Raw genomic sequence first — 72,089 nt, 5'->3', positions numbered from 1 at the left:
CCCCTGGCCTGATAATATACCTATGGAATTCTTTCAATCTTGTTGGGACATTGTTAAAGGTGATGTGATGCCCCTTTTTCATTGGTTCCACGAAAATAAGCTTGATGTGGAGAGACTCAATTATGGTATAATAACGTTGTTACCTAAAGTTGTTGGAGCTGATAAAATGCAGCAGTTTAGACCCATCTGCTTACTGAGATGTATCTACAAACTGATTACTAAGGTGTTAACTATCAGATTAGAACCCCATGTGGACATCTTGTTTAGTCGACACCAGAATGCCTTTATTAAAAATAGAGATATTATGGACGGGATCATGTCATTACATGAGATCCTGCATCATACTTATGCTCAGAAAAAAATAGGGATTGTTCTTAAACTTGATTTTGAGAAAGCATATGATAAAGTCAACTGGGACTTCTTATTGGAATGTCATACTAAAAGAAATTTTAACCCACGCTGGATTGAATGGATTAGAAGAATATTGGTGGGTGCTACTGTCAGTGTGAAACTAAATGATGAGGTGGGAGAATATTTCCAGAGTGCTAAGGGAGTGAGACAGGGGGATCCTTTATCACCTTTCCTTTTTAATCTTGCTGCTAACTGCCTTACCAAGATGGTCTTGAAAGCACAAGATAATGGCCTATTCACTAGGTTAGCAGCAGACTTGGTTGAAAATGGAGTGGCTATCCTCCAGTATGCAGATGATACTATCTTGTGTTTTGAAGACAATATTAAGAATGCCTTGCATATTAAAATGCTGCTTTATCTTTTTGAGATCATGTCTGGTCTGAAGATTTATTTTGTGAAAAGTGAGATTTTCTCGGTTGGTGCTGATGATGATATTATGAGAAAATATGTTGATATGTTCAACTGTGAGATTGGGACCTTTCCTATTAAATACTTAGGTATGCCGGTTAGTTATGCTGGGCTTAAATGCAGTGACTCGTTTTTTGTTGATGACAAGTTCATCAGTCATGGGGAATCCTGGATCAGTGAGTCTTTATCTAGTGGGGGTAGACTTATTAAGGTTAATGCGGTACTGTCTCACATCCCCTCGTACTATATGTCCATGGCGTTGCTTAAGAAATCAACGTTGGAAAAATGGGACAAGCCGAGAAGAAAATTCTTATGGCATCGCAAAGGGAGAAGAGGTTATAATATGGTGAAATGGTCACGCGTTTGTAGATCTAAAACAAAGGGGGCCTGGGGGTTAAAGATCTGAGGAAACAGAATATTAGCCTGTTAACCAAATGGTGGTGGAAATTGGAAAAGAAGGAAGGTTTATGGTAAGATATTGTGAAAGCTAAGTACCTCAAAAGGACATCTGTAGCTAAAGTTAAACAGAAAGTTTCTGATTCTCCTTGTTGGAAAAATATTATGAAAGTTAAAGAATACTATATGGCTGGTAGAGGGGTGGTGCTTAAGAAAGGTAGCATTGCTAGTCTCTGGCTAGATGATGTGGGTGAGAATTTTCTGTTGAAAGATAAATATCCTGATCTCTTTGAAATTTGTTTAGATAAAGATTGTACTGTGGATAAATTAGAAAGTATGAATCATCTTACCTCCTTTAGGAGGAGGTTATCTCCAGCTATGCTTCAGAATTGGGAAAATATGAAGCAATGGGTGTTGGACAAAATTTGTGCAGATCAAAATGATGAGGTTTACTGGAAGTTGGATAACTCCAGAGTTTATTTCACTAAGTCTATGTACAGATGGCTGGAGAGAAACCTTGCAGGGGCTCATTATAAGTGGATTTGGGGGGCTAAAATTCCTCTGAAAATACAAATTTTCCTGTGGCAACTGTTTCAAAATTCTATTCTTACTAGAGATAATATGAAAAAAAGACAGTGGCAGGGAGATATAAAATGTTCTTTTTGTAGTGAACTTGAATCGGCACAGCACCTTTTCTTCGGATGTTCTGTGGCCAAGATTGTATGGAGAACAATAGGTGCTGTTATTGGTACTAGTTATGTTCCGAGATCAATCTGGCAGGTCTTTTCGTGGTTATATGTTTTTTTGCCAGGCCTTTATGAAATATACACTGTTGGCTTAGCTGCAGTTTGTTGGTCCATTTGGTTGGCCCGGAATAGGGCTATCTTTGAGAAGAAATTTATCAATACTCCTTTTGAAATTGCTTTCACAACAAGTGCATTTTTGGATTACTCGGCAGGTATGCAGAAACCAGAGATGGCAGTTAATATCAAGAAGGGGGCCCAACTACTGAAGAGAAGTGCAGCTCAAATGCTACATCTGTGCGAACCGCCGAGGGCAGAAGCAACCGAGCGGGCTGAGGGTGAAGGAATCTGGGATGAATGGTGATGTTGTTTTACGTTGATGGCGTTCTGTTGTCCGTGGTGGTGCGCGAGGTTCTTTTGATCTGCTGGGAGTAAAACTTGTTTTCAGTTTGGTATTTTGTGCTCTTTTTTTGGTGAGCCTGGTCTAATGATAGGTGTGGTGGTAATGATACTTGTATCTCCTGTAGTGTGGTTTTGGGTGATATCAGGTTTTTGCCCCGCAATTCATGTTCCTGATGACAGGCGTGAAATAGCGGGTTTCCTGATATTGCTCTGAACTCGCTTTTTTCCCTTTCCCTCTCTTTTTCTGGTCCTAAGACATTGCATTTCTGTTATGAAAGTAATGGAAAGGGGAGAAAGCCCGGTTCTAAAATCTATCTCGCTATTCATCAATCTCTACCACGCACGCACCCATGTCTCTCCCTCCCCGGCCCCTTTTGCACTTTGTTCCTAGATCAACGGTGCTCTCGTCCTGCTCTTTAATTTCCCAATCGCATGGGAGGTGTGCTTGGGTACAACCCCCTCCCCCACAAAACGTATAAAGGAAAATGTATACCCACCTCGTATTGTACACTATAGGCCGTCATACGTATACTATATGAGGTGGATATACATACGGCGGCCTATAGTGCACAATACGAGATGGATATACATTCTCCTTTATACGTTTTGTGGGGGAGGGGGATTGTACCGAAGTAAAAGTGATCGCATGCATATGCCTCTTTTGCTTTCTCATATTTTCTAGCTCTAATTCCCTTTCCTCCTTCCCTTCGACCATATGTGCATATGGAGCGGGAGCCACACGAGTATGCATCTGATTAATCTCTAGATGTTTATATATTTTTACAAAAAAAGGAGGATGACCCTCGGCCTCTGTATCTGGGAGATGCATGCGGTCATTTTATTGATTATTCTCGAGGACCTTACAAAACAGTACAACAATATGCCTGAATGCGTCATCTTGACAACATCTGTCGCTACTCCTATCCATATGATGAAGGGGTGCAAGCTGGACCAAATACCCAGACCTTTCACCTAAGCCTAACATCTAAAGCCGGATACCCTGACCGAGCCACATACCGGGTCCGGGGCACAAACCGGTCCGACGCACTCACATGTGTCGTTGCCGCCATCTTCCACTGGTCCATCTTCAGATCAGATTGAGGTATCAGCCTTGACAGGTGCCTCCGCCATCGACGCCATGATGACGCCAAACGACGACCTCCACCTATGCGAGTCCATCTCCAATCAACGGACGGAGGTCCATGCTAGGATAGGGCCGCACCACCGCCGTCGCCCACCACCCACAAGCGCCACCCAGCCCCAAGGTTCCCAAAGTGGCACCTTCAAGAAGGGAACGGTGCCGTAAGTGCCACTGCCGCCCAACAAAGTTAAGGCTTTCGCCCGGGAGACCTAGGGGAAGGGGAAGTGAGGGGATCAGTCCATACCGACGCCTCCAAGGAGGGGAACGGCGCCCTCAGGCCGACCAGGTATTTTGCCCGAACTAGATCCCCACCACCAGCAACACCTCCTGTACAAAACCGGCAATCCAAGAAAGCGCGGCCCGACCAGGCTGGCCCGCACGCCGAACAGGGGAGGAGGGGAGGCGCCAGATCGCGCGCACCGGTCACTGCAAAATCCGTCGCCGGACGCCAACGACCACCGGATCCCGCTGCCCGCGCGGCCAAGATGTCGGATCCACCTCCCGCACGGCTGCTAGCCTGCCGTGCCTCGCCAATGGAGCCGCCGCTCCAGATCCGGGACTCCGCATGCAGAGGCAGGGCAGCCTAGGCCCCGCCGCCACCATCCTTGGCGCCGCGGGCTTGCCCGGCGGCTGCCTCAGGCGGCGGCGAGGAAGGGAGGGGGAGGGGGAGGCGGCTAGGGTTGGGAGGGAGGGAGGGAAACGTGCGTGAGAGTCAGGAAGGGAGCTCTAGATGTTTATATATCTTTCGTTGTTGATCGGTCCACAAATAACACGAGTACCTACAAATAATTCAGATTTTTTTGAAAATATTTAATATTAATTTTTGATTACTGTTCATCCAATGCAAATGCACCACCGTGCCAAAACATCCCCCCTTTACATTCGTCCTATCTAGGGTGAAGTCCAGGTTCGGTTACGTTTATAGAAGCCGTAGATCGAAAACAAGCATGCATGCGGGAAATGGAAGGAGGAATGATCGCTACTGCACTAACTATGACAAATCATATGATCATGGCCATGCATTGTCGATGAGGGGGGGGAGGGCCGTCCGTAGGAAGCCTCGAAGGATATGATTTTATGTCGCCTGGCCAGTTGGCATCTGATCTTGCTTTTCCGTACGTTGTACGACCAGGCCCCTCTGCTGCACGAGCAAAAGGAAGAAAGTATCACATTCTTTTGTGTATGAAACACAGGAGAGGTGCCGGGGAAAAGGAACAGGCGGGAACAAAGCGCGCAAGCGCAACTCAAGAATCAAATGCCGGCCTACCTATCTATCCATCTACGGAGGGAACAAAGCGCGCAACTCCTGTTGGCTTTAGAAGGCAACATCAAATCACCCAGAGCACACACGTCGGTGCAAAGCTGGCTTGGTACTGAAACTAGCAAGCTAGCTGCTTAATTGAATTCTCTATATCACTAGTACACGCCGTGTCACTAGCACACTTTGCGTACGTGCACCTGACCTGGGTAAGCTTCCTCTAGCAATTGGATCGATTGGATCACGACGGAACGTCTCGACGAGAACTCCTCGTAAACATGGCGATAGCAAACAGAAAATATTGATAGGGGGATTTTTGGTTAGCCACTGGGGCCTGTCGCTCATGGCTTCCTTTATTGCTTCCCAACAATTAATCTAGTGGTTACAAGGGGCTATAAACATGTACATATATATATATACTAACAAACATGTCCGTTCATTACGACGGAAGAAAAATATCATCTCTCATACATACACTCGACGACATCGGTAAATCCCTTGAAATCTTTCACGATGTCATACGAGGATCAACATGATATGTGATGTAGCGCAAAACATAAATATGGAATAATTTTTGAAGTGTACTGAAGGTGTGTATGGTTTATATAAAACTTGTATCAACAGTTTACTCTACAACATTGTATATGGATTGGTTATTGTACACTCGACGAAATGAAGAGGATGATTATGTGCCTGTTGTAACCTTTAGCATATGTTAGCTGGTAGGACTGAACATACCCTGTGATGCCAATAATAGCTTTTATGAGAGGTTCGGACTAAACAATATAGTAAAATATACGGGTAGAAAACCTGTACAATTGGCATTTTTAATATACCCATAAAAATTATCGGTTAAGAATGCCTCCTAAACATAATTCTAGAAATGATTAACATGCAAGAACTGAGGAGTTCGGCTCTGCTCCATACCCTAGTCGCGTTTGTGCGGGATGCCTAAAGTGGGGTCGAACTCGGGTCTGTATGATGGAAGATGGACGCCCTTGTGAATACTGAGGAGATTGATTTATATGAACCATGCTGACGACCGATGACTTAAGAAAAGAAAAATGAATCATTTTCTACCACTTATCGATGGCATTGGTAAATAATTCTTACCTACTTCGAGAATAATTTGGATGACGGATGACCAAAAATATTCCCTCCATCCAAAATTCTTTGTCTTAGATTTGTTTACATATGAATGTATCTAATCACATTTTAATATTTTAATACATTTATTTCTAAATAAACTTGAGATAAGAATTTTAGGACGGAAGGTTCGTGCTTTATTATTGGCTAAAGATATGTAATCTAACCCTCCAATCCTATTAGGTGATGGAAACTAACACAGACTCGTGTTTAATTGTAATAACTGGGAAAAGGACCCCCACGTCGCCCTCCAGCAGCCGGGTCGAGGAAGGTGGCGAGGTCGACACGGTCAGAGCCGGCAGCCGAGTCGACGCAGCCAACGAGCGAAGCAACGTAGCCGGGAAGGCCGACGACCGGCAGCCGGAGCCAGCAAGCCCGGGGCGGTCGATGAGGTAGCCGACCCGACGTAATCAACGAGTGTGGCGACGGAGCCGACGATAACCACGACCGGCAGTTGACGAGCCCGATGTAGCCGAAGCCCGGGGCGGCCGAAGCCGGCGAGCCCAACAGCCAACGACGGGGCTGGCGAGGATATGGCGGGTGGTGATGGAGCAATCCTGGCGGAGAAGGGCGACGGGCGAGCAGACGCGCGGTCGACGGTCGTGAGGGCCGCCGCATCAGTGTAGAGGCCGGATCACGTCGATGTCGGAGTAGATCATGGTGATCGACTGCGGCACGGGCGACGCAAACCAATCTTAGATTGAAAAACCAAAAAAAACGCCGATCAAAGTGACCGGCGAAGGAGAGAAAAAAATCTGGATCAAAAGATCGGAAGAAAGACTATCTAGGGCAGCCGATCAACATGATCGATGGACAGACCCTAGGTACGGGCGGCGAGGCCCCCGGCGGCGGTTATGGAGACCGACCGTCCCGAGGCGGCACGGAGCGGAGGCGGCAGGCGGCGGCTATGATTAGATTGATTAGGTTGATACCATGTTGGAAGGGAGAGAGATTGATGAAATAGTGGTTATATTATTTGAACCTCATGAGCATATATATATAGAATACAATGACCAACTTAATTAAAGTATAAAACAAGATAGAATAAATCCTAGTCCATTCATATTTTCCTAACTGATCAATATACTCAACGGAGGTAATGTGAAGAGTTGCAATGGCTAATTTCAGAAAACGCGCACTCATGAGAGTATTTGGACTCCAGCACCTTATTTGCCAATGCAGCCTCTTCTCCGAGTGTAGTGCATGCACGCGCACATGCCTCATAATCCGGTCTCCGGCCGTGGTGGTAGTGTGGTATCCGCTGTAAAACCCGAGTTGTTGCTGTAGGTAGGTGCTCATTCGCTCATGGGCGCTGAGGTTGAGCATCCGCCGTAGAGATGATGAGTTGTGTGCCGTTGCTGATCTGATCAACGGGGTGGTACAACCCGAGTTGTTGCTGTAGGTAGGTGCTCATTCGCATGTCCAACTAGCTGCCTGGCTCCACGCTTCCACGTCCATGCACATTGCCCACACCGCCACACGTACGAGTCCCAAATATCCAGCACGTACCGCACCTATTTAAAAATTTAAATGCTACCGGTAATGTCTGTACAACTAGTTACGAACACTAGTGGAAAACGGGCATTTGGCCGGGACCCTCTGGGCTGGGACTAAAGGCCCGGCCACGTCGCCCCAATTCTCAATGCTTCCCTCGAGAATTTAGTCCCGGCCCATAAGTAGCCTTTAGTCCCGGTTCGTGTCCCAAACCGGGATTAAAAGGCTACGCGGTGGGCAGCCCGCATGTGCGCCACCTTTAGTCCCGGTTTGTGTCTCAAACCGGGACTAAAGTCCTCTGCCTATATATAGCACAGCATTTTTCTTGGATGGAGGATTGTGGGTGTGTGCTAGCTCTCCACTTTTTTTTTATGCACTAGAGGTGTTTGTTGAAATGTGTGTTAGAGCGATGCCGCTTCAGTTCATCGAACACAACTACGATATGAGATGCCTGAGCCACGCTTAAATCTCTTCCTCTTTATTTCTACTTATTCTAAAAGGTTAGCAACTATATTTCCTCGTTTAGACCGTGCGGTTCTAATTTTTAGGATCGTGATTGTATTTGATATACTGTCGATAACGCAGATGAGCCATCCATGGATGTACGGTGATCGACGCACAGTCGCTTACAGAGAAGGCGTGCATTCTTTTGGAGATGCAGTCGATGCGAACAAGCATGGTGGTGGCTTTATGTTTTGTCCATGTGTTGAATGTCGAAATGAGAAGGATTACACTTCCTCAAGAGTCATTCAGGTTTGGACCAAGCACGGAGAAAGAGGGGTTATGATGAAAGACGACGATGAAGAAGAAGAGAACGATGATGACAACTACCGATCTATGTTCCCTGAGTATGCTGATACCGCAATGGAAGACAATGAAGAAGAAGATCAGGATGAAGAACGGGAACCAGATGAGCCCGCTGATGATCTTGGCCGGGTCATTTCTGATGCACGGCGAGGTTGCGACACAGAAAAGGAGAGGTTGCAGTTCGAGCAGATGTTACAGGACCACAACAAATTGTTGTACCCAACTTGTGAAGATGGCCAGAAGAAGCTGGGTAGCACACTGGAATTGCTGAAGTGGAAGGCAGAGACCGGTGTGACTGACTCGTCATTCGAAAAGTTGCTGGTACTGATGAAGAAGATGCTTCCAAGAAAGAACGAATTGCCGGCCAGCACGTACGAAGCAAAGAAGCTTGTCTGTCCTCTAGGATTAGACGTGCAGAAGATACATGCATGCCCTAATGACTGCATCCTCTACCGCGGTGAGAAGTACGAGAATATGGATAAATGCCCGGTATGCACTGCATTGCGGTATAAGATTAGAAAAGATGACCCTGGTGATATTGAGGGCGAGCCACCCAGGAAGAGGGTTCCTGCCAAGGTGATGTGGTATGCTCCTATAATACCACGGTTGAAACGTCTGTTCAGAAATAAAGATCATGCGAAGTTGTTGCGATGGCACATGGAAGATCGTATGAAAGACGATAAGTTGCGGCACACCGCTGATGGTCGGCAGTGGAGAAAAATCGAGAGAGAGTTCCCGAGATTTGCAGCTGACGCAAGGAACTTATGGTTAGGTCTGAGTACAGATGGCATGAATCCTTTTGGGGAGCAGAGTTGCAGTCACAGCACCTGGCCCGTTACTCTATGTATCTACAACCTTCCTCCTTGGTTGTGCATGAAGCGGAAGTTCATTATGATGCCAGTGCTTATCCAAGGTCCAAAGCAACCCGACAACGATATTGATGTGTACCTAAGGCCATTAGTTGATGAACTTTTACAGCTGTGAGCCGAACCAGGTGTACGTTTGTGGGACGAGCACAAACAAGAGGAATTTGACCTTCGAGCGTTGCTTTTCGTAACCATCAATGATTGGCCTGCTCTTAGTAACATTTCAGGACAGTCAAACAAGGGATACAATGCATGCACGCACTGTTTGGATCAGACAAAAAGTATATATCTCGACAAATGTAGGAAGAATGTGTACCCGTACAATCGTCGTTTTCTTCCGCCCAAGCATCCCTTAAAGAAAAAAGGCAAGCATTTCAATGGCAAGGCAGAACCCCGGGGGAAGCCTGTCATCCGTACTGGTGCTGAAGTATTTTATATGGTCAAAGATTTAAAAGTAATCTTTGGAAAGGGTCCTGGCAGCCAACCTGTTCCTAACGGTCCTGATAAGCGCGTACCCATGTGGAAGAAGAAATCTATATTTTGGGAGCTACCCTACTGGGAAGTTCATGAGGTCCGCTCGGCAATCGATGTGATGCGCCTGACGAAGAATCTCTGCGTGAATATTCTAGGCTTCCTGGGCTTGTATGGAAAGTCAAAAGATACACCGGAAGCACAGGAGGACCAGGAAGGTCATAAAGGAAGAGATGGCATGCATCCAGGGCAGTTTCAAGGGCGTGCCAGCTACGCTCTTACTAAGGAAGAGAAGGAAATCTTCTGTGAAGTCCTTTTCAGTATCAAGGTCCTGACTGGCTTCTCGTCGAATATAAAGGGAATCGTAAATATGAAAGACAAAAAATTCCAAAACCTAAAGTCTCATGACTGCCACGTGCTTATGACGCAATTGCTTCCGGTTGCACTGAGGAGAATTCTACCGGAAAATGTTCGCCTGACAATTGTGAAGGTATGTGCATTCCTCAATGCAATTTCTCAAAAGGTAATCGATCGAGAAAGTCTATCAGGGTTACAGATTGATGTGGTCCAATGTCTGGTCAGCTTTGAGTTGTTGTTCCCGCCATCCTTCTTCAATATAATAACACACCTCCTAGTTCACCTAGTCGAAGAGATTATAATTCTCGGTCCTGTGTTTCTACACAATATGTTCCCCTTCGAGAGGTTCATGGGAGTCTTAAAGAAATATGTTCGTAACCGTGCTAGGCCAAAAGGAAGCATCTCCAAGGGCTATGGAACAGAGGAGGTCATTGAGTTTTGTGTGGACTTTCTTCCTGACCTTAAGCCGATTGGTGTTCTTGAATCTCGGTATGAGGGTAGGCCGACAGGAAAAGGCACACTACGAAGGAAAGCAAAAGTATGTATGGACGGGCATTCTTTCTCTCAAGCACACTACACAGTTCTACACAATTCCACCGTGGTGGCTCCGTATATCGTGAGACACAAGAATATTCTACGCTCCAAAAACCCGGGGAAGGCTGACTCTTGGATTAAAGGGGAACACGAGAAGACTTTCGGTAGTTGGTTGCAGACACATCTCATGAATGATGACACCGTTGGAGATCAGCTGTACTGTTTGTCCAGGCCACCATCTTCGACTATATGTACTTTCCAAGGGTATGAGATAAATGGGAATACATTTTACACGGTTGCCCAAGATAAAAAGAGCACCAACCAAAATAGTGGTGTCCGCTTTGATGCAACAGATGAGAATGGGCACTGTTTGGAAACATATTACGGGTACATAGAGGAGATATGGGAACTTGACTATGGACCTACTTTTAAGATCCCTTTGTTTCGGTGCAAATGGATGAAGCTGACAGGAGGTGGGGTAGTTGTAGACCAAAAGTACGACATGACAACAGTGAATCTCAACAATATTGCGTACATGGACGAACCATTTGTCCTAGCCAATGATGTCGCTCAGGTTTTCTATGTGAAGGACATGTCTACAAAAACGAGAAAAAGAAATCAGCAAAAGAAGATATCGTCCGATGAGCCAAAACGCCACATAGTTCTCTCAGGGAAAAGAAACATCGTGGGAGTAGATGACAAGACAGACACGTCAGAAGATTATAATAAGTTTCATGAAATTCTGCCCTTCAAAGTGAAAACTGACCCAAGCATCCTGCTGAATGATGAAGATTCTCCATGGCTACGACCCAGAAGAAAACAGAAATAATAGATAGGAATATTGGTGCAATAATGTAATAATGTATTAAACCTTTTATGTAATGCATGTATGGAATGTACTAAATTTCAAACACTTTTCATTTTCATAGTTTTGTCAAATTCTCAAATACGCAAAAAGAATTTTAATAAACCTTTGTAAGAGATGAGTTCTCGTTCGAAACCCTGATACTTCGAGAGAGATTGTCCGTTTTGTACACGAAGTGCATCCAGTTTTTGTCGTAGCCCTCTCAACTTTTTAACACATGCTATGTGGGTGAAATGATGATAGCATGCCAACTTTCAACATTTTCAGAGTTCATTTGTAGTGCTTTTCAATTTCAGGGTCAACTAGCTCAAAAAAAAAATAAGTAAATGCACGAAGAATACCAAATGAAGTCAGAAATTGTTGAAATTTTTTGATGTGCCCTTGAATGGTGCATTTTGAACACACAAAAAGTATGGAGTTGAAATAAGTTCAAAAAAATGAAATCCCTTTGTAAGAGATGAGTTCTTGTTCGAAACCCTGATACTTCGAGAGAGATTGTCCGGTTTGTACACGATGTGCATCCAGTTTTTGTCGTAGCCCTCTCAACTTTTGAACACATGCTATGTGGGTGAAATGATGATAGCATGCCAACTTTCAACATTCTCAGAGTTCATTTGTAGTGCTTTTCAATTTCAGGATCAACTAGCTCAAAAAAAAATAAGTAAATGCACGAAATATACCAAATTAAGTCAAAAATTGTTGAAATTTTGTGATGTGCCTTTGAATGATGCATTTTGAACACACAAAAAGTATGGAGTTCAAATAAGTTCAAAAAAAGGAAATCCCTTTGTAAGAGATGAGTTCTCGTTCGAAACCCTGATACTTCGAGAGAGATTGTCCGTTTTGTACACGAAGTGCATCCAGTTTTTGTCGTAGCCCTCTCAACTTTTTAACACATGCTATGTGGGTGAAATGATGATAGCATGCCAACTTTCAACATTTTCAGAGTTCATTTGTAGTGCTTTTCAATTTCAGGGTCAACTAGCTCAAAAAACAAAGTAAATGCACGAAATATACCAAATTAAGTCAGAAATTGTTGAAATTTTGTGATGTGCCTTTAAATGGTGCATTTTGAACACACAAAAAGTATGGAGTTCAAATAAGTTCAAAAAAATGAAATCCCTTTGTAAGAGATGAGTTCTCGTTCGAAACCCTGATACTTCGAGAGAGATTTTCCATTTTGTACACGAAGTGCATCCAGTTTTTGTCGTAGCCCTTTCAACTTTTGAACACATGCTATGTGGGTGAAATGATGATAGCATGCCAACTTTCAACATTTTCAGAGTTCATTTGTAGTGCTTTTCAATTTCAGGGTCAACTAGCTCAAAAAAATAAGTAAATGCACGAAATATACCAAATTAAGTCAGAAATTGTTGAAATTTTGTGATGTGCCTTTCAATGGTGCATTTTGAACACACAAAAAGTATGGAGTTCAAATAAGTTCAAAAAAATGAAATCCCTTTGTAAGAGATGAGTTCTCGTTCGAAACCATGATACTTCGAGAGAGATTGTCCGTTTTGTACACGAAGTGCATCCAGTTTTTGTCGTAGCCCTCTCAACTTTTTAACACATGCTATGTGGGTGAAATGATGATAGCATGCCAACTTTCAACATTTTCAGAGTTCATTTGTAGTGCTTTTCAATTTCAGGGTCAACTAGCTCAAAAAACAATAAGTTAATAGTTTGGATAGTCAAAATAATTACTTTTGAAAATAGTAAATAGTTTTGCATTATTTATTCAATTTCAAACACTTTTCATTATCATAGTTTTGTCAAATTCTCAAATATGCAAAAAGAATTTTAATAAACATAGTTTTTAATTGAAAATAACAAAATAGTTAATAGTTTGGATAGTCAAAATAATTACTTTTGAAAATAGAAAATAGTTTTGAATTATTTATTCAATTTCAAACACTTTTTATTATCATAGTTTTTTCAAATTTTCAAATATGCAAAAAGAATTTTAATAAAACATAGTTTTTAATTGAAAATAGAAAAAAAATTGAAACTATATGAGAATTTGTAAAGAAACTTAAACCTAAATTCAAAGTGAGCTCACTTTGAATTCAGGTTTAAGTTTCTCCACAATTTCAAATATAGTTTCAATTTTTTAAGTCAGTTTAGGCCCGTAAGCCTGCTTTAGAGAGGAGCTCGATGGAGTAGCTGCGACGGGGCTTATAAACAAGTGTTAGTCCCCCTCGCTGGGCGAGGCGGGACTAAACTTATCGTGCAGCCGAGGAGGGGCTTTAGTCCCGGGTGGAGCCACGCCCCGGGACTAAAGACCCCCTTTAGTCCCGGTTGGAGCTCCGCACCGGGACTAAAGGCCCCTGCTTCCCGCCTTCTGGTCTGCCGAAAAAGGGCCTTTAGTCCCGGGTCATGGCTCCACCCAGGACTAAAGGGGGTCTTTAGTCCCGGATCGAGCCCCGAACCGGGACTAAAGATCCACCTATATAAGCGGGAGTTAGAAAATTTCCAACCCAAATCGCATTTCCTTCTCTCCTTCTTCTCCTGCCCGGCGCGGCACAACGACGAACTCGGCAACGCCGTCAGGCTGCGTGCCGTCCTGCTTGCCGCCGCCTGCCGTCCTCCTCGCCGCGCGCCGTCGACACCTCTGGCCGGTAAGCCCCCCGCCCCCTCCTCCCCCAACACTCCGGCCAGTAGAAGAAAAGAAGAAAAAGGAGAAGAAAAGAAGAAAAAGGAGAAGAAAGGAAGAAAAAGGAGAAGAAAGGAAGAAAAAGGAGAAGAAAAGAAGAAAAAGGAGAAGAAAAGAAGAAAAAGGAGAAGAAAATAAGAAAAAGGGAAGGAGAAGAAAAGAAGAAAAAGGAGAAGAAAGGAAGAAAAAGGAGAAGAAAGGAAGAAAAAGGAGAAGAAAGGAAGAAAAAGGGAAAAAAGGAAGAAAAATATTTTTTTGTCATTTAATTTCTATTGTTATTAGGTTTGTGCTAGATTATTAGGGTTAGTAATATTTAGAATTAGGAAAAAGGAAAATAAGAAGAGGAGGAGAAGAAAAGAAGAAAAAGGAGAATAAGAAGAGGAGGAGAGGAGAAGGAGAGGAAAAATAGAAGAAGAGGAGAAGTAGAAGAAGAGAAAAAAATAGAAGAGGAGGAGAGGAGAAGTAGAAGAAGAGAAGAGGAGAAGTAGTAGAAGAAGAGGAGAAGTAGAAGTAGAAGTAGAAGTAGAAGAAGAGGAGACATAGAAGAAGAGGAAAAAATAGTTTAGGGTTACAAGAAGAAGAAATATTTTTTTTGTCATTTAATTTTGCTATTGTATAGTGTATATGCTTAAGTGTTAATAGTGTTTCTTAGATTATTGCTTAATTTTGCTATTGTATATGCTTAAGTGTTAATAGTTTAATTTTGCTATTGTATATGCTTAAGTGTTAATAGTTTATTTTTAGCAAGATAATAAAACTAGTTTAATTTTGCTATTGTATATGCTTAAGTGTCCGGGACTGGGCTCCGCCCGGCTGGTATTTTAGAGTTTAGGTTCTAGCCAAGACCCGGGACTAAAGGTCCTCCTATATAAAACGATACTTCGAAGTTTCCAATCCCTCTTATATAGTTTGTTAGTTTATTAGTTAATCAAATGTCCGTTTTTTGCAGAACTATGGATCCACATATCAGGAACCTCGAAGAGGAAGAATTTCTCGAAGATATAATCAAAGACGGCCCCGACGTTGAACCAGCTGAATCTCCTTCGTCATATCTAAACCCCTCCGGATATGGAATGGAGGTCGACCGACACGAAGATGAAGCCGATGGGGCAGGAGATAGGTCCAATGACGGAGAAGGTGATAGCTCCACTGATGGAGAAGCCGATGGAGAATCCGGTGAAGAAATAATAAAGTCCGGCGAGGTATACATATGAAGTTAACCATCAGATTAGAACCCCATGTGGACATCTTGTTTAGTCGACACCAGAATGCCTTTATTAAAAATAGAGATATTATGGACGGGATCATGTCATTACATGAGATCCTGCATCATACTTATGCTCAGAAAAAAATAGGGATTGTTCTTAAACTTGATTTTGAGAAAGCATATGATAAAGTCAACTGGGACTTCTTATTCAAATGTCATACTAAAAGAAATTTTAACCCACGCTGGATTGAATGGATTAGAAGAATTTTGGTGGGTGGTACTGTCAGTGTGAAACTAAATGATGAGGTGGGAGAATATTTCTAGAGTGCTATGGGAGTGAGACAGGGGGATCCTTTATCACCTTTCCTTTTTAATCTTGCTGCTGACTGCCTTACCAAGATGGTCTTGAAAGCACAAGATAATGGCCTATTCACTGGATTAGCAGCAGACTTGGTTGAAAATGGAGTGGCTATCCTCCAGTATGCAGATGATACTATCTTGTGTTTTGAAGACAATATTAAGAATGCCTTGAATATTAAACTGCTGCTTTATCTTTTTGAGATCATGTCTGGTCTGAAGATTAATTTTGTGAAAAGTGAGATTTTCTCGGTTGGTGCTGATGATGATATTATGAGAAAATATGTTGATATGTTCAACTATGAGATTGGGACCTTTCGTATTAAATACTTAGGTATGCTGGTCAGTTATGCTGGGCTTAAATGCAGTGACTCGTTTTTTGTTGATGACAAGTTCATCAGTCATGGGGAATCCTGGATCAGTGAGTCTTTATCTAGTGGGGGTAGACTTATTAAGGTTAATGCGGTACTGTCTCACATCCCCTCGTACTATATGTCCATGGCGTTGCTTAAGAAATCAACGTTGGAAAAATGGGACAAGCCGAGAAGAAAACTCTTCTGGGATCGCAAAGGGAGAAGAGGTTATAATATGGTGAAATGGTCACGTGTTTGTAGATCTAAAACAAAGGGGGGCCTGGGGGTTAAAGATCTGAGGAAACAGAATATTAGCCTGTTAACCAAATGGTGGTGGAAATTGGAAAAGAAGGAAGGTTTATGGCAAGATATTGTGAAAGCTAAGTACCTCAAAAGGGCATCTGTAGCTAAAGTTAAACAGAAAGTTTCTGATTCTCCTTGTTGGAAAAATATTATGAAAGTTAAAGAATACTATATGGCTGGTAGAGGGGTGGTGCTTAAGAAAGGTAACATTGCTAGTCTGTGGCTAGATGATGTGGGTGAGAATTTTCTGTTGAAAGATAAATCTCCCGATCTCTTTGAAATTTGTTTAGATAAAGATTGTACTGTGGATAAATTAGAAAGTATGAATGATCTTACCTCCTTTAGGAGGAGGTTATCTCCAGCTATGCTTCAGAATTGGGAAAATATGAAGCAATGGGTGTTGGACAAAATTTGTGCAGATCAAAATGATGAGGTTTACTGGAAGTTGGATAACTCCAGAGTTTATTCCACTAAGTCTATGTACAGATGGCTGGAGAGAAACCTTGCAGGGGCTCATTATAAGTGGATTTGGGGGGCTAAAATTCCTCTAAAAATACAAATTTTCCTGTGGCAACTGTTTCAAAATTATATTCTTACTAGAGGTAATCTGAAAAAAAGACAGTGGCAGGGAGATATAAAATGTTCTTTCTGTAGTGAACTTGAATCGGCACAGCACCTTTTCTTCGGATGTTCTGTGGCCAAGATTGTATGGAGAACAATAGGTGCTATTATTGGTACTAGTTATGTTCCGAGAACAATCTGGCAGGTCTTTTCGTGGTTATATGTTTTTTTGCCAAGCCTTTATGAAATATACACTGTTGGCTTAGCTGCAGTTTGTTGGTCCATTTGGTTGGCCCGGAATAGGGCTATCTTTGAGAAGAAATTTATCAATACTCCTTTTGAAATTGCTTTCACAACAAGTGCATTTTTGGATTACTGGGCAGGTATGCAGAAACCAGAGATGGCAGTTAATATCAAGAAGGGGGGCCAACTGCTGAAGAGAAGTGCAGCTCAAATGCTACATCTGTGCGAACCGCCGAGGGCAGAAGCAACCGAGCGGGCTGAGGGTGAAGGAATCTGGGATGAATGGTGATGTTGTTTTACGTTGATGGCGTTCTGTTGTCCGTGGTGGTGCGCGAGGTTCTTTTGATCTGCTGGGAGTAAAACTTGTTTTCAGTTTGGTATTTTGTGTTCTTTTTTTGGTGAGCCTGGTCTAATGATAGGTGTGGTGGTAATGATACTTGTATCTCCTGTAGTGTGGTTTTGAGTGATATCAGGTTTTTACCCCGCAATTCATGTTCCTGATGACAGGCGTGAAATAGCGGGTTTCCTGATATTGCTCTGAACTCGCTTTTTTCCCTTTCCCTCTCTTTTTCTGGTCCTAAGACATTGTATTTCCGTTATGAAAGTAATGGAAAGGGGAGAAAGCCCGATTCTAAAATCGATCTCGCTATTCATCAATCTCTACCACGCACGCACCCATGTCTCTCCCTCCCCGGCCCCTTTTGCACTTTGTTCCTAGATCAACGGTGCTCTCGTCCTGCTCTTTAATTTCCCAATCGCATGGGAGGTGTGCTTGGGTACAACCCCCTCCCCCACAAAATGTATAAAGGAGAATGTATACCCACCTCGTATTGTACACTATAGGCCGTCATACGTATACTATATGAGGTGGATATACGTACGGCGGCCTATAGTGCACAATACGAGATGGATATACATTCTCCTTTATACGTTTTGTGGGGGAGGGGGATTGTACCGAAGCAAAAGTGATCGCATGCATATGCCTCTTTTGCTTTCTCATATTTTCTAGCTCTAATTCCCTTTCCTCCTTCCCTTCGACCATATGTGCATATGGAGCGGGTGCCACACGAGTATGCATCTGATTAATCTCTAGATGTTTATATATTTTTACAAAAAAAGGAGGATGACCCTCGGCCTCTGTATCTGGGAGATGCATGCGGTCATTTTATTGATTATTCTCGAGGACCTTACAAAGCAGTACAACAATATGCCTGAATGCGCCATCTTGACAACATCTGTCGCTACTCCTATCCATATGATGAAGGGGTGCAAGCTGGACCAAATACCCACACCTTTCACCTAAGCCTAACATCTAAAGCTGGAGACCCTGACCGAGCCACATACCGGGTCCGGGGCACAAACCGGTCCGACGCACTCACATGTGTCGTTGCCGCCATCTTCCACTGGTCCATCTTCAGATCAGATTGAGGTATCAGCCTTGACAGGTGCCTCCGCCATCGACGCCATGATGACGCCAAACGACGACCTCCACCTATGCGAGTCCATCTCCAATCAACGGACGGAGGTCCATGCTAGGATAGGGCCGCACCACCGCCGTCGCCCACCACCCACAAGCGCCACCCAGCCCCAAGTTTCCCAAAGTGGCACCTTCAAGAAGGGAACGGTGCTATAAGTGCCGCTGCCGCCCAACAAAGTTAAGGCTTTCGCCCGGGAGACCTAGGGGAAGGGGAAGTGAGGGGATCAGTCCATACCGACGCCTCCAAGGAGGGGAACGGCGCCCTCAGGCCGACCAGGTATTTTGCCCGAACTAGATCCCCACCACCAGCAACACCTCCTGTACAAAATCGGCAATCCAAGAAAGCGCGGCCCGATCAGGCTGGCCCGCACGCCGAACAGGGGAGGAGGGGAGGCGCCAGATCGCGCGCACCGGTCACTGCAAAAGCCGTCGCCGGACGCCAACGACCACCGGATCCCGCTGCCCGCGCGGCCAAGATGTCGGATCCACCTCCCGCACGGCTGCTAGCCTGCCGTGCCTCGCCAATGGAGCCGCCGCTCCAGATCCGGGACTCCGCATGCAGAGGCAGGGCAGCCTAGGCCCCGCCGCCACCATCCTTGGCGCCCCGGGCTTGCCCGGCGGCTGCCTCAGGCGGCGGCGAGGAAGGGAGGGGGAGGGGGAGGCGGCTAGGGTTGGGAGGGAGGGAGGGAGACGTGCGTGAGAGTCAGGAAAGGAGCTCTAGATGTTTATATATCTTTCGTTGTTGATCGGTCCACAAATAACACGAGTACCTACAAATAATTCAGATTTTTTTGAAAATATTTAATATTAATTTTTGATTACTGTTCATCCAATGCAAATGCACCACCGTGCCAAAACATCCCCCCTTTACATTCGTCCTATCTAGGGTGAAGTCCAGGTTCGGTTACGTTTATAGAAGCCGTAGATCGAAAACAAGCATGCATGCGGGAAATGGAAGGAGGAATGATCGCTACTGCACTAACTATGACAAATCATATGATCATGGCCATGCATTGTCGATGAGGGGGGGGAGGGCCGTCCGTAGGAAGCCTCGAAGGATATGATTTTATGTCGCCTGGCCAGTTGGCATCTGATCTTGCTTTTCCGTACGTTGTACGACCAGGCCCCTCTGCTGCACGAGCAAAAGGAAGAAAGTATCACATTCTTTTGTGTATGAAACACAGGAGAGGTGCCGGGGAAAAGGAACAGGCGGGAACAAAGCGCGCAAGCGCAACTCAAGAATCAAATGCCGGCCTACCTATCTATCCATCTACGGAGGGAACAAAGCGCGCAACTCCTGTTGGCTTTAGAAGGCAACATCAAATCACCCAGAGCACACACGTCGGTGCAAAGCTGGCTTGGTACTGAAACTAGCAAGCTAGCTGCTTAATTGAATTCTCTATATCACTAGTACACGCCGTGTCACTAGCACACTTTGCGTACGTGCACCTGACCTGGGTAAGCTTCCTCTAGCAATTGGATCGATTGGATCACGACGGAACGTCTCGACGAGAACTCCTCGTAAACATGGCGATAGCAAACAGAAAATATTGATAGGGGGATTTTTGGTTAGCCACTGGGGCCTGTCGCTCATGGCTTCCTTTATTGCTTCCCAACAATTAATCTAGTGGTTACAAGGGGCTATAAACATGTACATATATATATATACTAACAAACATGTCCGTTCATTACGACGGAAGAAAAATATCATCTCTCATACATACACTCGACGACATCGGTAAATCCCTTGAAATCTTTCACGATGTCATACGAGGATCAACATGATATGTGATGTAGCGCAAAACATAAATATGGAATAATTTTTGAAGTGTACTGAAGGTGTGTATGGTTTATATAAAACTTGTATCAACAGTTTACTCTACAACATTGTATATGGATTGGTTATTGTACACTCGACGAAATGAAGAGGATGATTATGTGCCTGTTGTAACCTTTAGCATATGTTAGCTGGTAGGACTGAACATACCCTGTGATGCCAATAATAGCTTTTATGAGAGGTTCGGACTAAACAATATAGTAAAATATACGGGTAGAAAACCTGTACAATTGGCATTTTTAATATACCCATAAAAATTATCGGTTAAGAATGCCTCCTAAACATAATTCTAGAAATGATTAACATGCAAGAACTGAGGAGTTCGGCTCTGCTCCATACCCTAGTCGCGTTTGTGCGGGATGCCTAAAGTGGGGTCGAACTCGGGTCTGTATGATGGAAGATGGACGCCCTTGTGAATACTGAGGAGATTGATTTATATGAACCATGCTGACGACCGATGACTTAAGAAAAGAAAAATGAATCATTTTCTACCACTTATCGATGGCATTGGTAAATAATTCTTACCTACTTCGAGAATAATTTGGATGACGGATGACCAAAAATATTCCCTCCATCCAAAATTCTTTGTCTTAGATTTGTTTACATATGAATGTATCTAATCACATTTTAATATTTTAATACATTTATTTCTAAATAAACTTGAGATAAGAATTTTAGGACGGAAGGTTCGTGCTTTATTATTGGCTAAAGATATGTAATCTAACCCTCCAATCCTATTAGGTGATGGAAACTAACACAGACTCGTGTTTAATTGTAATAACTGGGAAAAGGACCCCCACGTCGCCCTCCAGCAGCCGGGTCGAGGAAGGTGGCGAGGTCGACACGGTCAGAGCCGGCAGCCGAGTCGACGCAGCCAACGAGCGAAGCAACGTAGCCGGGAAGGCCGACGACCGGCAGCCGGAGCCAGCAAGCCCGGGGCGGTCGATGAGGTAGCCGACCCGACGTAATCAACGAGTGTGGCGACGGAGCCGACGATAACCACGACCGGCAGTTGACGAGCCCGATGTAGCCGAAGCCCGGGGCGGCCGAAGCCGGCGAGCCCAACAGCCAACGACGGGGCTGGCGAGGATATGGCGGGTGGTGATGGAGCAATCCTGGCGGAGAAGGGCGACGGGCGAGCAGACGCGCGGTCGACGGTCGTGAGGGCCGCCGCATCAGTGTAGAGGCCGGATCACGTCGATGTCGGAGTAGATCATGGTGATCGACTGCGGCACGGGCGACGCAAACCAATCTTAGATTGAAAAACCAAAAAAAACGCCGATCAAAGTGACCGGCGAAGGAGAGAAAAAAATCTGGATCAAAAGATCGGAAGAAAGACTATCTAGGGCAGCCGATCAACATGATCGATGGACAGACCCTAGGTACGGGCGGCGAGGCCCCCGGCGGCGGTTATGGAGACCGACCGTCCTGAGGCGGCACGGAGCGGAGGCGGCAGGCGGCGGCTATGATTAGATTGATTAGGCTGATACCATGTTGGAAGGGAGAGAGATTGATGAAATAGTGGTTATATTATTTGAACCTCATGAGCATATATATATAGAATACAATGACCAACTTAATTAAAGTATAAAACAAGATAGAATAAATCCTAGTCCATTCATATTTTCCTAACTGATCAATATACTCAACGGAGGTAATGTGAAGAGTTGCAATGGCTAATTTCAGAAAACGCGCACTCATGAGAGTATTTGGACTCCAGCACCTTATTTGCCAATGCAGCCTCTTCTCCGAGTGTAGTGCATGCACGCGCACATGCCTCATAATCCGGTCTCCGGCCGTGGTGGTAGTGTGGTATCCGCTGTAAAACCCGAGTTGTTGCTGTAGGTAGGTGCTCATTCGCTCATGGGCGCTGAGGTTGAGCATCCGCCGTAGAGATGATGAGTTGTGTGCCGTTGCTGATCTGATCAACGGGGTGGTACAACCCGAGTTGTTGCTGTAGGTAGGTGCTCATTCGCATGTCCAACTAGCTGCCTGGCTCCACGCTTCCACGTCCATGCACATTGCCCACACCGCCACACGTACGAGTCCCAAATATCCAGCACGTACCGCACCTATTTAAAAATTTAAATGCTACCGGTAATGTCTGTAGTACTAGTTACGAACACTAGTGAAAAACGGGCATTTGGCCGGGACCCTCTGGGCCGGGACTAAAGGCCCGGCCACGTCGCCCCAATTCTCAATGCCTCCCTCGAGGATTTAGTCCCGGCCTGTAAGGAGCCTTTAGTCCCGGTTCGTGTCCCAAACCGGGATTAAAGGGCTACGCGGTGGGCAGCCCGCATGTGCGTCACCTTTAGTCCCGGTTTGTGTCTCAAACCGGGACTAAAGTCCTCTGCCTATATATAGCACAGCCCCCCTCTCTCCTCTTCCTTGCATTTTTCTTGGATGGAGGATTGTGGGTGTGTGCTAGCTCTCCACTTTTTTTTTATGCACTAGAGGTGTTTGTTGAAATGTGTGTTAGAGCGATGCCGCTTCAGTTCATCGAACACAACTACGATATGAGATGCCTGAGCCACGCTTAAATCTCTTCCTCTTTATTTCTACTTATTCTAAAAGGTTAGCAACTATATTTCCTCGTTTAGACCGTGCGGTGCTAATTTTTAGGATCGTGATTGTATTTGATATACTGTCGTATAACGCAGATGAGCCATCCATGGATGTACGGTGATCGACACACAGTCGCTTACAGAGAAGGCGTGCATTCTTTTCGAGATGCAGCCGATGCGAACAAGCATGGTGGTGGCTTTATGTTTTGTCCATGTGTTGAATGTCGGAATGAGAAGGATTACACTTCCTTAAGAGTCATTCAGGTTTGGACCAAGCACGGAGAAAGAGGGGTCATGATGGAAGACGACGATGAAGAAGAAGAGAACGATGATGACAACTACCGATCTATGTTCCCTCAGTATGCTGATACCGCAATGGAAGACAATGAAGAAGAAGATCAGGATGAAGAACGGGAACCAGATGAGCCCGCTGATGATCTTGGCCGGGTCATTTCTGATGCACGGCGAGGTTGCGACACAGAAAAGGAGAGGTTGCAGTTCGAGCAGATGTTACAGGACCACAACAAATTGTTGTACCCAACTTGTGAAGATGGCCAGAAGAAGCTGGGTAGCACACTGGAATTGCTGAAGTGGAAGGCAGAGACCGGTGTGACTGACTCGTCATTCGAAAAGTTGCTGGTACTGATGAAGAAGATGCTTCCAAGAAAGAACGAATTGCCGGCCAGCACGTACGAAGCAAAGAAGCTTGTCTGTCCTCTAGGATTAGACGTGCAGAAGATACATGCATGCCCTAATGACTGCATCCTCTACCGCGGTGAGAAGTACGAGAATATGGATAAATGCCCGGTATGCACTGCATTGCGGTATAAGATTAGAAAAGATGACCCTGGTGATATTGAGGGCGAGCCACCCAGGAAGAGGGTTCCTGCCAAGGTGATGTGGTATGCTCCTATAATACCACGGTTGAAACGTCTGTTCAGAAATAAAGATCATGCGAAGTTGTTGCGATGGCACATGGAAGATCGTATGAAAGACGATAAGTTGCGGCACACCGCTGATGGTCGGCAGTGGAGAAAAATCGAGAGAGAGTTCCCGAGATTTGCAGCTGACGCAAGGAACTTATGGTTAGGTCTGAGTACAGATGGCATGAATCCTTTTGGGGAGCAGAGTTGCAGTCACAGCACCTGGCCCGTTACTCTATGTATCTACAACCTTCCTCCTTGGTTGTGCATGAAGCGGAAGTTCATTATGATGCCAGTGCTTATCCAAGGTCCAAAGCAACCCGACAACGATATTGATGTGTACCTAAGGCCATTAGTTGATGAACTTTTACAGCTGTGAGCCGAACCAGGTGTACGTTTGTGGGACGAGCACAAACAAGAGGAATTTGACCTTCGAGCGTTGCTTTTCGTAACCATCAATGATTGGCCTGCTCTTAGTAACATTTCAGGACAGTCAAACAAGGGATACAATGCATGCACGCACTGTTTGGATCAGACAAAAAGTATATATCTCGACAAATGTAGGAAGAATGTGTACCCGTACAATCGTCGTTTTCTTCCGCCCAAGCATCCCTTAAAGAAAAAAGGCAAGCATTTCAATGGCAAGGCAGAACCCCGGGGGAAGCCTGTCATCCGTACTGGTGCTGAAGTATTTTATATGGTCAAAGATTTAAAAGTAATCTTTGGAAAGGGTCCTGGCAGCCAACCTGTTCCTAACGGTCCTGATAAGCGCGTACCCATGTGGAAGAAGAAATCTATATTTTGGGAGCTACCCTACTGGGAAGTTCATGAGGTCCGCTCGGCAATCGATGTGATGCGCCTGACGAAGAATCTCTGCGTGAATATTCTAGGCTTCCTGGGCTTGTATGGAAAGTCAAAAGATACACCGGAAGCACAGGAGGACCAGGAAGGTCATAAAGGAAGAGATGGCATGCATCCAGGGCAGTTTCAAGGGCGTGCCAGCTACGCTCTTACTAAGGAAGAGAAGGAAATCTTCTGTGAAGTCCTTTTCAGTATCAAGGTCCTGACTGGCTTCTCGTCGAATATAAAGGGAATCGTAAATATGAAAGACAAAAAATTCCAAAACCTAAAGTCTCATGACTGCCACGTGCTTATGACGCAATTGCTTCCGGTTGCACTGAGGGGAATTCTACCGGAAAATGTTCGCCTGACAATTGTGAAGGTATGTGCATTCCTCAATGCAATTTCTCAAAAGGTAATCGATCGAGAAAGTCTATCAGGGTTACAGATTGATGTGGTCCAATGTCTGGTCAGCTTTGAGTTGTTGTTCCCGCCATCCTTCTTCAATATAATAACACACCTCCTAGTTCACCTAGTCGAAGAGATTATAATTCTCGGTCCTGTGTTTCTACACAATATGTTCCCCTTCGAGAGGTTCATGGGAGTCTTAAAGAAATATGTTCGTAACCGTGCTAGGCCAAAAGGAAGCATCTCCAAGGGCTATGGAACAGAGGAGGTCATTGAGTTTTGTGTGGACTTTCTTCCTCACCTTAAGCCGATTGGTGTTCCTAAATCTCGGTATGAGGGTAGGCCGACAGGAAAAGGCATACTACGAAGGAAAGCAAAAGTATGTATGGACGGGCATTCTTTCTCTCAAGCACACTACACAGTTCTACACAATTCCACCGTGGTGGCTCCGTATATCGTGAGACACAAGAATATTCTACGCTCCGAAAACCCGGGGAAGGCTGACTCTTGGATTAAAGGGGAACACGACAAGACTTTCGGTAGTTGGTTGCAGACACATCTCATGAATGACGACACCGTTGGAGATCAGCTGTACTGTTTGGCCAGGCCACCATCTTCGACTATATGTACTTTCCAAGGGTATGAGATAAATGGGAATACATTTTACACGGTTGCCCAAGATAAAAAGAGCACCAACCAAAATAGTGGTGTCTGCTTTGATGCAACAGATGAGAATGGGCACTGTTTGGAAACATATTACGGGTACATAGAGGAGATTTGGGAACTTGACTATGGACCTACTTTTAAGATCCCTTTGTTTCGGTGCAAATGGGTGAAGCTGACAGGAGGTGGGGTAGTTGTAGACCAAAAGTACGACATGACAACAGTGAATCTCAACAATATTGCGTACATGGACGAACCATTTGTCCTAGCCAATGATGTCGCTCAGGTTTTCTATGTGAAGGACATGTCTACAAAAACGAGAAAAAGAAATCAGCAAAAGAAGATATCGTCCGATGAGCCAAAACGCCACATAGTTCTTTCAGGGAAAAGAAACATCGTGGGAGTAGATGACAAGACAGACATGTCAAAAGATTATAATAAGTTTCATGAAATTCTGCCCTTCAAAGTGAAAACTGACCCAAGCATCCTACTGAATGATGAAGATTCTCCATGGCTACGACCCAGAAGAAAACAGAAATAATAGATAGGAATATTGGTGCAATAATGTAATAATGTATTAAACCTTTTAGGTAATGCATGTATGGAATGTACTAAATTTCAAACACTTTTCATTTTCATAGTTTTGTCAAATTCTCAAATACGCAAAAAGAAATTTAATAAACCTTTGTAAGAGATGAGTTCTCGTTCAAAACCCTGATACTTCGAGAGAGATTGTCCGTTTTGTACACGAAGTGCATCCAGTTTTTGTCGTAGCCCTCTCAACTTTTTAACACATGCTATGTGGATGAAATGATGATAGCATGCCAACTTTCAACATTTTCAGAGTTCATTTGTAGTGCTTTTCAATTTCAGGGTCAACTAGCTCAAAACAAAAAATAAGTAAATGCACGAAGAATACCAAATGAAGTCAGAAATTGTTGAAATTTTGTGATGTGCCCTTGAATGGTGCATTTTGAACACACAAAAAGTATGGAGTTCAAATAAGTTCAAAAAAATGAAATCCCTTTGTAAGAGATGAGTTCTTGTTCGAAACCCTAATACTTCGAGAGAGATTGTCCGTTTTGTACACGAAGTGCATCCAGTTTTTGTCATAGCCCTCTCAACTTTTGAACACATGCTATGTGGGTGAAATGATGATAGCATGCCAACTTTCAACATTCTCAGAGTTCATTTGTAGTGCTTTTCAATTTCAGGATCAACTAGCTCAAAAAAATAAGTAAATGCACGAAATATACCAAATTAAGTCAAAAATTGTTGAACTTTTGTGATGTGCCTTTGAATGATGAATTTTGAACACACAAAAAGTATGGAGTTCAAATAAGTTCAAAAAAATGAAATCCCTTTTGTAAGAGATGAGTTCCCGTTCGAAACCCTGATACTTCGAGAGAGATTGTCCGTTTTGTACACGAAGTGCATCCAGTTTTTGTCGTAGCCCTCTCAACTTTTTAACACATGCTATGTGGGTGAAATGATGATAGCATGCCAACTTTCAACATTTTCAGAGTTCATTTATAGTGCTTTTCAATTTCAGGGTCAACTAGCTCAAAAAAAAGTAAATGCACGAAATATACCAAATTAAGTCAGAAATTGATGAAATTTTGTGATGTGCCTTTAAATGGTGCATTTTGAACACACAAAAAGTATGGAGTTCAAATAAGTTCAAAAAATGAAATCCCTTTGTAAGAGATGAGTTCTCGTTCGAAACCCTGATACTTCGAGAGAGATTTTCCGTTTTGTACACGAAGTGCATCCAGTTTTTGTCGTCGCCCTTTCAACTGTTGAACAAATGCTATGTGGGTGAAATGATGATAGCATGCCAACTTTCAACATTTTCAGAGTTCATTTGTAGTGCTTTTCAATTTCAGGGTCAACTAGCTCAAAAAAAATAAGTAAATGCACGAAATATACCAAATTAAGTCAGAAATTGTTGAAATTTTGTGATGTGCCTTTCAATGGTGCATTTTGAACACACAAAAATTATGGAGTTCAAATAAGTTCAAAAAAATGAAATCCCTTTGTAAGAGATGAGTTCTCGTTCGAAACCATGATACTTCGAGAGAGATTGTCCGTTTTGTACACGAAGTGCATCCAGTTTTTGTCGTAGCCCTCTCAACTTTTTAACACATGCTATGTGGGTGAAATGATGATAGCATGCCAACTTTCAACATTTTCAGAGTTCATTTGTAGTGCTTTTCAATTTCAGGGTCAACTAGCTCAAAAAACAATAAGTTAATAGTTTGGATAGTCAAAATAATTACTTTTGAAAATAGAAAATAGTTTTGCATTATTTATTCAATTTCAAACACTTTTCATTATCGTAGTTTTGTCAAATTCTCAAATATGCAAAAAGAATTTTAATAGACATAGTTTTTAATTGAAAATAACAAAATAGTTAATAGTTTGGATAGTCAAAATAATTACTTTTGAAAATAGAAAATAGTTTTGAATTATTTATTCAATTTCAAACACTTTTTATTATCATAGTTTTTTCAAATTTTCAAATATGCAAAAAGAATTTTAATAAAACATAGTTTTTAATTGAAAATAGAAAAAAATTTGAAACTATATGAGAATTTGTAAAGAAACTTAAACCTAAATTCAAAGTGAGCTCACTTTGAATTCAGGTTTAAGTTTCTCCACAATTTCAAATATAGTTTCAATTTTTTAAGTCAGTTTAGGCCCGTAAGCCTGCTTTAGAGAGGAGCTCGATGGAGTAGCTGCGACGGGGCTTATAAACAAGTGTTAGTCCCCCTCGCTGGGCGAGGTGGGACTAAACTTATCGTGCAGCCAAGGAGGGGCTTTAGTCCCGGGTGGAGCCACGCCCCGGGACTAAAGACCCCCTTTAGTCCCGGTTGGAGCTCCGCACCGGGACTAAAGGCCCCTGCTTCCCGCCTTCTGGTCTACCGAAAAAGGGCCTTTAGTCCCGGGTCGTGGCTCCACCCAGGACTAAAGGGGGTCTTTAGTCCCGGATCGAGCCCCGAACCGGGACTAAAGATCCACCTATATAAGCGGGAGTTAGAAAATTTCCAACCCAAATCGCATTTCCTTCTCTCCTTCTTCTCCTGCCCGGCGCGGCACAGCGACGAACTCGGCAACGCCGTCAGGCTGCGTGCCGTCCTGCTCGCCGCCGCCTGCCGTCCTCCTCGCCGCGCACCGCCGTCCTCCTCGCCGCGCGCCGTCGACACCTCCGGCCGGTAAGCCCCCCGCCCCCTCCTCCCCAACACTCCGGCCAGTAGAAGAAAAGAAGAAAAAGGAGAAGAAAAGAAGAAAAAGGAGAAGAAAAGAAGAAAAAGGAGAAGAAAGGAAGAAAAAGGAGAAGAAAAGAAGAAAAAGGAGAAGAAACGAAGAAAAAGGGAAGGAGAAGAAAAGAAGAAAAAGGAGAAGAAAAGAAGAAAAAGGAGAAGAAAAGAAGAAAAAGGAGAAGAAAGGAAGAAAAAGGGAAGAAAAGAAGAAAAATATTTTTTGTCATTTAATTCCTATTGTTATTAGGTTTGTGCTAGATTATTAGGGTTAGTAATATTTAGAATTAGGAAAAAGGAAAATAAGAAGAGGAGGAGAAGAAAATAAGAAAAAGGAGAATAATAAGAGGAGGAGAGGAGAAGAAGAGGAAAAATAGAAGAAGAGGAGAAGTAGAAGAAGAGAAAAAATTAGAAGAGGAGGAGAGGAGAAGTAGAAGAACAGAAGAGGAGAAGTAGTAGAAGAAGAGGAGAAGTAGAAGTAGAAGAAGAAGTAGAAGAAGAGGAGAAATAGAAGAAGAGGAAAAAATAGTTTAGGGTTACAAGAAGAAGAAATATATTTTTTTGTCATTTAATTTTGCTATTGTATAGTGTATATGCTTAAGTGTTAATAGTGTTTCTTAGATTATTGCTTAATTTTGCTATTGTATATGCTTAAGTGTTAATAGTTTAATTTTGCTATTGTATATGCTTAAGTGTTAATAGTTTATTTTTAGCAAGAAAATTAATAAAACTAGTTTAATTTTGCTATTGTATATGCTTAAGTGTCCGGGACTGGGCTCCGCCCGGCTCGTATTTTAGAGTTTAGGTTCTAGTCAAGACCCGGGACTAAAGGTCCTCCTATATAAAACGATACTTCGAAGTTTCCAACCCCTCTTATATAGTTTGTTAGTTTATTAGTTAATCAAATGTCCGTTTTTTGCAGAACTATGGATCCACATATCAGGAACCTCGAAGAGGAAGAACTTCTCGAAGATATAATCAAAGACGGCCCCGACGTTGAACCAGCTGAATCTCCGTCGTCATATCTAAACCCCTCCGGATATGGAATGGAGGTCGACCGACACGAAGATGAAGCCGATGGGGCAGGAGATAGGTCCAATGACGGAGAAGGTGATAGCTCCACTGATGGAGAAGCCGGTGGAGAAGCCGGTGAAGAAATAATAAAGTCCGGCGAGGTATACATATGAAGTTCGACAATCACTTGTAATATGTGAAAAATATTGGAGATAGCTCTATATTATATACATATACATTCATTTGACGAATGTTTCTCCCTCTTAGGCCTCCACATCGAGCAAAGCTACGAAACGAGGCCCGACTAGAAAGTTGGATGCACGAACGCATTACACCTTTGAGGTGATATTGCCTATGGGCGAACCCAAGCTTCTTAAGAATGCTGCTGACACATTCAAGAAGCAATGCGGAGTTCTCGTTAGGGATCACGTCCCGATCAGCGTTCGGGAGTGGAACAAGCGCAAAGGGGCAGTCGATAGTGACTATGTCGCCGAAAGGTACAAAGATAATCTTTGGAATGATCTCATGTCACATTTCAACCTGCCAGAATGTGAGAATGAAGACGCCGCAGACAAACTGAGGGCCAAAGTCAAGCAGTGGGCTCTAAAGAAGATGGCCGAACTGTTCCGTAGCTGGAAGAAGAAGCTATGGAAAAACTATCTGAAGACAAAGAAAGTGCCAGTATTCGAGGGGTATCTAGCCAAGCAGGCGAATCACTGGAAGGCATTTCAAGAGTACAAGGAGTCAGAAGATGCCCAGGCATTATGAGAAAAGAACAAGATAAATGTCGACAAGAAGAAATATCACCACAAGCAGGGGCCAGGGGGCTATGAGACTGCCATCCCAAAGTGGGATAAGAAAGAGCAAGATCTGCTAGATAAAGGCATCGTACCTGAACCACTCCGTGATGAGTGGGAATTGAGAGCAAGAAATTGGTTCCTTGCGCATGGTGGTTCGTACGACGAAGAAACAGGGGACCTCATCTGCAGTGATGGTCTTAGGATACCCAGGGAGAATTGGAAAAGGATAGTGAAAGAAATTAAGGAGGGAAAAAGAAAGTTCACTCCAGATAGAGAGAAAGATTTGCTCACACTGGTCCTCGGCAATGACGAACATGGAGGACGAACGCGAGGCTTCGGTCCTTCTTACCCGTGGTGGCTTGGGTTTGCCAGAGACCAAGACACTTACAGAAGCCGAGAGAGAGCAAAGAAGCGGCAGCAGGATGAGGAGAATGACAAGTTCAACCAGTTGCTTGCCAGGATTAACGAGCAACAGAAGAAGATTGATGAGCTTAGAGGAGTAGCGCGCCAGGAAGATCCTGCACTTGATATTACCGGCGCCCCATCTAAGCGGAAAAGCAGCGTGGCTGAATCTGAGGCCCCGCCCAACGATGCACGAAAAATGATAGAGGGCGGTCCCGGTTACCCCGTGGATGGAATCAAGGAGTCAACATCATGTGAACTCCATCAGAAATTCAAGAACATATCCATGAAGGTGGCCGTCGGACAAGCTTTACCTTCTGGCCCTGATGCATGCTGGCATGGCCGTGAGATTCCAGCTGGCTTTGCTAAAGTCGGGGTGGATGAAATCATGGCGGGGTTTCATGATATGGAGTTCGACATAGCTGGACCCGAAGATGAGAGGACACTCGGAGAAGTACTGGGTGGAGTCATCCTATGGGACAAGAACTACATCAAGCTTCCAGGCTCGGCCCCAAGGACAACACCGCCTCCGAGTCGTCGCAGGTCACCTACACCTCCATTACCTCCAAGCCCTCCACATGATGTCGGCCAGCACAACATGAGTCCATCTCGATCACCGCCGCCGGACTTGGGTCGTCCGTCTCCGCCGCCGCCCGCTCCGGATACTAAGCGGAAGCGTGCCATCAAGAACGCTCCGCCGACGATTTCTAAGCGACGGATCCCCCCAAAGCGCAAATGGTCGCCCCTCCCAAAGGTACCTCATGCTAATCTTCCTATCAGACCTTATGATCGTACCCCCGAGGAAAACGCCAGGATAGCAAAGGAACATCATGATGCGCAGATGAAAAAGAAGGAACCCGAGCCCCGCCCGGAATACACCGAGAAGCAAATAGCATTTGCAAAATACTTCACGACCCTTCCATCACAGTATGACTTACACCATAAGCCTGATGACTATACACACACATTGCAGCAGGAAGTGAAAAAGAGCAGATCACGTGCAAGTTCAAGTGGGAGCAAATCAAGTTCAACTACAAGCAAGAAAAAACAGACGTTCCTCAGCTTGGACAACAGGACAAACAGTCGATCCCACCCCTCAAGGTGTTAACCGAGAATGTTCCCCCTCCGGTGCAGGGGAAAGATTTGGAATTAGCAAAGAAGTGGGCGGCTGAATGGGGTATCTCGGTTGAAGACATTCTTGCTTCCCAAGACGACAGGTTACCCAAGGCTGTGGTAGCCCCTAAGCCACAGTTTGTCATGGGAGAGCCTTTGGTCAGCAAAGATGATCTCCCAACAAATATGCGTTACTTGCATACATGGTACTTAAGTGAATCAAAGAATGGGAGAACGATGATCGTGGTGAGTGTCCCACGGGAGTACTACGGCCGCCCCGAAGAAATCTATATCGACTTTGATGAACTCTTCCAGATGTACAATGGCGACGCCCTCGACAAATCGCTTATGAGTTGCTATTATCTGTAAGTTTTTCAATTCGTTGTCTACATATAACTTGTTTAGTTATTTCAATTCATTGTCTATATATAACTTGTACTCTATTATGCAGAATGAAGATTCTGGATTGTAAAAGTAAGAACATCATAAATATTGGGTTTATTGACCCAGATAAAATACATATAGCGACGCTAACTGATAAATCCAAGGAGACGGAGGAAAACCTTCTAAGGTTTCTAACAGATCAAAATTTCTGTGACCACATACTGTTTCCATACAACTTCAGGTGAGGGTCTTTACTCTGTTGTGTCCATTCACTTATAAGTGTAATTGATAAGTTACTGACGCACACACACACACACACATATATATATATATATATGCAGCTTTCATTGGATTCTGTTGGACATTCAAATTGATAAGGGAAGAGTTGATGCCTTCGACCCATTATCGAGACCCTTGGAACAGTTCCAAAGCCTGCAGGACATGCTCCAAGGGTAATTTCAATCATTCTTGTGCTCTATCGGTCTCTTTCGATGATTTTCTGATATACCAATTAATGAAAAACTTAGCAAATCATTATCCTTGTCGGGCAGGGTTTGCAAGCGGTTCAAGTGCGTGACTCCCGGTATCGAGCGTGAGAAGCTGACCTTTAGAGCGGCTCAGGTAAGTAGTAGTATGATATACTTCTATTTTCAATACATTTATGATGCTAGATTATTATTTTGATTATATATATTCTATTCTCGTAAAGTGCGACCAGCAGCCACGGGGAACGCATCTATGCGGATACTATGTTTGCGAGACCATTCGCACGTTTACCTCTGAGCACAAGGATCACAGATTCGACGTAAGCAATGAACATTCACACCTCTATTTTTACCCGTCATTCTTTGTTATCATGATTGATATTCATATTCATCTCCACTTCTTATATAGTACACGGCCATGAGGACGAAGGTCCTACCAGAGCAACGCGCGATTGCTGTTGCAGAGGAGCTTGCGACCTTTCTCAGGACGGAAGTTATAGATGACAAAGGACGATTTAGTGTAGCTAGGGGCCATTACTGATGTTCGTCCATGTAATCGAATAGACGGGCTCTAGTCCCGATAATTCAGATCTCCATATAATTGTATATATATATATATGCTCGCTTGTAAGATAAGTTAATCTTATATATATATATGCATAATTATTTCTATTTAAATTATATGAAAACTAATTCCCGAACACCAAACGAGGCATCACGTTAATATCTCGAACACCTAAACCCTAAAACCCTAAAACCCAAAAATAATTTCATTCAAAAAAAACCCAAAAATAAGCAAAATCTAAAACTCTTTAGTCCCGGTCCGTGTAACGAACCGGGACTAAAGGGCCTGCCCCTCGGGCCCTACGAGACGCCCACATGGAGCACCTTTAGTCCCGGCTTGTAACAGGGTCGGCACTAAAGGTTAGGCCTTTAGTCCCGCCCCTTTAGTCCCGGTTGATGAACCGGGACTAAAGCCCCTTACGGGCCGGGGCTAAAGGCCCCGTCCCCACTAGTGGAATTACTGGTACATAATTACTCCGTTTCATAATATAAGAACGTTACAGTAGATGATAGAACTAGAATGATCTTGTGAGGTCGGTGTTAGATGATGAAGCGTTCCTACTCCTTCGAGGGGAGCCGCGTTGGTTTATATTGATAGGTTGCCTTGTTGTGCAAGGGATAAGTACAAGAGTTTCAATACAATAGGAGATAGAGGAGGAGGTTGAGATTACAACAATATCTCTATATTCTAACACCCTCCCTTAATCTCAACTACCTAAATTAAGATTACTCTTGAACTCATCAAATGGTCGTGTTGGTAGTGCCTTGGTGAAACCATCCGCCACTTGATCTTTGGAGGGAATAAACCGTATCTCAAGCTTCTTTGCTGCAACCCTTTCTCGTACAAAGTGAAAATCATTCTCTATGTGTTTTGTTCTAGCATGAAACACTGGGTTTGCACACAAGTATGTTGCACCCAAGTTATCACATCATAAGCATGAGATCTGATTATTTTTAACTCCCAATTCTGCAAGAAGTGACTCAACCCAAATAACTTCAGCAGCTGCATTAGCCAAGGATTTATACTCAGCTTCTGTGCTTGAACGTGATACAGTGGCTTGTTTCCTAGCACTCCAAGAAATAAGATTTGGTCCAAAGAATATGGCAAAACCTCCAGTTGATCTTCTGCCATCACTATAGCCTGCCCAGTCAGCATCAGAAAATGCACTTACAAGAGTGGAATTAGAACTTTTGAAATGAAGTCCTATACCCACAGTATGCTTTACATATCTTACAATCCTCTTGACAGCTGCCCAATGTGCAGAAGTAGGTGCATGTAGATACTGACAAACTTTATTAACAGCTAATGAAATATCTGGACGCGTGAGAGTTAAATATTGCAACGCTCCCACAGCACTCCTATACCTTGTACTGTCTTCCTCTTGGAGTGGATCTCCTTCATAGGCCGAAAGTTTTTCTGAAGAAGACAAAGGTGTAGGTACTGGCTTGCAATTTTTCATCCCCATACGAGACAGAAGTTCAGTGATATATCTCTCCTGATTTAACATAATTCCATCTTGAGTTTTTCTGACTTCAATGCCTAGGAAGAAGTGCAAATCACCTAGGTCTTTTAAAGCAAATTCTGAGCTTAGGTCATGGAGAAGAGCATTGGTGGCATTTTGTGAAGAACTTGCAACTATAATATCATCAACATATATAAGCAAGAAAATGACCACTCCTGCCTTGTTATAAATAAACAAGGATGTGTCAGCCTTTGAAGCAATACAGCCAAGAGATTACAATTGCAAGCTCAGTCTAGAATACCATGCTCTAGGTGCTTGTTTCAAGCCATAAAGTGCTTTATCAAGTTTGCAAACAAAGTGTGGAAGTTTCTTACTTTCATACCCAGGTGGCTGTCTCATGAACACTTCCTCTTCCAGAACACCATGCAAAAATGCGTTCTGTACATCTAGTTGTCTTAGGCTCCATCCTTTGGACACAGCAAAGGCCAGTACAAGTCTGATAGTTGCAGCTTTCACAACAGGACTGAAAGTGTCCTCATAATCAATACCATAAGGTTGCTTGAAACCTTTTGTAACTAGACGTGCCTTATACCTGTCAATGGAGCCATCTGCCTTCTTTTTAACTCTATATACCCATTTGCAATCAATTATATTTTTACCTTTCTGATTTGGTACAAGATGCCATGTTTTATTTTTCATAAGCGCGGAATATTCTTCATCCATTGCCTTCTTCCATTTGGGATCATCAAGCGCACTGCTCACGCTTGTTGGCTCTCCTGAAATACATAACATGCCATATGGTATAGTCCCATCCGTTCTTATTTTTGGATTTCGTATACCTTTTTGTAGTCTAGTCATGATTTTTGGAGATGCCACAGATTGGACTGCAGGTGCACTCGCCACAGCCGATCCAGAAGAGTCATGTGCTATTGCGGTTTGCACAGGGGATCCTGTGGCCATCGGTGAGGCCGTCGATCCTACAGGCGTACTTGGAGTAGTCGCGCGGCGCGGCACGAAGGATCCGCCCCCCAACCGCGACTGCATGCGCACGCGGGGCGAGGGGGATCCTGTCCCGCTGCTGTCCCCGCCTGTCATCGACGTGGTGTCGCGGGGTTGGCTGGAACTGCCGCTGGTGGGAGCCCGATCCGAGGCGGATTCTGCCGCGCGATCCAAGGACGGCGCGCGTGCAGGTGTGCCAGGCGCCGCTGAATCGTCCTCGTGGTCCGTGCCAGGCTCGTCTTCTTGTGCCGCATGAAATATAAGATCGTTTTGATCATTTTGAGCGCCGTTTTCACCAGGAACCTGCACAAGCATAAGAGTAGGACCAGTACCGGCAGTAATATCATCATATTGATTAGTACAATTATCACCCCCATGATCAAAAGACCGAAGATGTGTAGGAAGGAGAAGGATTTCTTGGCGAAGAAGTTGACCAGCATTGGGATGAAGTGAAGCAAAGGGAAATACGGACTCATCAAAAACAACATCCCTAGATATGTAGACCCTACCAGTAGGAATATCAAGACATTTAACCCCTTTATGCATAGGGCTATAGCCTAAAAAGGCACATTGTTTAGAGCGGAAAGCAAGTTTGCGTGTGTTGTATGGTCTGAGATTGGGCCAACATGCACACCCAAAGACACGAAGAGAAGGGTAGTTAGGTGTAACACCAAGGAGACGTGTCAGAGGAGTTTCAAATTTGATAACCTTGCGTGGAAGTAAGTTGATGAGATATGTGGAAGTTAAAAAGGCTTCATCCCAAAATTTGAGTGGCATGGATGCATTTGCTAGTAGGGCAAGTCCCATGTCAACAATGTGACGATGTTTCCTCTCAGCAGAGCCATTCTGTTGGTGCGCATGAGGACAGGATACATGATGTGATATGCCAAGTTTTTGAAAGAAGGCATTTAACTTTTCATACTCACCAACCCAGTCGGTTTGCATAGCAATGATTTTGGAGTTCAGTTTGCGTTCAACAAGCTTTTGAAAGTTGATAAAGACTTGGAATACATCAGATCTTTTTTTCAGCAAGTAAATCCAAGTAAATTTACTATAATCATCAATGAAGCTAACATAGTAAGAGAATCTTCCAACGGAAGTGGGGGCTGGTCCCCATACATCTGAGAAGATGAGTTGTAATGGAGAAGTAGACACACTAAGAGAAATAGAATAAGGTAATTGATGATTTTTAGCTTGTTGACACGGATCACAAACTGACTCAACACTAGGCTCATAAGAGAGTTTATTTTTGCTAAGAATATATTTAACTATAACTGAAGATGGATGACCCAAACGACTGTGCCACCTTGATGAAGAAGGCTTGGTGACAATGTTTGCCTGTTTATCTGACCATGAAGACGAAGATGATATGAGTGGGTAGAGACCTCCTACGCACCGTCCTCTAAGAATGATTCTCCTTGTTGCCAAGTCCTTGACCAAGAAAAAATAGGGATGAATTCTATGAGAACATTGTTATCAAGAGTGAAACGATGGACGGAAACAAGATTTTTGGAAGTTTCTGGGACATGCAAAACATCTTTCAGGTGCAAGTTTTTCATGGGGTTTTTAACAATTGAACTACCAATATGAGAACTATTCATACCAGATCCATTTGCCGTGCGAATTTGGTCACCACCATTGTACGTTTCCTGCATGGTCAGCTTGTCAAGTTCACCTGTAATATGATTGGTTGCTGCACTGTCGGCATACCAATTTGTGTCAACACCATAGGAGACTGCATGCGCCTCCTTTTCTTCCTGGTCATTCTCTTCATATCGCCACCAGCAAACACGTGCACCCCCTGGATGATGCTTGAGGAAAATCTGACACTCTGGGAAGTCGTGTTGCTGATCACGCACCTGCTGTTGTTGCTGCTGCCGAGGGCGTCCTCTGAAACCGCCATTGGAGGGAGAGGGTTGGCGGTCACCGCGGTCATTGCTACGGCCGCGCCCCCTTCCTCCTCGCCCGCGATGGGATCTGCCGCGGGACGAGCCACGGCCTCTGTAGACCGCATTGGCAGAAGTATGGAACCCTCCTGAAGGTGAGTCGCCCAACATCTCCATCCTTTGATCAAAGGCAAAGATCTGGGCGAACAGATCATCGGCGGTGATGATGTTCTTGACAGCGCCGATTGCCGCTACCACAGAGTCGTAGTCACGGTCCAGACCTGCAAGTATGTAGTCCACCATCTCTGGATCAGAAACGGGGCGACCAGCAGCAGGTAGTTCATCCCCAAGACTCTTCATCTCCGCCATGTACGCTGAGCTAGACATAGTGCCTTTCTTGGTGTTGGTGATCGCAATTCTCAGGTTGGTGATCCGAGATTGCGATTGTGAAGCGAAGAGGTTGTTGATTGTTGTCCAGAGATCGAAGGTGGAGTCCCTCCCGACGACCTGTGCAAGGATCTCAGGAGACATGGAGTTGAGTAGATATGACAGAACCTGTTGATCTTTGGCGATCCATGATCCATACAGAGGATTCGGCTCTTGGGCCGTGGTTTTGTCCGCCTTGGTGACTTCCACCATTTTGGGCGGAGCGGCGTCGGAGTTGTCCAGGAGTCCAGTAACCTGCGCTCCTCGCAGGGCTGGGAGGACCTCCGTCTTCCAGAGGATGAAGTTCCCTCTCGCAAGCTTTTCTGATGGAGGTGAACCGAGGTTCAAGGCGATGCTGGCTGAGGAAGTCATGGCGCCGATCGTGGGTGTGACCTGGGTTTGATTGTTTCTGGTTTGTGGCTAGATGTGTGAAAGAGGGGCTCTGATTACCATGTTAGATGATGAAGCGTTCATACTCCCTCGAGGGGAACCGCGTTGGTTTATATTGATAGGTTGCCTTGTTGTGCAAGGGATAAATACAAAAGTTTGAATAGAATAGGAGATAGAGTAGATGGATGAGGAGGTTGAGATTACAACAATATCTCTATATTCTAACAGTCGGGAGCGGCAGGATAATGCAAAGGAGAATCGTTGCAGCGAGGGGAGCTGCCAACGAGCGAGATATGACGCGGTGACAGGTGAGGGAAGCAGCCCAGCAGCGATATATGATGTGGTGGCCGCTGATTGGTTCATCGATTGCATGAGCTTCATGAAGGGATGAGAATTGACAAAACTGCCCTAGTACGTACGATGTGCCCAAGCCCTCTATAAAAGCTATACACCAGCCACCTCTTTCGACTCAACTGTAGTCTTCCATCGTTAAACGTCTCTCCACAATGGCGAAACCATCCCAATCCGTCCTTGTGCAACTCGCGGCGGCCCTCCTCTTCCCGCTCGCCCGCTCCGACGCCGCCAGCCCCACCTCCACCGTGTACGACGAGCTCCGCAGCCGTGGCTTCCCGCGCGGCCTGCTCCGGGCCAACGTCACACTCGACGCTGGTTCAGAGGACTTCGCTCTAGACCTCATCTCCAGTTGCCGCATCCTTCTGCCCGCGTACTTCTGCCTCACACGGAGGCCCGTCGCCGTGGGGTTCGACCGGTCGCTGCAGCACGACGAGTTCATGGGCTCGCTGCGCCACGAGCTCTCCGGACACGTCGACGAGCTGCTCGGCCGCGTCGTCGCCGACCCGGCCGCGAGGTGCCTTGTCACTGGCACCTTCTTCGTGTTGCCGGTGACGGCGGCCAGGAAGTTGGGCATCACTTACGCGACGGAGCCCGCGCTCATCTTCAACCTCTACCACCGCGTCCACCTGCTCACCAAGAACGGACACTTCAGATGCAACGGTAAACAAACATCCTTTTTGTAGAATAGCATTGCTCAAAAGTAAACCCGTTTGGCTAGAGCTTATATGTAATGTCAATTAGCAGTTAGCCGTTTGTTAACAGTGGCAAACACACACGCGTATGGCAAACTGAACAACCATGCATGCATCGCATCCACAAACTTAAACAGGGCACACGCACTAATAAACTTTTTTACTTTTTTGCTGTTCGTGCATGGATGTTTAAGCTATGTTTGATTGATAGAAAAGTATTATAAAATCCAAAGTATATTTCAAAACAACAAATATTTTATCCTATATAGGCGCACGATACCATAGAAATAACATACTCGAGTAATTAGTAAGACATGCGGGCATCGGATTAATTAAAAAATAGTCGCAGCAAAAGAAAAATATTATTTGGGCTAGGCAAGCGAGAGTCATCACGTAATAAAAAGACTAGCAGAAAAGTCATGGCCATGTACGTGCACACATGTGGTAACAAATTATTATTTTTTGCTCGGCACACAGATCATAAATTGATTAATTAAACTGGTATCGGCTAAAAAAATTAAACTGATATATCTGGTTATAATATAACAGAATTCAGATTCTGGCCTAAGCTCAGCCTACGTTCTTATGAAATACTCCTACATAAGACGTTTCTGACACTGTCATTACCTAAAAAAAACATCCTATATTAAGTTACAGAGATACATACAAGTACAAATAGTAAACCAGGAGGAACTTCTACATGCCACGTACAAGTAGATAACCAGGAGCAATCCGGTTCCAATACGCATCCATGACATCAAAGCCGATGACATCCATAATCTATTTTCACAAACGAAAAATCATAGTCGCTTCTCATACAAACGTGCATGAGAAAAGAAAACAAAAAGGTAAGGAAAACAAGAATTTGCACCTAGCTAAGCATGCACGTATACATGCATGATATAAAGGGGGTTAAAGGCAAGCCTACTGTGTGCTACCATGAGGCATGCTAGAAAAATGAATCAAGTGGCAGTGCAACTGTGCAAGGAGAAAAATATATTTCACATAAAAAGGTACAAACATATATTTTTTTAAATACCTGGTATGGACAATACATAGACACATATACACCCCCCCATAAATACATACTCATACATTGTCTACAGCCACAAGAGGGTGAAAATTAATGAAATCACAACTAATGCAGCATTATATTGTCGACCGCTACATTGCTTTTCACTGATAAATAAATATGACTATATCATTAAAAAATGTGAATAAAGAGCTTTCATTAATCATCAAGCAGGATTACAATCGCTCTGCAGACATTCAGCTAAGAAAAGAGGAACAAAGTTGATCCAAAGGCACCTTCTCCTAGTACTAGAGCCCTGCTTAGCACAAAGATGTAGTCCCTCCGTAAACTAATATAAGAGCATTTAAAACATTATTTTAATAATCTAAACACTCTTATAATAGTTTACAGAGGGAGTATTAAATATGCCACATTTGTTCACTGTATGAGCTTGAATATCCACGCCAATGTGTAGAAGAATCGGACAGTTCACAAAAAAAATCATTGTGGATACAACTTTATAGGCGAAAAAAGATAAGTCTATTTCAGAAATATAAGCGATAGCTCTCTAATTATGCTGATAAGGGAACATGGTTGTATCAGTATATGCATAATCCAAAGTAAGTAATGAAGGAATATCAATAATTCAGTTTTCATAAGAACTGCACACGAAATAACAACAATAATATAATTTTATAAAATTGGTTATTAAATTTTAGAAGCAAAAATTTAGAACTAAGATAGAAGAATTAAGAAAATTAATTTGTGCTGCTGCATCTGGTGCCCTGGAATGTGTGCCATCTGGGATGAGCATGTCACCGTCGATAGTTGTACCTGGATGGGCGTCGAGAGACGAGGCACATAATATGCGTGTCAAGTCGGTTTTCCAGTGTGCCCTGTTTTAAAAAAGGAATTCTGAGGTTCTTTTTTTAATGCAAAGAAAAACGCGTGGTTTTTAAAATACTACAGTATTGAAACCACAGTTTTTAGTGATTGCCAAACAGTTCACTGTAATTAAAATTGTGGTAATCTAAAAAACTGCAGTATTATTAAATACATAAAAAAATGCTTTATTATCAAACGATAGAGCGTCACTACTGCTTTCGCTAAGTAATGTAAATTGGTGGTTGCTGCAAATGGTTTGTCATCATACCATCAATTTTGAAGATCCAAATATTTGGAATGTGTTGCAGAGCCTCGGAAGGACACAATCACGTACATCACAAGCATGCCGGCGATCGAGCCGCGCGAGCTCATGTTGTACCTCCAGGAGACGGACACCACTACTCTCAACCAGGATGATCCAATTCAATCGGGCCCCCATCCCCTCCCTGTCGTGACCAGCCCAGCTCCTTCCCTTTTGTCACATTGTTGCTTTATCGGCGGCGGCGGCCAACATCCTCTTGCTCCCTGGTCACAACCACTCTGCAACGTTGCTAACCTCCACCATCCGTCTCCGCTGCTACTCGCCTTCATCGTGCCGCTGCTCACCTCCACCGCGCTACTGCTCGCCCGTTGTCGTACCGCCACGTTGCTGCTCACCCTCCTGTCACTGTTGATCCCTACCGTTACTCGCCCTCTCGCCATTGTTGATATGCGCCGATGCGCTCCTAGGTCTGTGAGATCAAGTTTGGGGATTAAGACTTATTTCCTCCACTTCCTCGTTGTCGTTCTCCTCCTCGCCGGTGAAGCCAACTCCCGAATCACCACCAAAGAGCATAAGACGCTCCTGGCTATCAAGAAAGAGTGGGGCAATCCCCCGCAGCTTGCGTCGTGGGATACAACTGACCATTGCAGCTGGCCTGGTGTCAGTTGCATGGCACGCGGTGGAGGCCTAGTTACGGGGCTTTCCTTCAAGCGTTTAAACCTTACCGGCAACATTCCTCCGTCTATGTGCAACCTTAAGTACCTGATTCACCTTGATTTTTCATACAACAAGCTCACCGCGAGATTCCCCGGCATCACACTCTATGCCTGCTCCTGGCTTCGGTACCTTGATCTCTCAAACAATTGCTTCCATGGAGTGCTTCCTCAAGATATTAGCCGGCTAGCACCATCTTTGAAGCACCTGAACCTGACTAACAACAACTTCAGTGGTGTTCTCCCAATGGCGATTGCCGAGCTTTCGGCACTCCAGAACCTGCTTCTTGACACAAATGGCTTCACCGGTGAGATTCCAGAGGCATTCTCAAGCCTAAAGGAACTAACCACATTGGACCTGTGGGGAAACAAGCTTAGCGGTTCGATCCCTGTCTGGATCTGGCAGCACCAGAAGCTCGAGTTCCTATACTTGTATGACAACAGACTCACGGGGGAGCTGCCGTGCAACATCACTGCAGTGAATTTGATTGAGATAGACTTGTCATCGAACAAACTCACTGGTTGCATACCAGAAGACTTTGGGACTCTCAAGAAAATAACAGATATCATCCTATACCACAATGAGTTTACAGGGCCCATACCGAGAAGCATTGGCTTCCTTCCTAACCTCCGTTTCTTCCAGTTGTTTGACAATATTCTCTCAGGTGAGGTGCCACCAGAACTTGGGAAGCACTCACCGCTTGAGAATTTTGAGGTCTACAATAACAACTTGTCTGGCTTACTACCGGAACAGTTATGTGCCAATAGGAAACTATTCAACATAGTAGTTTCTAACAACAGCTTCTCGGGCGAGCTCCCAGCAAGCATTGGCAACTGCCTATCGTTGAAAAACATTATGCTCGAGAATAACAACTTCTCAGGAGAGTTTCCAGTGAATATATGGTTATTGCCGTTGGTGCATAGAATATTAATATCGGACAATGACTTCATTGGTACTATGTCGGAAAAAATCTCTTCGAATATCTCTCGAATTGAGATGCAGAACAACCACTTCTCCGGCCCGATCCCAACATTTGCGACTGGGCTATTGGTTTTGATGGCACAAAATAACCAACTGTCGGGAAAGCTACCACTTAACCTAAGCAATCTCCACAGGCTTTCCGATTTGTCAATAAGTGGGAACAACATATCTGGATCAATACCACCATCAATAGTATTGTTACAGAATCTCAAATCACTTGACCTCAGCAACAATCATATATCAGGTGCAATACCACCAGCTAGCATTGGGAGTATTTTATCACTGACACTGCTTGATTTGTCCAGCAACGAGCTAACAGGCAATATTCCACCTGACTTCGGCAACCATCCAATTAATTCCCTCAATCTTTCATTTAACCACCTCCATGGGGAAGTGCCCCTCCCTCTGCAAACTGTAAATTATAACTACAGCTTCCTTGGAAATCCTGGGCTTTGTGCCAAGTGGGGCTCGAGGATACATCTCCACAAATGCCACAGAGGCGCCCACCTGATAATCTGGTTAGTGCTTGGTCTGACTGCAGTCATCGCTTGCATCATTGTCATATGGTTGTTCTTCCGACGCCGGAAGAAGACAGAAGTGGTGGAAGAAGTGGTGACAGATTGGAAAATGTCAACATTCACACCTGATCTGGGCTTCACGGAATCCGACGTGCTTAGCAACATATCTGAAGAGAATGCTATCGGCAAAGGCGGGTCTGGGAAGGTGTATCGTGTCCACCTTCCTAGCCTTGATGGTTCCAGCAACAACAGAATAGTAGCTGTCAAGAAGATCGACCCCGAAAGGCTGGACGGCATGCAGTTCGACTCGGAGGTTAAGACATTGGGCAGCATCAACCATAATAATGTCATCAAGCTGCTCTGCAGCATCTCGAGTCAAGATACCAAGCTGCTTGTCTACGAGTACATGGAAAACGGTAGCCTCGACGACTGGCTGCACGGCCGCAAGGGCGACGGCGACACTGAACAATTGAGTTGGCCGAGGAGGCTAGCCATCGCTATTGATGCAGCCAACGGCCTCCACTACATCCACCAAAAGTGCGGGCAGGCTATTATCCATCGGGACATCAAGTCAGCCAACATTTTGCTTGACCGAGACTTCCATGCCAAGATCGCAGACTTTGGGCTTGCACGAACAGTTATCAACCCAGGCCAGTCCTCCCACATTTCAGAACATCGTGATGGGACACCCGGATACATTGCCCCCGGTGAGAATCTCAAATCCAGTAAGGCATCTCAAACATTTTCATTGAACACTAACTAAATGCAAATTTTACAGAATATTGGGTCAACGGAAGGACGAGCCAGAAGACTGACGTCTATAGTTTTGGTGTCGTTCTGCTAGAGCTGACAACCGGCCTGGTTGCCAAAGGCGTTGAAGAATCTGAAGGTTTGGCTGAATGGGCATGGAGGATATTACAGGATAGCCCCTCCTCAATCAAAGACAAAATCGACCAGCGTATCCGTGGCTCGGCCCACTTGGAAGATATCATTGTGGTGCTGAAACTCGGTGTATTCTGCACGAGTCCTCGGGCGGATATGCGGCCGTCCATGGAGGATGTCCGTACCCAGCTTATGAAGACACAGGCTGGGGCTGAGTCCATGTTGCGGAAGACACAGGCTGGGGCTGAGTCCATGTTGCGGAGGAGCTGGTCCAAGGGTGAGACCTCCAGCAGTCAGTATGATGACGGCCGGCGCGACTCTGCAGCGCATAAAAAGACCAAGAGTAATTAAGGTACGGTCATCTGTTTTTTAGGGTAGGTACGGTCAGCTTTATATCACTCATATGTTGTCTAACCGGACAAATTTATCGCACTTGTATTGCCTATCATTCGACATTCATTCATGTTCTTTTTTTATACTAGTATAACGTTAGAAAGAGTAGTTAACATTTGATCGTTTTCTTATTGTAATCAGGTGGATCATGTTGCCGTTGGAGATCACTTGGCGCCTCCCTCTATCTAACCAGATGATGTGGCTCGCTTAGCTGAAACTTGGTGCATCATGCACGAGTCCTGAAGCGCAGCTGCGGCCGTCCATGATGCTCGTCATTACGGAGCTCATGCGCCTCGACCGGATACCTCGCAGGAGTGGGTCTGAGAGGGGCACCTCCAGCAGTCAGTCAGTATGGCGTCCGGCGCGAGTCAGTAGTACGCTCGTCATTTTGCTGCAACTCCAGCAGTCGATCTAGAGTAATTAAGGTACGGTCAGCTCTATATCACTCGTATTGAACTCAGTGTTGTCGTTGTAGGCAGTCACATTTGTCAGTACGTTGGTTGTCTAGCCGGACTAACTTATCGCATCTGTATCATTCGTCGTTTATTCATGTTATTAAGTCGGCCGTTTGCCGGCCACCCAGCTCCCCTCTGACTCCGGGCGTGTGGCTGATTTTGTTTTCCTCTCTTCAGTTTGTGCGCACGAATGCACGATGGCGCCGCCGGTAACACCACCACCACGCACCGCCTCGACCGTCGCATCAAAGGTCGCTGCGCCCGTCGCATGTCTCGTCTTAGCCCTGGTTTTGGGAGCTGGGTTGCTGTTGGTCTCACACGAAAGCCTCCCCCGCCTGTTCCGCTGCTTCCCAGATGTTCGTCCACACGGCACGCGCGGCGTCTTACGTCCGAGTTGCTGGGCCTCTTCGACACCTTCTTCGCCAGCCTCTCCATGATTCTCGTCAGCGAGGTGAGCTGCCATTTCTCGGATACAAATGCTACAACTACAGTGTTTCTGAATCTGCTTTCCTGTCTAAGGAGCTGTTCGGTGATCCTCCAGCTCCCTAAAATCTAAGGATCTGCAGAGCACCTTTTCCCCTGCTTCGTAATTTTTAGCTGCTGCTTCACCAACTCCGGGAGTGGAGCTGCGGAGTCGGAGGGCCTCCGAACAGGCCTAGTATGAATGAATACACAGTAAATGTTCTTATTACCGGTTGCTGCTTGTTCATGCCTTGCTGGGTAAAGATTCACGACGAGACGTTCATCACTGCAGCCGTCACGGCGATGCGTCACCCAAGTCGACGGTGCTCTCCGGTGGGCTGTCGGCACTGGTTGTCATGAGGGTGGGTGAAACTGCAGCATCTGTTTGTTTGGCAGAACACGATCGGTGGTTCAGTCTCAATTACTCCTGATGCGTTCTGTGCTGTTTTAGGTACTATCAGCTGGGCATGGCAGGATCGTTCCGAACTTGATATCGACGAAGCACACTAACAGCGCAGCAACTGGTATTGACTTATCTGAATGTTTGCTTGATGTCCATGATAGTGATTATTCAAGCTCGTCTGAGGTTTTAGGAGTAGTAGATTTGTATTGTTGTGCATGGACATCCGGGACATTGGAGAATATTGGTCAAAACATGAGATGTAATGGCACAATATGACCATAACTGTTCCAAAAGCATTGGTAAACGTTTTAACATCGACTCCCTAAACATTGATCTGTGCAAGTACATGAAATATGCATTAGATGTCCAACATTATACAAAAACCAAATGATACAGTTTTGACATATTATCAGATACAAGTTCAAAGGTTTGATACTTGCACCTGCATTTGCTAGAATCCTTCAGAATTAGTGCCTCTGTACAAATACAAGCTGTGCAAATTCCTGTAATATCATAATTATAGATAAATGCCTTTCCCCAGTCCACGTGTTGATTTATTTTCCCAGTCCATTTAGTCACTATGGAAGTTTGCCAGTGCCAGTGAGGCTGTTCAAAACTGGATTCCCGAATTTGTGCACGACTGTTGACTAAACTCTTCTTCGCCTTTTTCATGGAAGGACTAGTGCAAAATTAGTGATACATCTAGGGAGACTCGACCACACCAACTTCACGTGAGTTCATCTAAGGAGATTCGACCACACCAACCACACCAACTTCACATGAGCTTCCATCGGTCTTATCATGCTTATAATACATCGTTGATTACACATATATATTCTTTAAATCTCAAGTAAGGTATTTCGTGAAATATGCATGTTTTGCCAATTTTATAGCACTAGCAGGCAGTTAATTCACCAGTTCGTCTAATACTTAACATCCTCCTTTTGTGTTTGTGCTTCAGTCCTTTACGCGTTCTTTGGACTGCGACTGCTTTACATTGTTTGGAGATCAGATTATAGGGCATCACAGAACAAGGAAATAGAAGAAGTATGTGCATTTTCTTACATGGTTCTTCTCCAAAGCAGAGAATTAGCTTAGTCTTGTTTGTTTTACCACATAAACTGATAATCATATAACATCTGTTTGGATTGTGATTCTATTTCTTGAAATACTGAATCCAACTGCTGAAGCATATAGATCAATTCATGTACATACACCCTTCCTTTTTGTGTCAATAGCAGTTTTAGGATCAACTGGACTGTTCTAGCATCCCTGTTACCTCGAACCTGTTCTTTTAGTTTTTTGGTGTGGTAATTTGAACACCTTATAATTTTTAAATGTTTGAAATATGCAGGTACAGGAAAGCTGGAAGCAGGTCAAGGGAAATCAACATTCAGACACATCTTCTCAAGGTTCCGTACTCCTATTTTCTTAGAGGTACATTTCCCGTCCCTTTCTCATTTATGATTTAATGTGTCTTGCTTGATAACTATTTTTCTCTTTCACAAAAAAAAAACTAGGTTTTATACCATCTCATTTGGGATGTAATCATATAGGATTGAGAATTTTTACAATTACCTTTTTAGTCTTGCATGGTATATTTCTGTTCATGCCAACTGTCCATATACGATGCTTGATAAAGTACTCCGTATTTAGTTTCAGTGATGCTGCAATGAGTTTGATTTCTATCAAGGGCTTTATGCATGACTCCTTTTTTATGATCAGTCATTTCTGTTGACCTTCCTGGCTGAGTGGGGCGACCGAAGTCAGATCGATAGCCACAATTGCGGTATGACTAATTTCCCTTAAGCAATCAAATTCTCAACTTGTCTGTGGTCAAGCAAAAATCCATTTTAACCAATAGCATGTTTCCAAATGCAGCTAGCTACCCACAAGAATGATGCAACCTTCAGGCACACCATGTGCACGTCATTTGCAGTGGTGGGCGGCAGCATGCTGGCGTCGAGGATATCGCAAGGTACTGTAAGCCACCATTGGACGTCTCTTCCTTGGCTTCTCTGTATCATCATACTTCTACCCACCATTGTAATCGCACCCTGTGCTTTCTGCATCATTTTTTTTTCATTTGTTGGTAAGTTACTATGATCACAGTCCCTAAGCCCCGTCGCCTCATCTTACTTAGCAGCATATGATGCTTGGCATACAAATTTTCATTGTACCACGATATATATATAGGGAGTAGTTAACATTTGATCATTTTCTTATTGTAATCAGGTGGATCATGTTGCCGCTGGAGATCACTTGGTTCCTCCGTCTGTCTAACCAGATGGTGGTATGTCTAATCAGATGGTGGTGGGGCTCGCTTTGCTGCACCTGCTACAGTTGTGTTTGCCATTCATGTGACCATGTCTTAGACGAGTCTGGGCTTGTAGTAATGTGCAGTACGGATCAGTATTGAGGTCACCGCTGTCATATATACCTCTTGCAAGCCGTTACACGGGATAAGTTAATCTGCTGTAAATTCCGACGTTTGTAACCTCTTCCGATATAGTGAAGATTTGCTGGCCGGTGCCCGTGGTTTTTTCCCCTTCGTGTTGGAGGGGTTTTCCACGTTAAATCCTTGTGTCCCTTCTGTGATTGCTTTCGTTCTTCGTCGATTCGCTTTGCCTGTCATATCTCTAACATTGCCTGGTGGATACGTGCCCAAAGCTCTGGCCACGTGGTGTTGGTAAAGTTGTGTATTTCTCTTCATTAGTTTTCTTTTTGCCAGGGAGAGGGGTCATGTAAAACGGACAGTGATACGGACCATACTCTCTCAAGGGCGCTTACTCCTACCACTGGTTGTAGATACAAGAGAACAAAGTGAAAACACTCATTGTGTTGGAGTGTACACATGTATAGCTATCTAGTCGTTTAGATGCTCATCCAAAGAAGAAAAGTGTCAATCGTCAAGATGCTATCTACAGGAAAACAAAGTGAATCGACTACATGATCATCTACAGGAGAACAAAGTGAACCATATAAATGCTCGTCTATAGCGCTATCTGTTTTGGATTCTCATCTACCAGAGAACATATATATACTCCAACAGATACAAACCACAATAGTAAAGCCACTTGTTCTAGCCCACACCAACACAGGCAGATAGGTACATCAGACTTGCATTAATCGGAGTCACTAACAAAATGTACTAAAATCCCTTGATCAATCACAACACAAATGCAAGCCAACGGGTTGAGGCAAACATATCTTATGTGTGTGTTGTGTTCCAGCCGAATCAGTCAGGCGACGAGTCGTGAGGCTGTGTACGTGCATGTTACCTAGTCCAAACTAACTGCACCGTCTTGAGGCACCCGGAAATTCCAGTCAGAAGCTCTTGAACTAGAATCTCACACGGTACACGTGTAGACTTGGCGTTTGAGAGAATAATGAGAGGGTAGTGGTCCGAGCAGAAGGTGGACACCATGTGCTCTCTCATTTCTTGTGAGCTTGTGATCTGCAGTTTTGTCAATTGTTGTATAAACATTCTTTTGTCAGCATGGTATTTTGCTGATATTGATATTTTAGTTTTTTTGCTATGACCAAATTTCCTGCATTGAAAATAAATTAGACATTTCTTATTATCAAGGCCGTATATAGTACTTGCAACTTAAACACATCGGCAACTTTTATTCTAGTCGTACGTAATTTTCTTGACGCTGTTAACCTAGTGAAATTATCATAGTTCTTGACTATCCCCTAGTTATTTTTGTTTGGATGTAGTGATCATCATGTATAATTTAGAATTTTCTTCAGATTAACTTGATTTGAGCATGTTGATCTTGTGTGGATGCACTGAGTGGCATGAAAGATCTACGATCTTTCAGGTTAATTTTTGTTTTGTTGATATCATTCCTTTTGTTGTTTGATAACATTCCTTTACTGATTCACTTTAGCCAGCCAGATTTGCACCAATGATATTCAGACCAAGAAAGTATATTTGCACCAATGATGGATATCCAGACCAGGAAGGTATCGATTCCAACCTATCAGCTAGCTAGCTAGGAGATATATAGCTAGCAGAGAGAAAGAGTGCTCGATCCATCATACATGGTACCAATGATATTCAGACCAGGAAGGTATATTTGCACCAATTATCGATATCCAGACCAGGAAGGTATCGATTCCAACCTAACAGCTATATAGCTAGCAGAGAGAGAGAGAGAGAGAGAGAGAGGTCGATCCATCATACATGCTTGCATGGTCCATACATACAGTACACATGCGCGCATATATGTACGTACATAAGCATCTCAACTTTATACCTGAAATCCTTGTGGCATAACAAAAATATGAGATTCTGTCTCATCAGGCAGCATGCACGCATACACACACTCTTCAAGCTCGATCGCGTGTGCTGTGCACCAGAAGGAAGCGGTCGATGGGCACACATGCATATAGATGCGAGCCCTTTAGGCTAGCAGGCAAGCTAACTAGCTTGCATGCTCCTGTCCTCCCTGCCTTTGATAAAGCCTATCTAGACATCTCGCTAGCCATTTCGCTAGCCATCTCTTTCTGTACCACGCACGCACACTTGCATGCACCTTGTCCCTCCCTTTGATATCATGCTCCTGGTGCCGTGCTTTATCAAAGTGCAAGTATATCATTCACAGCAAATTTTCTGCTATCTGCCTTTGATATGCTTTGTCTCTCCCTCCCAGGCCTCTTTTGCACTTTGTTCCTAGAGTGGATCAACGGTGGTCTCGTCTTATTCTATAATTTCCCAGCCACATGCCTGCCTCTTTTGCTTTCTCATCTTCTAGCTTTGGTTCCCTCTCCTCCACTTCGATCGTACATGCATATGGGGCGGGAGCCACACGAGTATGCATCCAATTAATCTCTAGATGCTCACATATCTTCTGTTACCAACCAGTCGACAAATCACCCGACGTAAGGCTTTACATTCTTCCCAGCTAGGGTGAAGTCCAGGTCCGGTTACCGGTGGCGCTGTCGTCTCGTAGGAGGTGCGTGGGACAGCGGGTTTGCGGACCGGTGGTGCTGCATCGCCGGTTGCGTGGGGGTGCTCGGCGAGGTGGCTTCGGGCGAAAGCCTAGACAACACGGCGTCCGTGGACGTCGTTTTCCTCCTTGGGGGGCGGGGCGTTGTGGAACCTCTCCTCGTCCAGCACCTTCGGACCATGGCCATCGGGCGAAAGGCAAAGACTCCAAAGTGAGTCGGGTGACGGCGTCGTCCTCCCACGTCGCTACCCCCTTGGGGGGCGTTACCTTGAGGGTCATCGATCTCCTTCGTGCTTTCCTGGAGCTGGACACACACGACATCGGGGTCGGCAGGTGCCTGACTGGCGATGTGGTTGGCGCGACTTATTGTGTGGTTACGATGGCGGCTTCGGGCGGAGTTGGTCTCCTGTTGAGTTTTGGTAGTCGGTCTCATCCAGCGTGTTCGAGGGGTTGCCGCGCCTCACTTTGTCTTCCCGGAGTCGGAACAGCTGAGGCGGGGCCTTGCGGCGACGATGACGCGAGGCGGGTGGTCGGTTGTGGTGCTGGCTCGACGCAGGCTCAGTGCTTTTCTCCTATAATGCTCGTCGACAGAGTCGGAACTGCCTGGTAGTTGGCGCGTGCGGTTGACTGTGTGGCAGTGACCGGCGTGGGCCTTGGCGTTTGCTTGCGGTGAGGACTATATTGATGGTCATCGATGGTGGAGTCGGAGTCGCCCTTGTGTAGGTGTGATGGCGATGACACCGGGTTGCAGCCTAGACGGTGTTCTCTCTTCGGCGACGTGTGTGCGTTCCTATGTGGGTAGCCAGGTCGCCCCGTGTGGACTGTTGTAACGGTGCTCGCCCGATTTTCCGTTAATCAACCGGGCAATTCTCTTCTTCTTAATGAATGTGATGAGGCAAAGCTTTTGCCTCCGTTTCAAAAAAAAAACCCGTTCATGACCGGTGCACTGAAAACTGAAGGAATTATATTAGTGTAGGATTAGGTGCCGTGTTGATCTTTGATGTGATGTGTGCATGCATCGACTAGAATACAAAACGAGGAGTACTAATACGGAAGCTAGCTATAGAAATGGAGTATATATGTTGTTACCTGGAGGAGTTGTTGCTCCAGAGAGCGCAAAGGTTCAATCCATGCTCGTTCCCATCAAGATTTGATTGCTGGACCCACTGGTAGTGCTGGCCTTGTCCAAGGAGTTTTTGTCAGGGATGTCTATGATTGTCGTCTTTGTTTGTCCTGCAAAATAAATATTCCACTCACTGCTAATCCAATGGTAGTACGTATATCTGTGTCTGTCTGTCACTTGTGTAAAGAGTATGATTTCTTTCTGGGAGCTGATCTGATAATACTGTAGGATGATCAAGACTTATTTTATCATTGTCAAATAAAGTGCTCATGATTTAGATGAGTGGTGAAGTCCGCATATATAGTTAACTGAAATATACACCCGTTTCATGTTGCTTCAGTGTTTGGGCCTTTTGGGATTTAGAGTAGCGCGGTGATATTATTATGTGCGCATGGTACGAATTTCTTTGTCCAGTAATCAGTATGTACCTGGCTATTCCTTTTCAGTTACACCTGAACCAGTGTCATCTCATCCTTTTAATCAGAAACATATCCATCATTTTTCAGGAGTCAATATACATTGTTGGTCCCTTTTCTAAATGCATTAGTCTGCAGGTAGATGAACCAGACTGATCTGAAAAAGAGCAGATGCATTCCGAGGCACCACGGCCAATTACTAGGGCCAATATACTCCTAGACTGGTCCCTTTTGTCTTCGAGAAGTAGGTCTTCCTAGCTCATGGCTGCTACTGCCGCACCGATCAGTAAATTCAGAGTACCTTCCCTTGTTTTGCTTGTCCAGTATACACTTGTGCCTTTTCATTTAGACGTCTGGATTTTCAGATAAACGTCCGAACCAGCGACACAGCACGCGAGAGTAATGGATGGGGCAGTATTATGATTGGCTAATGATTTTTCTTATGTATCCATCAGTTCTGTGATTAAACATGCAGACCCCATTGGATGCCTGGGCAAGGAATTATTAGCGGCATATATAAACATGTACGGCAGTTCCGCTGTGCCATGAGGCACATCAGAGGAGCCGGATCGCTCATAAAGGTTGGATTTTTTTTCTCTCCCGCGCAGAGCAGGAGAACCTGATGGGCTGAGTTGCTCGGTCGGCTGTACACTGCCCAAACAGATTCTCATGACGCTAAATGGGGTGCCGCAGAAACGGACTGGCTGCGGTGAAGAGAGGCCCGATCAACCAGCTTGCTTCAAATTTTCCACCAGAGTAGCTGCCCTCTAGGACAGCTAGCCCACGAAATTGCACACAGATGGCCCAGGCAAGAATAGAATTGTGACTCGGCGGCCAAGGATTGTAAGAATGCAAAATAGAGGGCTGGGAAGGAGCTCGGTTTTATTGTCCTAAATAAAATGCTGGTCTACTGCAAGAGATACTTTAATTGAAACGGTTACACAAAACTTTGATTGCAAAAGAAAAACTTACACAAAGTTGGAATTGACTAGGAATAACCAAATGGAAACAATATCAGTTTCTTTGCTTTGATTTATTTTTTCGACCAAAGCACTATCATTTCTTAGTGGCTAAATCCAAAGCTATTTTCTAATATCCTTTTGACTCTTTCTGGCAGTAAATTTGTCACTGGATTTGATGTCACCGTTTGTTTTCTTCCCACCGTATTAAATTTCTGGAGATAATAACAAGGACCAGAACATGGGCATATTCAGAGTCCGAAGAATGACAAATGAACGTGGCAATCTTCAGGCTTCAGATTCTTAGTTGAGATTTGCATTGGTTCTATGAGCTCATGGTCCTGGAGTCTGAGCCACAGCCTGGTAATGATGAAGCAGAGCTTCTACAGAAGCTGAGGAAGTACTTGATCCTGCTGGCAACGTTATCAGCCACCATTACCTACCAGGCGGGAGCGGGGCTGGCACGACCGTGTGGTCTCTGGCCCAACGTTTACGATTCAACGGGTCGTTCTAAGGTTGAGACTCATAGACTAATCGATTTAGTCTAGACTACTGCTGCATTAGCCGACATGCTACTGTAGCACACACCTTGCAGTAATCAATTACTAAAACCTAGTGTTGATATGTACTCCCTCCATCTCATAATGTAGGACGTTTTTTTCGCATTAGTCAAAAACGTCTTAGATTATGGGACGGAGGGAGTACTATATACTATACAAAGTACATTGGAGTGTCAATTTGTCCTGCAGATCAGGCCAATAAGCATATTTCCATGCTGGATCCTTGCTCCTAGCTGGCTTCTTGCAGGAGATATCTCTGACGGCATAGACTTTGCAATTCAGACCTAAGTGTCTTGAAATTGAGGCAAGCAAAACGAAATAAGGAAGAGGGCAGGGGGTAAATCAAATCAAAGAAGGGAAGTAGAGAAGGGAGAATTTACTATGCTTGCTTGCTTGCTGCAACCTGGTGGACAAGCGGATCCAATAACCAGCAGATGCATGGAGAGCAGAAGCAATGGAGGGAAAGGGCCAGAGCACAGGAGCGGAGGGGCGGTGGTGGTGGCAGCGCCGGTGGGATAATGGGTGCTGGTGGCGCCTCTTACCAGACTCCCAGGCGAGGCGGCTCGGATCAAGCTGGAACCTAGCAGATGAATTTTCCCTCCCACAGGCTGTGGGCTGGGCGGCTGGCTCACTTATCCCCTCCCAATCCTTAAAAAGAAAAAAAAAATGAGTCGAACGAGTCAAGGTGCACTAGTCCAGACTAGTCTACGACTAGTCCTTCGACTGCTCGACTCGGCGAACAAGTCTACACGAAATTTCTAGTCGACACCCAGAATGTGACTCATAGACTAGTCTAGTGCCTAGTCGCTGTCTCGACTAGTCGCTCCACTCGTAATCAATGCTCTGGCCAGCTAACCAGCAAGGCTACCTTCCCAGTGAGATTGTCATGTTTCTTAGTCGCACCAAGCTGTACAAGGTGTTCTTCTACTGCAACACAATGGCATTCATGACATCACTCATTGTTCCGATCCTGTTTCTGGTCAGGGAGCTGTGCCCGAATGCAGCTCCATTCGCTGCAGTTCGCGACGTTGCTTGACCTGCTGGGACTTTTGGGGGCCTATGCTGATGGGAGATACAGGGAGGTCAGAATGTTTACATTTGGGTATTACTTGTTGGCATCTTCACATATGTCACACTTCATGTAGAGTTCTTCCAGCATCTAGCACCTGGATGGCTTCGAGAAATATTCGGGTATATCCAGAGGTTCTGGGAGGATTCTATATAGCACCAATTTCAGCAGAAGTCACAACATAAGAGATGATCCAGATGCTCCTCTCCATGATAAAGAGGAGGAACTGGAGCGTGACCACAGTTTCTTGCTGGTTGCTGCTACATTGGCAACAGCAGTGACATATACTGCAGGGCTATGTCCGTCCACCAGGTGGCTTCTGGCCTGACAACAAGGGTAGCCACATTGCCGGTGACCCCACCTAATCACGCGCCAAGAAATCAGGTGTGGCTTTAAAAAAGAATTGGACGTGGGTGAAGAGCCGCTGCATCGGAACGCAGCGGTGCGTTCGCTACAGATTAGATTTTTCCTTTAATCTATACAGTTATAATTGAATGTTGAAGGAAATCCACAAAATTATTTCCCCAATCCGAAACACTAATCCTGGATGGCAATTCCCCAATTTTCGAATCCAAATCCACAAATTTTGAAGCCCAAAACGATGAAATTAAATTGAAGAGAAAGGGATTTGGGGCTTACCTACTGACGCTACTACGACGCCGTCTCTCTTGATGGCCGGCAGGAAGAAATGGCTGGCGGCGCCGCCCTATCGGATGCTGTGTGTCCCCTGGGCCGCACACGTCGTCTTCGACCACAAAACGACAGGTGCCGGCGGTCGCCACCTCACCTCGCTGTCGAGCGCCTCGTGCGCGTCGCCGGCGCGGACAAGCTCCTGATCTCGCCGTGTGCTCAACACAGATAGCGCCGTTCGGCGGAGGAGCGCGCGGGCTTGAGGCCAGGCACGCTGCTCCGACAAACGGGGCTGCCGCACCGCCATGGCTGGCGTGCCTCGGGTCGCCGCCGGGACCGCCTCTCCTGTTTTTTTTTTAGAGAACCGCCTCTCCGCGTGTAAATCGAGGATGCTAAATTTCGCGTTTCGACCTTTTCTGCGAAGTAAATCGACATTTTGACTCTAATTTTTAAAAAAATAGGATTTGACCTTTTTACCTACGGCGGTAGGCTTTGGCGATGGACTAACACACCTTACCGTCGGCGTCCGTGACGTTAAGTTAACCAAGGACGACAGATGACAGTTAGCCGTTGACGTGGCAAAGGGTCTACCGCCAACCCTGACGGTAGGGTGTCCACACCTACCGCCGAGGACCCTGACGATAGGGTCCTGGGGTGGATAAGATTGTTTGTTTTGTTGGGTCTTTTCTTTCCTCCTGCATATCCATACATTCAGTCACTCACCTCTCCCCGAGCTCAACTCTCTCCCCCATCTCTCTTCCTCACGCTAGGGCTTGTTAAATCTCTCTTATTTGCTTAAGATTTGTCTGTTGGATCCGAAGCACTTTCATCACTCAAGGTATCTCTCTCACCTCCCTTCATTTTGATTGGTTGAAATCATGTATTTTGAGTGCATTTTCTCATTTTATTGCAAACCCTAGTTCATTATTTTGTTGTGGTCAAATAAATGAATATGATGCATTTAGGGTTATTTTTTTTATTTCCTATGTATTATATGCCTAGCATTGTTAGGGTACTATAGATCTTGTGCTAGGGTTAGTGGTCATGTTAAGTGTTAGTGTTAGGATTAAGAAAATAATTAAGGCTTTGATTACCTTAATAGTCACTTCTCGAAATGTAGGATGAGATCGTTCGTTTACGTTGAGGTTTCTGTTGAGGCGGTGGTGAATCGTGAACGTGGGGTCATTGAAGAAAAGATGAACTCGTGGGTTGAAGTTGTTGATGCGTTGAATACGGCGTGTAAAGCCTTTTCAAAGTACCATTCCATGAAGGGTGTTTTGGGAAATTTAATAAGAAAAAAAAAAGAAGTTGGCCAAGCTCAAGAAGATCTAAAAAGATTGTAGACGTGATCTTGCATGTCAAATTGCATTGTGTACAATAGAGAAAGAATATGGTCACTTCAATGTGGCAAACCATGGCCATGTCATTGATTGGTTAGTGAGGCAATCATTTTCACCACTACTGAAGCAGGCTTCTCGTTGGGCATGGGTCAAAGAAAGAAAGGATGTTATTTGTTGTAACCCGGGACCGTACGACAAATAGGATTGGTGTTCATTAGCTTAGCATTCGGCTGTGTAACCTTTGTCACTTGAACTATAATGACATGTATCCATTTGCTTACCGTGTTCTCATTAGAACTATTATGACTTGTACCATTATCATTTGAACTCGTGAAGAACTTGGTATTCTATGTCATATTAAGTAACATGATGTCCTATATTTTCATTTAAGTTGTGTTTTCTTGTATGTCATTTGAAGTAATCTTTGAAATCGCAATAATCATGTAGGATGGCTGTTCCAGAAATGGCTCTACGGGTAGCAATGGAGAAGTGTTTAGAGGAGCGGTGTAGTTGGGTGATGACGTGGCTTGAAGAATGGATAAAGAGTTGCGAGGAGGCAAATGCAGCTATGATGGATTTCAACAAGTATCACTTTTGCAAGAATGAGAAAGTTATGAAAGAAAAAGAAAAGATAGTTCATGAGCTGCACGAGAAGTAAGATACGTGTAGACACACTTTGGCAATGGAGATAGCATTCTGTGTCAACAAACAAGAATTCCAAGAGCTAGAGTTGACAAGACCTGGACAGGGTATTGGATGGGCAATCAAACAAGGTGTGTCCAAGGATCCTAACCGACGTGCTCGATGGGACTGGTTCCGTGCTGTAAAAGATGTGATGATCCATTGGTCGGGATTCACCCAGTTTGTATTAGAGCCTAATCATGAGCGTGATGAACAAATTGAACGTATTAAAACGTATTAGAGATTGGTTGACGGTGTAGAACAAGATTGTAATGACATGTACCCTTATCATTTGAACTCCTTAATGTAATGAACTATGTCGGGATTATTTGACAACTCCTCAAGTCTGATTATTTAGATTTTTGTTTGGTTGTTTTATTGCAAAAAGAGTTCGTTTGAGTTTCTTTGTTAGTTTGATGGTTTTATTGCAAAAGAGACTGTTAGAGTCTGTTTACTGATTATTCTAGGACCCTACTGCTACAGGCACAGACTGTAGGCTGTGGCACCATATTGCCAAAAAGGATGGTGGTAGGGTAGTGGTGTGGCGCGCAGCATCGGACGCCCGTCTGGTTGCCCGCGTAACAGCTGCCCCAAAGTCCCAGATCTTATCGCTACTACCTTTGGCGGTAGGTGATAACCTATAAGTGTAGGGGGGTCACGACAGTCTTCATGGGTAGTATTTCATCTTAATTTATTGATTCTACACAAGGGGAGCCAAAGAATATTTATTGATCGTAATAGTTGAGTTGTCAATTCAACCGCACCTAGGATATTTCTCTGCAACAAGTATTTAGTAGCACATCAAATGATAGTAGTAACAGTAACAGTGATAGAAGTGGTAATAGTAGTAAAAGTAGCAATTGAGTACAGGTGTAATAGCAGCAGCAACATTAGTAACTTAGCAAGATTCAGTATATGTAAAGCGTAGGCACATGGATCAGCAGTGGATAATGATTTAGATGACATTGATCATATAATAGTTACACACTAGGGCAACACAGAACTAGCTCCAATTCATTAATATAATGTAGGCATGTATTCTGTATATAGTCATACATGCTTGCGATAAGAACTTGCATGACATCTTTTGTCTTACCCTCCCGTGGCATCGGGGTATTATTGGAAACTTATGGATATTAAGACCTCCTTTTAACAGAGAGTCAGAACAAAGCATTGACACATGGTGAATACATGAAGTCCTCAAACTACGGCTATCACCGGGAAGAATCCCAATTATTGTCACCTAGGGGTATGCGAATCAAGACACGTAATAGGTAACTACAACTTGCAAGATAGGATCCAAATCAATCTCATATTCATGAAATATAATAGGTTCAGATCTGAAATCATGGCACTTGGGCCCTAGTGACAAGCATTAAGCATAGCAAAGTCATAGTAACATCAATGTCAGAACATTATGGATACTAGGGATCAAGCCCTATCAAACTTAACTCGATTACATGATCAATCTCATCCAATCCCACCACCCTCCAGCAAGCCTACAAAGGAATTACTCCACTCTCGGTGGTGAGCATCATAGTGGTGTTGATGGAGAAGGGTTGGTGATGACGATGATGATGAATCCCCCTCGCCGGAGCTCCAAATAGACTCGAGATCAGCCCTCCGGAGGAAGAACACGAGGTGGCGATGACTCCATCTCGTAAAATGCGATGAAAACTTCTCTCTGTTTTTTTTCTCCGACGATGTGATTTTATAGGACTGGAATTAGGGTTGGAGGTGCCACATGGGCCCCACAAGCCATCAGGGCGTGCCGTGGGGGGCGCCCTGTTGGCTTGTGGCCCCCTGGCAGCGTTTCTCCGGCAGGTCTTCGCTCCATAAATCCTTATAAATCCCAAAAATAATTCAAAAATATTCCGTACGATTTCGACAACTTTTATTTCTGCACAAATATAACACCAAGGTAGTTTTGGTGAAAACAATGGCAGTCCGGGTTAGTTTCATTCAAATCATGCAAATAAGAGGTCAAAACCAGAGCAAAAGTGTTTGGAAAAGTAGATACGTTGGAGGCGTATCAACTCCCTCAAGCTTAACTCATTGCTTGTCCTCAAGCAATTCAGTTGGCAAACTGAAAGTGATAAAGAAAACTTTCACAAACTCTTTTCTTCTTGTCGTTATACACATGCTTAGCTAGTGTTCAAGTTTTCGGCATAAATCATAGATAATCATATCCAAGATAACAATTAAGCATCATATTCAATCATGGCAATACATAACAAACTAGCAAGTAATAATAAGATATCTCACATGCCAACAATTTGTCAAAAAATTCATGATATAATATGGCGACATGGTATCTAGCTAGACCTTTCTAAGACAACAAAACATAAATGAAAGCACCTCTGAGTATCAAGCAGTGACTAAACATTATAATTTAGGGTAGGCAAGATCCAGTTATGCTCTCGTTCAACCATTAACTAGATTCAACGCATAAGAATGACAATATTGCTCTTCGGTCTGGTGCTTTTAGCAAGAAGGTGATGACTCAACATAAAAGTAAACATATAGGCCCTTCGCAGAGGGAAGCATTGATTTGCAGTGGTGCGAGAGGTCAAATTTTAAAGCAAGGTAGGAAATGTAGTTTTTGAGTGGTGTTCTTTATTGTCAACGTTACGACAAAGGTTTCAATATCTTCCATGCTAAACTCATTATAGGTGGTTCCCAAGCAGAATTATAAAGTTTTACTCGCATCCACCATCCAGACACAACCATGGCTAGCCGAATTCACGGGTGCCCTCCAACATATCATATTTCCCAAGGATTTTTGTTTTAATTTAGTTTTGAGTAAGCAGGGCTAGGCAGCCTTGTTACCAACCACTCTCGTGCAATGATGGCAAATAAACGCCTGTCTTGAGAGTAACTTACTTAGCATGGAAGATATTGATTGCCCCGTCGCTCCACGAGCGATATGAGTGCACAAAATATATGTTCGTTTGAATGTTTAGAGGTGGCACATGCAAATTTACTTGGAACGATAGTGTAATACCGCATATAGGTAGGTATACTTGACTCATGTGGAATAACTTGATTTTAGGATATTGGATGCACAAGCAGCATTCCCGCTTAGTACATGTGGAGGCTAGAAATAGGTTGCGAAGCGACTAGGTAGAGAGCAACAACGGTCATGAACATGCATTCAAAATAATAAACATTGAATATTAGTGTAACGTCCAAGATGCGGTACTATCCATATTTGGGGACGAGGCCTTAATATGGATAGAGGCACATCTCAGTGTTTCGCAAGTACGGAAATCATTACAGATACATGTATGAATAGATGAGTATATGGATTGGCTTACACTCGCCACAAGTTAAGTTACAAGCCACGCAACATTTATTTCAATCATTCCAAAGACAGGGTCCGAATACGGACGAAAACAAACGAGAAAAATGCAATGAGTGTGTCTCGCTAGCCCAGGAGACGACCAAGGCCCTCTACTTGTCGGGGGTACAACACGTACATGCGCCCGCTCTCCTCATCAAACTCCCACTGGAGCTGCGAAGCATCATACGCCTCTGGATCCGCGGTATCTGAATATGTGGTGTTGTAGTAATCTGTATGCCATGGGGACTCAACAATCTTGCAACCATGATAACGGGACTAATCAAGTTATTTGGGTAAGGCATGGTAAAGTGGTGAGGTTGCGGCAACACTAAGCATATTTGGTGGCTAACTTACAAGAACATAATTAAATTGAGTGGTCTACGCATAAACAGGCGTGATCTAGCAATGATCAAGAAGTGATCGTGAACACCTACTTACGCCAGTCATAACCCTACCGTGTCCCTGATACGTCTCCAACGTATCTATAATTTTGTATGGTTCCATGCTATTATCTTGTCAACTTTGGATGTTTTGTTTGCATGATTATGCTATTTTATATCTTTTTTGGGACTAACCTATTAACTCAGTGCCAAGTGTCAGTTCCTGTTTTTTCGTGTTTTTGACCCTTTGCAAGGAAGAATATTGAACGGAGTCCAAACGGAATAAAACCTTCGGAAAGATTTTTTCGTAACAGAAGATACGCAGGGAACTTGAGAAACAAGGCAAAGGACTACGGGGGAGGCCACAAGCCCCCTAGCCGCGGCCTGGGGGGCGCCTAGCAGGCTTGTGCCCCCCCCCCCCCCCGTGGCTCCTTTGCCCTACTTCTTTCGCCTATAAATTCCCTAAAAATCCAAAACTGCCAGGGAGAGCCACGAAAATACTTTTCCGCCGCCGCAAGCTTTTGTCTCCGCAAGATCTCATCTGGGGCACGTTTTAGTGCCCTGCCGGAGGGGGGATTCGAACACGGAGGGCTTCTTCATCAACACCATTGCCTCTCCGATGATGCGTGAGTAGTTCACCACAGACCTTCGGGTCCATAGCTAGTAGCTAGATGGCTTCTTCTCTCTCTTGGATCTTCAATACAAAGTTCTCCATGATCTTTGATACGTCTCCAACGTATCTATAATTTTGATAGTTTCATGCTATTATCTTGTCAAACTTTGGATGTTTTGTATGCCTTTTATATCTTTTTTGGGGACTAACTTATTAACTCAGTGCCAAGTGCCAGTTCCTATTTTTTCCGTTTTTTGACCCTTTTCAGAGGAGGATTTTAAACCGAGTCCAAACGGAACGAAACTTCCAAAAAGATTTTTTCCGAAACAGAAGAAGATCGGGGAGCCTGAGAACCAGGGGAGGGGAGCACCTGGGACCCCACAAGCCCCCTAGCCGCGGCTAGGGGGCCCGCGCCTCCCAGGCTTGTGGGTTCCCTGGGCCACCTCTGCACGAGGTCTTTCGCCTATATATTCCCAAAAATTCCAGAAAAAATCAAGAGATCATCGAAAGTACTTTTCCGCCGCCGCAAGCTTCTGTCTCCGCAAGATCCCATCTGGGGCATGTTCTGGTGCCCTGCCGGAGGGGCGATTCGGATACGAAGGGCTTATTCATCAACACCATGACATCTCCGATGATGCGTGAGCAGTTCACCATAGACCTACACGTCCATAGCTAGTAGCTAGATGGCTTCTTCTCTCTCTTGGATCTTCAATACAAAGTTCTCCATGATCTTCATGGAGATCTATCCGATGTAATCTTCTTTTGCGGTGTGTTTGTCGAGATCCGATGAATTGTGGATTTATGATCAGATTATCTATGAATCTTATTTGAGTTTCTTCTGATCTCTTTTATGCATGATTTCATATCCTTGTAATTCTCTTCGAGTTGTGGGTTTTGTTTGGCCAGCTTGATCTATGATTCTTACAATGGGAGAAGTGCTTGGTTTTGGGTTCATACCGTGCGGTGACCTCACCCAGTGACAGAAGGGGTAGCGAGGCACGCATCTTGTTGTTGCCATCAAGGGTAAAAAGATGGGGTTTTCATCATTGGTTTGAGATTATCCCTCTACATCATGTCATCTTGCTTAAGGCGTTACTCTGTTCGTTATGAACTCAATACACTAGATGCATGCTTGATAGCGGTCGATGTGTGGAGTAATAGTAGTAGATGCAGAAAGTATCGGTCTACTTGTCTCAGACGTGATGCCTATATGTATGATCATTGCCTTAGATATCGTCATGACTTTGCATGGTTCTATCAATTGCTCGACAGTAATTTGTTCACCCATGATGACCCACAAGTATAGGGGATCAATCTTATTCCTTTCGATAAGTAAGAGTGTCGAACCCAACGAGGAGGAGAAGGATCTCACAAGTGGTTTTCAACAAGGTAAAATCTGAAGACACTGAAATTGTCGGTAACAAGTGATTGTGTGGTGAGATGATTCGTAGTAAGCAACAAGTAACAAAAGTAGCAATAATGCAGAAAAGTGGCCCAATCCCTTTTGTAGCAAGGGACAAGCCTGGACAAAGTCTTATAGGAGGAAAAACGCTCCCGAGGACACACGAGAATTTCTGTCATGCTAGTTTTCATCATGTTCATATGATTCACATTCGCCACTTTGATAGTTTGATATGTGGGTGGACCGGCGCTTGGGTACTGCCCTTACTTGGACAAGCATCCCACTTATGATTAACCCCTCTCGCAAGCATCCGCAACCACGAAAGAAGAATTTGTTGGAGATATGCCCTAGAAGCAATAATAATTAGTTATTATTATATTTCTTTGTTCGTGATAATCGTTTATTATCCATGCTATAATTGTATTGATTGGAAACACAATACTTGTGTGGATACATAGACAAAACACTGTCCCTAGTAAGCCTCGAGTTGACTAGCTCGTTGATCAAAGATGGTCAAGGTTTCCTGGCCATAGGCAAGTGTTGTTACTTGATAACGGGATCACATCATTAGGAGAATCATGTGATGGACTAGACCCAAACTAATAGACGTAGCATGTTGATCGTGTCATTTTGTTGCTACTGTTTTCTGCGTGTCAAGTATTTGTTCCTATGACCATGAGATCATATAACTAACTGACACCGGAGGAATGCTTTGTGTGTATCAAACGTTGCAATGTAACTGGGTGACTATAAAGATGCTCTACAGGTATCTCCGAAGGTGTTCGTTGAGTTAGTATGGATCAAGATTGGGATTTGTCACTCCGTATGACGGAGAGGTATCTCGGGGCCCACTCGGTAATACAACATCACACACAAGCCTTGCAAGCAATGTGACTTAGTGTAAGTTGCGAGATCTTGTATTACGGAACGAGTAAAGAGACTTGCCGGTAAACGAGATTGAAATAGGTATGCGGATATTGACGATCGAATCTCAGGCAAGTAACATACCGAAGGACAAAGGGAATGACATACGGGATTATATGAATCCTTGGCACTGAGGTTCAAACGATAAGATCTTCGTAGAATATGTAGGATCCAATATGGGCATCCAGGTCCCGCTATTCGATATTGACCGAGGAGTCTCTCGGGTCATGTCTACATAGTTCTCGAACCCGCAGGGTCTGCACACTTAAGGTTCGACGTTGTTTTATGCGTATTTGAGTTATATGGTTGGTTACTGAATGTTGTTCGGAGTCCTGGATGAGATCACGGACGTCACGAGGGTTTCCAGAATGGTCCGGAAACGAAGATTGATATATAGGATGACCTCATTTGGTTACCGAAAGGTTTTTGTGCATTACCGGAAAAGTTTCGGGCTCATCGGTAGTGTACTGGGAGTGCCGGGAGGGGTGCCGGGGACCATCAGGAGGGGTATCACGCCCCAAGGGGTCTCATGGGCTATGGGAAGAGATAAACCAGCCCCTAGTGGGCTGGAATAAGTTCCCACTAAGGCCCATAAGGTTTGAGAAGGAAAAAACACAAGGTGGAAAGAGTTTCCAAGTGGGAAGGTGGAATCCTACTCCAAGTAGGATTGGAGTACTCCTCCACCTCCAATTTCGGACAAACCTTTAGGTTTTGAGGCTGCCTCCTCCCCTCCCTCCCTCCTATATATAATGGGGTTTTAGGGCTGATTTGAGACAACTTTTGCCACGGAAGCCCGACCACATACCTCCACGGTTTTACCTCTAGATCGCGTTTCTACGGAGCTCGGGCGGAGCCTTGCTGAGATTAGATCAACACCAACCTCCGGAGCACCGTCATGCTGCCGGAGAACTCATCTACCTCTCCGTCTCTCTTGCTGGATCAAGAAGGCCGAGATCATCGTCGAGTTGTACGTGTGCTGAACGCGGAGGTGCCGTCCATTCGGCACTAGATCGGAGCGGATCGTGGGACGGATCGCGGGACGGTTCGTGCGACGGTTCGCGGGGCGGATCGAGGGACGTGAGGACGTTCCACTATATCAACCGCGTTTCTTAACGCTTCTGCTGTGCGATCTACAAGGGTACGTAGATCGGAAATCCCCTCTCGTAGATGGACATCACCATGATAGGACTTCGTGCGTGTAGGAAATTTTTTGTTTCCCATGCGACGTTCCCCAACAGTGGCATCATGAGCTAGGTTCATGCGTAGATGTCTTCTCGAGTAGAACACAAAAAATTTTGTGGGCGGTGATGTGCGTTTTGCTGCCCTCCTTAGTCTTTTCTTGATTCCGCGGTATTGTTGGATCAAAGCGGCTCGGACTGACATTACTCGTACGCTTACGAGAGACTGGTTTCATCGCTACGAGTAATTCCGTTGCTCAAAGATGACCGGCGAGTGTCGGTTTCTCCAACTTTAGTTGAATCGGATTTGACCGAGGAGGTCCTTGGATGAGGTTAAATAGCAATTCATATATCTCCGTTGTGGTGTTTGCGTAAGTAAGATGCGATCCTACTAGATACCCATGGTCACCACGTAAAACATGCAACAACAAGGACTTCGTGCGCGTAGGAAATTTTTTGTTTCCCATGCGACGTTCCCCAACAGAATTAAGACAAATTCTAACCACAACATTAAACTAGTGGATCCAAATCAGCCCCTCACGAAGTAACGCATAAACTAGGGTTTAAGCTTCTGTCACTCTAGCAACCCATCATCTACTTACTACTTCCCAACGCCTTCCTCTAGGCCCAAATAATGGTGAAGTGTTATGTAGTCGACGTTCACATAACACCACTAGAGGAAAAAAATACAACACATCAAAATACCGAACGAATACCAAATTCACATGACTACTATTAGCATGACTTATCCCGTGTCCCCGGGAACAAAAGTAACTACTCACAAAGCATAATCTTATTCATGACCAGAGAGGTAATGAGTAGCATCAAGGATCTGAACATAAACTCTTCCACCAAGTAATCCAACTAGCGTCAACTACAAAGAGTAATTAACACTACTAGCAACCTTACAAGTACCAATCGGAGTCGCGAGACGGAGATTGGTTACAAGTGATGAACTAGGGTTTGGAGATGAGATGGTGCTGATGAATATGTTGATCGTGATGAGTCTCCTCCGATGAGAGGAGTGTTGGTGATGACGATGGCGATGATTTCCCCCTCCGGGAGGGAAGTTTCCCCGGCAGGATCGTCCTGCCGGAGCTCTAGATTGGTTCTGCTCAAGTTTCGCCTCGTGGCGGCGGCGAATCCACGAAAAAGCTCCTCCCTCATTTTTTTCTGGACGAAACCCTTCATATAGCAGAAGAGGGGGCCAGTGGGCTGCCCACAAGCCCTCATGGCGCGACCAAGGGGGGTGGCCACGCCAAGCAGGCTTGTGGCCACCTGTTGGCGCCCCTCTCGCGCTTCTTCGGCCCAGTATTTTTTATAAATCCAGAAAAAAATCCTCGTTTATTTTTACGACGTTTGGAGTTGCGCGGAATAGGTATCTCAACTTTGCTCCTTTTTCAGGCCAGAATTCCAGCTGCCGGCATTCTCGCTCTTCATGTAAACCTTGCAGAATAAGAGAGAAAAGGCATAAGAATTGTACCGTGAAGTGAAATAATAGCCCAAGAAGCGATAAATATCAACATGAAAACATGATGCAAAATGGACGTATCAACTCGCCCAAGCTTAGACCTCGCTTGTCCTCAAGCGAAAGCCTAGCTCAATAAATATTTCCACATGTTTAGGGAGAGAGGTGTCGACAAAACAAGATACGAACATGCATGCATCATGATCATGATCAGAACAGCAATACCAACATATAATCTCTCATGCTAAAGTGATAATTCCTTCACAAAGTAAAGCATGGATCAAGAACCTTACCGAGAAGTAACAACCGATAGCCTTGAGTCATTGAAGCAATTGCAATTTATCACAACATTAGAAAGAGTCAAATAAGAGCTTGTAAAGCAAATCCACATACTCAATCGTTCTTTTGTTCTCTACAATTGCTACAACTCACTGGTACTCATGAGATCAAAGTTTCAGCTGGACATAGAGAAAGATAGAGGCTTACAGTTTTGCCTCCCAACTGCTTACCTCAAGGGTAATGTCAACAATAATAATTCATGAATACTTACCTCCAAGTTGACATATGAATATAGATCTTTCCCAAGCATATGATGTTAGCCAAGATGAAGGCGAAATAAGGAATTGGTGAAGATCACCATGACTCTTTCAAGGGCAAAAAGTAAAGGTACAAGGTAGGCCCTTCGCAGAGGGAAGCAGAGGTTGTCATGCGCTTTTGAGGTTTGGATGTGTGTCCTCTTAGTGCGGAGGAACGTCACTTTATATTGCCTCCTATGATAAAGAACTTTATTATGCAGTCTGACGCTTTTATGTCTTCCTCATCATAGGTTCGTACAAAGATTATTTTCCACACACTAATAGATCATACATATTAAGGAGCAATTTTTATTGCTTGCACCGATGACAACTTACTTGAGGGATGTTATTCAATCCATAGGTAGGTATGGTGGACTCTCATGGCAAAACTGGGTTGAAGGTTTATGGATGCACAAGTAGTATCTCTACTTGGTGCGGGAGTTTTGGCTAATATGAGGTGGAAGCAATCGTCACATGCTAAGGGATCGCTAATCATATAACATTGTTCGGAACCAAGCAAACACAATTCATTATGTTGTATTCCTTGTCCAACATCTACTTCTAGGCATGCAATAGTTTAGTGAGTGTTCACAATCATAGATGGTGTCAGAGATGATATACTTATATGTGAACCTCTCCTTCTTTATCACTTCCTATTAATTGCAACCATGACCAAGGTCTACGTTTGCCTACCCTCTACAAGTTTCAATCCTCATTCTTTTTATATGTGAATCCATCACTTCCCATAAGATCATTACATGATCTTTCATGCTTTTGTTCTTTTCTCACTCTTTTGATCATGGCAAGAGGCAAAGCCCTTCAACTAAGACACTCTTTATTATATGGCTCATAGCTCGAATACATTGGGGGTGACACAAAGCAAAACTCAAGCCTAAAACACTAAGTCTTTTAATCTACTAGAGAAAGAGAAAACTGAAAAGGAAAACTAAAACAAAGGTAAAGGTAAAAGATGTGATGGTGATACGATACCGGGGCAACTCCCCCAAGCTTGGCACAAGCCAAGGGGATTGCCCATACCCATGTTTAGTTGTCTTCCTTTGGTGGTGATGGTGGAGGAGTTGTTGCAACATGGGCTTGATCCTCCGTCTTCCAAGGCATAGGTGCTCCATCATGGAAAGATGAACGGGTCTCCGGAATCCTCAAATCTGCAGCCAGCCGTATTGATTTAAATCTATACTCATACTCACAGTTTTGGTTCTGCAGGTCATAGATCTGGGCCTGGAGTTGATCAATCCCGTCATAGAGCCTGGAGAGGTGCTTCCCAATGTCATTGGTGTCAATCCTGTGCTTGTTGGTGAACTCCGTGATCATCATGTGGTTGGCGTTGAGTCCACGCTCCACCATCCCTTGGCACTTGAAGACTTGTTGCTCCATTGCTTTGAGCCTCGTCTCCACACTTCCGGTCTTCTTGGGCCCCTCAACATCACAGATGTGCAACATCCCCTCACGCATCTCGATAGATTGAGGGTGTTGCAGCACACCCGTGAGGTAGGGATTGATGACCTTCTCGAAGATATTATCCTTCGGAGCTTTTGGGGAAGTCATAGCGATCTAGATCTGCAACAGAAACATGCTTGAAACGGAAAACAGAGGAAATCTGCGTGATGCAGGGGTCACACCAAATGGGAGTATATATAATAATTTTTTCAGACCAGAAGGAGTACCCCGCACGAAAATGTAGTCCGGGAGGCGCACGAGGTGGCCACAAGCTCTCCCGACGCGGCCAGAGGGTGGGCTCGCGCCGGGCAGACTTGTCGCCTCCCCGCGCACTTTCCGGACTACTTCCAATTTTTGTATTTTTCCAAATATTCCAAAACGGAGAAAATTTCCTACTGTAAAATTTTTGGACTTTGTTTTCTTACCGAATCACATATCTCTTTGTTTTCGGAGTCTGAAACAGGCTGATAAATATCCCTTAGGTATTCTTCCGGAGTTATGGTATTGATAATATTGCTTTCAACATTTATGGGAGTACCTGAGATATAATGCTTGATTCTCTGCCCATTTACAACTCTTGGACAATTACCTTCCGTGTTGTTGATCTTGATAGCACCGGAACGATATACTTCCTCAACAACATAGGGACCTTCCCATTTAGAGAGAAGCTTGTCTGCAAAGAATCTTAAACGAGAGTTATATAGCAAGACATAATCACCTACATTGAACTCACGCTTTTGTATCCTCTTATCATGCCACCTCTTAACCTTTTCTTTGAACAACTTGGTACTCTCATATGCCTGAGTTCTCCATTCATCAAGCGAGCTAATGTCAAATAACCTCTTCTCACCGGGAAGTTTGAAATCAAAGTTGAGCTCTTTGATTGCCCAATAGGCTTTATGCTCTAGCTCAAGAGGTAAATGACATGCTTTACCGTACACCATTTTGTACGGAGACATGCCCATGGGATTCTTATAGGCAGTTATATAAGCACATAGTGCATCATCGAGCTTCTTAGACCAATTCTTTCTAGACCTGTTGACAGTCTTTTGCAGAATTAGTTTAATCTCTCTATTGCTTAGCACTACTTGACCACTGGACTGAGGGTGATAGGGAGACGCAATTCTATGGTTGACATCGTACTTAGAAAGCATTTTACGAAAAGAACCATGAATGAAGTGTGAACCACCGTCGGTCATTAGATATCTAGGGACTCCAAATCTAGGGAAAATAACTTCCTTAAGCATCCAGATAGAGGTGTTGTGATCAACACTACTAGTGGGGATAGCTTCTACCCACTTATTGACGTAATCAACAGTAACTAGGATATGAGTGTACCCGTTGGATCTTGGAAAAGGTCCCATATAATCAAAGCCCCAAACATCAAATGGTTCAATGACAAGTGAATAGTTCATAGACATTTCCTGACGTTTGCTAATATTACCTATTCTTTGACATCCGTCACAAGACAAGACAAACTTACGGGCATCCTTGAAGAGAGTGGGCCAATAGAAACCTGATTGCAATACCTTCTGCGCAGTTCTATCTCCCGCATGGTGTCCTCCGTAGGCCTCGGAGTGACACTTCTGTAGGATCTGTCCCTGTTCATGTTCAGGTACACAACGTCTAATAACACCATCTACTCCTTCCTTATAAAGGTGAGGATCATCCCAAAAGTAATGTCTCAAGTCAAAGAAGAATTTCTTCTTTTGCTGGTATGTGAAACTAGGTGGTATATATTTAGCAACGATATAGTTTGCATAATCAGCACACCACGGTGCACTACGTGAAGCATTGATGACATTCAGTTGCTCACCGGGAAAGCTATCATCAATAGGTTGTGGGTCATCTAGAACGTTCTCCAACCTAGACAAGTTATCTGCTACTGGGTTATCAACACCCTTTCCGTCGACAACGTGCAAATCAAATTCTTGTAGCAAGAGAACCCATATGATAAGTCTAGGTTTAGCGCCCTTCTTCTCCATGAGGTACTTAATAGCAGCATGATCAGTGTGAATAGTGACTTTGGAATAAAAAATGTAAGACCGGAACTTTTCACATGCAAACACAACTGCTAAAAATTCCTTCTCCGTAATAGCATAGTTTCTGTGGGCACTGTCTAGAG

General features: G+C 44.4%; 2 protein-coding genes and 1 long non-coding RNA gene across 3 annotated transcripts; 2 read left to right on the top strand and 1 right to left on the bottom strand.

The window, feature by feature from the left end:
* The first annotated feature begins 38,980 nt into the window (after nucleotides 1-38,980).
* LOC123411609 (receptor-like protein kinase 5) lies at nucleotides 38,981-46,149 on the top strand. Its single transcript, XM_045104573.1, has 4 exons — nucleotides 38,981-39,888; nucleotides 42,126-44,999; nucleotides 45,071-45,526; nucleotides 45,709-46,149. The coding sequence occupies exons 1-3, from the start codon at nucleotides 39,381-39,383 to the stop codon at nucleotides 45,523-45,525; spliced, it is 3,837 nt and encodes a 1,278-aa protein (XP_044960508.1). The 5' UTR covers nucleotides 38,981-39,380; the 3' UTR covers nucleotide 45,526; nucleotides 45,709-46,149.
* On the bottom strand, nucleotides 39,773-53,078 carry LOC123411611. The gene is made up of 3 exons (XR_006613291.1): nucleotides 52,935-53,078; nucleotides 40,632-41,828; nucleotides 39,773-39,854 (listed from the first exon to the last, which is right to left on the bottom strand). It is a non-coding gene; the product is annotated as an uncharacterized LOC123411611 (long non-coding RNA).
* Nucleotides 45,900-49,429, top strand: LOC123411610 (GDT1-like protein 4). The gene is made up of 9 exons (XM_045104574.1): nucleotides 45,900-45,992; nucleotides 46,200-46,273; nucleotides 46,377-46,473; nucleotides 46,749-46,846; nucleotides 46,936-47,008; nucleotides 48,242-48,324; nucleotides 48,613-48,676; nucleotides 48,769-48,865; nucleotides 49,123-49,429. Exons 2-8 carry the CDS (start codon nucleotides 46,220-46,222, stop codon nucleotides 48,786-48,788), a joined length of 489 nt encoding a protein of 162 aa, XP_044960509.1. The 5' UTR covers nucleotides 45,900-45,992; nucleotides 46,200-46,219; the 3' UTR covers nucleotides 48,789-48,865; nucleotides 49,123-49,429.
* Nucleotides 53,079-72,089: the final 19,011 nt, after the last annotated feature.

The sequence above is a fragment of the Hordeum vulgare genome, chromosome 7H (assembly GCF_904849725.1).
Source record: "Hordeum vulgare subsp. vulgare chromosome 7H, MorexV3_pseudomolecules_assembly, whole genome shotgun sequence".
NCBI lineage: Eukaryota > Viridiplantae > Streptophyta > Magnoliopsida > Poales > Poaceae > Hordeum > Hordeum vulgare.
This window is presented reverse-complemented; position numbering and strand designations above follow the sequence as displayed.

Bases quoted from the DNA above. Each gene is read 5' to 3' on its own strand.
- LOC123411609 (XM_045104573.1), top strand. From the start codon at position 39,381: ATGGCGAAACCATCCCAATCCGTCCTTGTGCAACTCGCGGCGGCCCTC. The intron at 39,889-42,125 runs GTAAACAAACAT...AATGTGTTGCAG, and splicing joins CGGACACTTCAGATGCAACG to AGCCTCGGAAGGACACAATC. The intron at 45,000-45,070 runs GTGAGAATCTCA...CAAATTTTACAG, and splicing joins ACCCGGATACATTGCCCCCG to AATATTGGGTCAACGGAAGG.
- LOC123411610 (XM_045104574.1), top strand. From the start codon at position 46,220: ATGGCGCCGCCGGTAACACCACCACCACGCACCGCCTCGACCGTCGCA. The intron at 48,325-48,612 runs GTACATTTCCCG...TTTTATGATCAG, and splicing joins GTACTCCTATTTTCTTAGAG to TCATTTCTGTTGACCTTCCT. The intron at 48,677-48,768 runs GTATGACTAATT...TTCCAAATGCAG, and splicing joins GATCGATAGCCACAATTGCG to CTAGCTACCCACAAGAATGA.